The sequence below is a fragment of the Hemitrygon akajei genome, chromosome 1 (genome assembly GCF_048418815.1).
Source record: "Hemitrygon akajei chromosome 1, sHemAka1.3, whole genome shotgun sequence".
NCBI lineage: Eukaryota > Metazoa > Chordata > Chondrichthyes > Myliobatiformes > Dasyatidae > Hemitrygon > Hemitrygon akajei.
Window position 1 is genome coordinate 13,373,377 of NC_133124.1, and position 72,089 is coordinate 13,445,465.

Consider the following 72,089-nt stretch of genomic DNA (forward strand, 5'->3'; position numbering starts at 1 on the left):
TACCTCGAGGTCCCTGATCAAATCCGGTTCATTGCACAACACTAAATCTAGAATTGCCTTCTCCCTGGTAGGCTCTAGTACAAGCTGTTCTAAGAATCCATCTCGGAGGCACTCCACAAACTCCCTTTCTTGGGGTCCAGTACCATTCTGATTCTCCCAGTCTATCTGCATGTTGAAATCCCCCATGGCAACTGTATCATTACCTTTGCAACATGCCAATTTTAACTCTTCATTCAACTTACGCCCTACATTCAGACTGCTGTTTGGGGGCCTGTAGATAACTCCCATTAGGGTCTTTCTACCCTTAGAATTTCTCAGTTCTATCCATACTGACTCTACATCCCCTGATTCTATGTCCCCCCTCGCAAGGGACTGAATATCATTCCTCACCAACAGAGCCACCCCACCCCCTCTGCCAGTCAGTCTGCCCTTTCAATAAGACGTATATCCTTGAATATTCATTTCCCAGGCCCTGTCTGCTTGAAGCCATTTTGTGTGTGTTGTTTTGATAATAAATTTACTTTGAATTTTTGATCTTTGAAATTGTACCTCAAACCGAGGAGGAGAACCCTTACATACATTATCCCACTCTTCGTCCACAACAGAGACTCATATCAGAATCAAATTTATCATCACTCACATATGTCATGAACTTTGATTTTCTTTGTAGTAGCAGTACAGTGCAATACATAAAATGATAACAGTTCTGTGCAAAAGTCTTAGGCATCCTAGTAGTATTTATTTGCCGAAGACTTTTGCACAGTACTGTACATGTTACATATAGATAGATAGATAGATAGATAGATAGATACTTTATTCATCCCCAAGGGGAAATTCAATGTTCCTCCAGTATGATATCACATAAACACAAGACAGACCAAGACTAACTGACCAAAAAAACCACATAATTATAACATACAGTTACAACAGTGCAAAGCAATACCATAATTTGATAAGAGCAGACCATGGGCACGGTAAAAAAAAGTCTCAAAGTCCCAGATAGCCCATCATCTCACGCAGATGGCAGAAGGAAGAAACCTCCAACGTGGCAAAACTTCCCGATGCAGCCTCTGGAAGCACCCGAGCACAGCCAACTGTGAGTCCGTCCGAAAACTTCCGACAACTTCGTGCCTCCGACCAGCCCTCCGACACCGAGCACCGAGCACCATCTCTGCCGAGTGCTTCAACCCCGGCTCCGGCCACCAAGCAACAGGCAAAGCCGAGGATTCGGGGCCTTCCTCTCTGGAGATCTCTCCGATCGCTCAGTAGCAGCGTCAGCAGCACAGGCATGTCAGAAGTTTCGCCAGATGTTCCTCCGTGCTTCACACATCCGTCTCAATCAAATCAGGATTGTGCACGGCCCCTACTTACAGATAACGGATATTCCTTACTGGAGTGGCCGCTGCGCCCTGCGTCGTCGCGCCGCCATCTTGATTAACTATGAGCTAATATAGGCTAATCTTTTTCTTCTTGAAGATATACTTCAGGATTTTCTATCCATTACAATTATAATGGAAGGTATTCAGGAAGTAAAATTTCATTTCACGATTTCACCCTTGTCCATTTCACCTGAATTCAAACTTTTCCTCTGTGAAGTGATAGAAAATCCACCATCTAAGTACAGACCAGTTTCCCACCAGGTACCACCTGTAACCACTTCAAGAAGTCAAAGGCTTGCTATTACCAGTCATCAAATATCTCTATTAACCCACACACAGGTGTACATTATAGAACACAGAGATAGATAGTGGAAGTTGAGGCAAAGCAAGGGTAGATTGCAGTTCAGTGCAGACAGTCCACGCAAGAAAGGTCTTTAAACGGTGAAAGATTGCAGCATGCTGTTGTGCAGAGGGACTTGGGAGTGCTTGTGCATGAATCGCAAAAAGTTGGCTTGCAGGTACAACAGGTTATTAAGAAGGCAAGTGGATTGTTGGCCTTCATTGCTAGAGGGATTGAATTCAAGAGCAGGGAGATCATGCTGCAACTATTCAGGGTACTGGTGAGGCCGCACCTGGAGTACTGCGTGCAGTTCTGGTCTCCATACTTGAAGAAGGATATACTGGCTTTGGAGGGAGTGCAGAGGAGGTTCACCAGGTTGATTCCAGGGATGAAGGGGTTAACCTATGAAAGAGATTGAGTCGCCTGGGACTATATTCTTTGGAATTCAGAAGAATGAGAGGGGATCTTATAGAAACATAAAATTTTGAAAGGGATAGATAAGATAGAAGTAGGAAAGTTGTTTCCATTAATAGGTGAGACTAGAACTAGGGGACATTACCTCAAGATTCAGGGGAGAAGATTTAGGACGGAGATAAGGAGAAATTGTTTTTCTCAGAGAGTGGTGAATCTGTGGAATTCTCTGCCCAGGGAAGCAGTTGAGGCTTCTTCACTAAATATATTTAAGAAACAGTTAGATAGTTTTTACATAGTAGGGGAATTAAGGGTTATGGGGAAAAGGCAGGTAGATGGAGCTGAGTTTACGGACAGATCAGCCATCATCTTATTGAATGGCAGGGCAGGCTCGATGGGCCAGATGGCCTACTCCTGCTCCTATTTCTTATGTTCTTATGTTCATAGCTTCTCCTTGCATAGCAGGCTACCCTTACTGGAGATGAAATAAGAATAAAACAGAAGGATGTGAAACACTATCACCAAGTGACAATTGCTTTACTAACTGAAGTAACATCGGTTGTCAGCCTCGACTTTTAACAGCTGTATTGTGAATGGTGATTAATTTTGCAAGTAAGGAATTCAAGCCTGCACAGTTTACCAAATGGTCAATATTCATAACTGATAGTCAATTCTGTATGTTAAAACAGACACTTTCCTATGGCCGCAGAAAGTCTGCAGATGCTGGAAATTCAGAGCAACATGCACAAAATGCTGGAGGAACTCAGCAGATCAGGCAGTATCTATGGAAATTAATGAGCAGTCGTTGATTCAGGCCAAGACCCTTCTTCAGGACTGGAAAGGAAGGGGCAAGACGGCAGATTGATTAGGTGGGGGTAGGGAAGGAGGACAAGGATAGGTGAAGCCAGGAGGGTGGGAAAGATAAAGGGCTGGAGGAGAAGGAATTTGATAGGAGAGAGTGGAACATCGGAGGAAGGGAAGAAGGAGAGGACTCAGGAAGAAGTGATAGGCAGGTGAGAAAAGGTAAGAGGCCAGAGTGCGGAATAGAAGAGGGGGTAGTTTTTTAACTGGAAGGAGAGTTTTTCAGTTCTGGAAGGAGCATCTTTCTGTTATGACTGCAGAACAATGAGGGTGACAGGGACCACGTTGTTCTCCTTGTGCCAAGTAAATAAAGTGCAGTTGAGGAAGGAGTACAAGTTTTCAAATTCCAGTTAATAGTGATGATGAGAACAACCCCCAGAACAGGCCTGAAATAGGTTTTTTGCTCATTTGACAACACATTTCTATGTATTGATGTGCATGTGACAAATAAAGCTGACCTCTTTTTTTAGAATACTTTCCACAGTTACTTTTTTCATAACAGTTTCTAAAACTTTGCATACTTCTACAGATGTGTGGTGGAGAGTACATTGTTAGGCTGCATCATGGCCTGTCTGGAAACACCAATCCTCTTGAACTGAAAATCCTGCAAAATGTAATGGATATGGCCCACCCACCACTAAGCACATCTACCCAAAACATTGTTGCAGGGAAGTAGAATTCATCATCAGGGCCTCCCACCTCCCAAGGCATGCTCGCTTGACATTGCTGCCATCAAGAAGAAAGTACAGGAGTCTCAAGTCTCACACCACCAGGTTCAGGAACAGTTATTACCCCACAGCCATCAGGCTCCTGAACCAAAGGGGATAACTTCACTCAACTTTATTTGCCCCATCATTGAAAATGTTCCCACAACCCATGGACTCACTTTCAAGAGCTCTTTGTCTCATGTTTTCAATATTTATTCCTTATTTAGTCATTATCATTCTTTCCTTTTGTATTCGCAGTTTGCTGTCTTTTGTAAACTAGTTGGTTCTGCACACTAGTTGGTAATACCCAAGCTGGTTTGGTCATTTATTGATTTGGATTATTCTATGAATTTTTTTGAGTATGCCCATGAGAAAATGAATCTCAGTAGTGACATATATATATATATATATATACACCTTGATAATAAATTTACTTTGAACTTTGTAGCAAGCTTGATGTTGAAAATGCCGCTCCCCAGATAAATAGTAATGAACCCTAAATATACCAAGTCAGTTCATTAACAATTCTGATACCAGTATTTTGTTCCTGCAATTTTGAAAGATACTTTGTCAACTTCAGAAGAGGGAAAAACAAGTCACTACCAGTACTAGAGCCTTGTAATTTTTCCCAACGTGTTGACTTTAACACATCGTTCTGTGCACAAGTTAAGTGATAATTAACTGCAGCTTGTGATCATTATTTCTACTGCCATTGATAATCAAATGCCTCAGCTTTAAAATTTCTCTAATGAGTTTTCTTTGACATTATTATTCAACATACAATTCCTGTGGTAAAGTAGCTCTAATTTAGTTGCAGTTTGCAACAGTATAGACGTTAAGCACTGCCACGAGAAAGCAGCATCCACCATCTACACCATCCTCTCTTATCACGACTGCCATTAAGTTCCAAAGCTCAAAGTAAATGTATTATCAGAGTACATACACGTCACCACATACAACCCTGAGATTCTTTTTCTGCGGGCACACTTAGCAAATCTATAGAACAGTAACTGCAAACAGGATCAATGGACAACAAACTGTGCAAATGCAAATATAAATGAATAGCAATAAATAACAAGCATGAAATAACAAGAGAAAAGAGTCCTTAAATGAGTGTCGTTATCACTTTTTGTTTAAGAGCCTGATGGCTGAGGGGAGTAATTGTTCTTGAACCACAAGTTCTGAGGCATTTGTACCTTCTGTCTGATGGCAGAAGCGAGAAAAGGCAAGGCCTGGGTGGTGAGGATCTTTCATCATGGACGCTGCTCTTCTACAACACTGATTTCTTTAGATGCGCTCAATAGTTGGGACGATTTGACATGCAATGTACTGGGCTGAATCCACTACCTTTTGTAGGATTTTCCACTCAAAGGCATTGGTTCAGAGAAGATTCACTAGAATGATTCCGGGAATGAGAGGGGTTAACATATGAGGAACGTTTGACCGGTCTTGGACTGTACTCCTTGGAGTTTAGAAGAATGAGGGGGGACCTCATAGAAACATTTCGAATGTTGAAAGGCATGGACAGAGTGGATGTGACAAAGTTGTTTCCCATGGTGGGGGAGTCTAGTACGAGAGGACATGGCTTGAGGATTGCAGGGTGCCCATTCAGAACAGAGATGTGAAAAAAAATTTTTAGCCAGAGGGTGGTGAATCTATGGAATTTGTTGCCACAGGTGGCAGTGGAGGCGAAGTCATTGGGTGTATTTAAGGCAGAGATTGATAGGTGTCTGAGTAGTCAGGGCATCAAAAGTTATGGTGAGAAGGCAGGGAAATGGGATTAAAAGGGAGATTGGATCAGCTCATGATGAAATGGTGGAGCAGACTCGATGGGCCGAATGGCTGACTTCTGCTCATTTGTCTTATGGTCTTCCCAAACCAGGCCAAAATGCAGCTGGTCAGCACATTTCCACCACACATCTATAGAAGTTTGCCAAGGTTTCTGATGACATGCCAAATCTCTGTAGACTCCTGAGGAAGTAGAGGCACTACTGTGCTTTCTTTAGAATTGTATTTATATGATGGGTCCAGGACAGGTCCTCTGAGATAGTGATACCCAGGAATTCAAACTTACTGACCCTTTACACCTCTGATCCTTTGATTACTGGCTCATGAACCTCTGGTTTCCCTCTCCTGAAGTCTACAGTCTGTTCCTTGGTCTTATTGACATTGTATGAGAGGTTGTTGTGTTTACGCCACTCAGCTGAATGTTCAATCTCTCTCCTGCATGCTGATTCATCACCCACTTTGACACATTAGGAAGAAGATTTATGATATGTATTACTTATTGAGATCCCCTTCGAGCTGCGCCACCCAGCAATCTCCCAATGTAATCCAAGCCTAATCGTGGGACAACTTAGAACGATCAAAGCCTACCAACCAATACGCCTTTGGACTGTGGGGGAAAGCAGAGCAACCAGAGAAACCGATGCAGTCAAAGGGAGAACGTATAGACTTGTTACAAACGGCAGTGGTAATTGAACCTGAGTCGTCTGAACTGTAAAGTGTTGTGCTAAGCACTACTCTATCATGCTATGACAGGAACCTCAGGACCAACACCACCAGGTTGAGGAACAGTTATTACGCCTCATACATCAGGCTCTTGAACCAGAGGGGATATTATAGATTTATTCAGTATGTCCACAAAGAAAAATCTCAGGATTGTATATGGTGATGTATATACTTTGATAATAAATTGACTTTGAAATTTGACTACTGAGTTCCTCCAGCAGATTGTTTGTAGTTACACTGTAGTGACCACTGATTTTCAATAAGCAAGAACCAACCTTGATTTTTGGACTCCATTTTTTCAGACTCTGCGGGTGGATGTTTAATGTTCTCTGTGTTATTTGTCGCCTTTTTGATTGCGCGATTTGTTATTTTTCACATGTTTCAGGGTCTTCTTGTGTGGGGTTTTCTTTAAATGGGTTCCATGGTGTTTCTTTGTTCTGGGCTGCTTGCTAGGAGATGAATCTGAAGGCTATATACTGTACGCATACTTTGATACTAAATGTAATTTGAACTTGGACTTTAAACTTTGAACCTTCTAACTCCTTCCCAACGTATTAGCTGTACTCAGTTTTTTAAAGTTATATCAACAGCTGCATACATAAACATTTCTGTCAGTGCTGTCAGCAGGGTAACATCTCACAGCAGGAAGACACTTAAAAGATTTCATCTGGAAGCCAAAAAGACAATACTTATGGAGGCATAGAAGCAGCAGAACGCTCGATCGTGCCAGCAACCTGGGTTCAACTCTAGTCATTGTCTCTCAGGAGTTTCTCCATGCTCCCCATGGCCATGTGGGTTTTCTCTGGGCGCTGCCATATTCCAAAGGCATACAGTTAGTAGGTTCATTGGCTACGTGTGTGTAATTGGGCAGAGCGACCTTGCAGGATGGGAAGGGTCTGTTTCTGTGCTGTAGAGTCATAGTATCATAGAGCACGGCCCTAAGGCCCATCTAGTCTGTACTAGATCTGTCTAGTCCCATCTACCTGGACCTGGACCATAGTCCTCCATACCTGTACCTAACCAAAGCTCTCATAAATTTTGAAATTGAACCCGCATCGACCACTTGGCGCTCGCAGCTCATTCCACACTCACAGGTCCCTCTGAGTGCAGAAATTCCCTCTCATGTTCCCCTTAAACATTTGACCCTTCACCCTTAACCCATGACCTTTAATTCTACACACACCCAACCTCAGTAGAAAAGGCCTGTTTGCATTTATCTTATCTATATCCCTCATAATTTTATATACCTCTATCAAATATCCCCTCATTCTCCCATGCTCCAGGGAATGAAGTCCTAACCTATTCAACCTTTCCCTACATGTGAGGAATGGATCTCTTGAATCAGATTCCTGATCCAAAACTCCAAGGTAGGGAGTGATTGAATTCCACCCTAGACATAGATATCATGGTCGGTCAGTTGCTTGGATTAGATCTTAGTTGGAGAAAGGCCAATTTTGATGTCAGATCAGTTCTGATACCAAGTGTGGATTGGGAGAGGCTAATTTTCTGGCAAAAGTGTAGTTGATAAGTGGGAGGCCTTCAAAAGTGAGATTTGAGAGTACAAAGCTTGCATGTACTTGTCAGAATAAAAGGTAGGGAGCCTTGGTTTTCAAGAAATATGGAGGCCCTGGTTAAGAAAAAAAGTGGTGTATCGTAGGTAGGAACAAATAAAGTGTTTATCAGACCATATAAATATAATTTATAGGAATAGAATTAGACCATTTGGCCCATCAAGTTCGCTCCACCATTTCATCATGGCTGATCCAATTTTACCCCTTAGCCCTAATCACCTGCCTTCTCCCCATATCCCTTCATGCCCTGACCATCAAGAATCTATAAACCTCTGCCTTAAATATGCATAGAGACTTGACCTCCACAGCTGCCAGTGGCAAAGAATTCCACAGGTTCACCACTCTCTGGCTCAAGAAATTATTCCTCATCTCCATTATAAAAGGGTGTCCCTTTATTCTGAGGCTGTGTCCTCTGGTTCTACACTCCCCCACCATAGGAAACACCTTCTCCACATCCACCATTTGATATGTTTCAACAAGGTAACCCCTCGTTCTCTACTTCCTCAGCACTACCAGCCCCTCCACCTATCTTCATATCATCCACAAACTTTGCCACAAAGCCATCATTTCTATCATCCAAGTCACAGATGTATAGCATAAAAAGAAGCAGTCCCACTCAGACTCCTATGGAATATCATTTGTCACTGGCAGCCAACCAGTAAAGGCTCCCTTTTTACCCCACTCTTTGCTTCCTGCCAATCAGCCACTGCTTTATCCACGTTAGTATCTTTCCTGTAATACCATGGGCTTTTAAATCAAGCAGTAGTAAATCAAGGCAACTGGACTTGCTGTGTTGTCTAGAAGCTATTTTCCCACTTATCCCAGAGGCTTCTTCAGTTCTGATATGTGGTGGTTAGCTTTTGGCTTATAAGCTGTGAGTTATTTAAGGGTTCAGCAATCACACGAGGGTCATTAAGAGTCATAGAGGTAATGAGAGGGTCATTAGTCTTATCTTTGCTTGAATGGAGTTGTGAATTGCTGTGGAGACACTGGGGTAGAGACGTTAGGGCTGTGTTGTAAGGAATTGAATGGAATTGAATAGAATACTTACATCCTTCATATACATGAGGAGTAAAAAGCTTTATGTTACGTCTACATCTAAATGTGCAATGTACAATTTACCTGATAGTGGTGTCGTACCTCACCCGCTCTGTTCAGGGATGGGTTTTCCAGTTTGACAAACATAGCTTCCTTAACCCCTCTTTCAAACCACCTGTCCTCTCTGTCCAAAATGTACACATTATTAAAAGCTTATCATGTTGGGGTTAAGATTTTCACACAGAGAATGATGGTGCGTGGAACACACTGTCGGTGCTGGTGGTGGAAGTGGATACAATAGGGTCTTTTAAGAGCCTCTTAGATAGGTACATGGAACTCAGAAAAATAGAAAGATGCGCTAGGGAAATTCTAGGCAGTCTCTAGAGTAGGTTACACGGTCAGCACGACACTGTGGGCTGAAGGGCCTGTAGTGTGCTGTAGATTTCTATGTTCTATATTTTCCTAGATGCTGCCTGGCCTGTTGAGTTCCTCCAGCATTTTGTGTGTGTTACTCGGATTTCCAGCATCTGCAGATTTTCTCATTTGAGATCACTAAGTAAATAATTAAATAATGCTTGATCAACCTGAAGATACTAGAGTAAATAAAGTGTGATATTTTTATTTGCAATGGTCAAAAGTACAGATAATAGGACACAGTAACTGGACTACATTGAAACCGCAGCCATGAATACACCAAGGGTGAAGTATGATGCCCAGTAATACGGATGCACCCCAGGGTGCTGAGGGAATTGGCGAAGGTTATAGCAGACGTGTTGGTAATCATTTACCAAAACTCTCTAGACTCTGGGCAGGTCCCGATGGATTGGAAGACAGCAAGTGTCATGCCACTTTTTAAAAAGGATGTAGGCAAAAGACGGTCAGTTAGCTTAACATCTGTAGTCGGGAAAATGCTTAAAACTGTCATTAAGGAAGAAATAGCAAACCATTTAGAAAGGAGTGCTTCCATTAGACAGACACAACATGGATTCAGAAAGGGCAGGTACTGTTTGACAAACTTACTAGAGTTCTTGAGGATATAATGAGTTCAGTGGATAGAGGGGAACAGGTGGATGTCGTAAACTTGGATTTCTAGAAGGCGTTTGATAAGGTGCCGCACAAGAGACTTATAAATAAGATATGGATGCATGGAGTCGGAGGAAGTGTATTGGCATGGATAGTGCATTGGTTAACCGATAGAAGGCTGAGCGTTGGTATAAATGGGTGTTTCTCCAGTTGGCAGTCAGTGGTGAGTGGGGTGCCGCAGGGGTCGGTGCTGGGCCCATTTACCATTTACATTGATGATTTGGAAGAGTGGACTGAGTGTAGTGTAGCAAAATTTGCTGATTACACTAAACTGAGTGGAAAAGCAAACTGTACAGAGGATGTGGAGAGTCTGCAGAGGGTTATAGATAGGTTAAGTGAGTGGGCCAAGGTCTGGCAGGTAGAATACAACATTGGTAAATGTGAGATCACCCACTTTGGAAGGAATAATAAAAGAGCAGATTATTATTTAAATGATGAAAGATTGCAGCATGCTGTTGTGCAGAGAGACTTGGGAGTGCTTGTGCACGAATTGCAAAAAGTTGGCTTGCAGGTACAACAGGTTATTAAGAAGGCAAACGGAATGTTGGCCTTCATTGCTAGAGGGATTGAATTCAAGAGCAGGGAGGTCATGCTGAAACTATACAGGGTACTGGTGAGGCCGCATCTGGAGTACTGTGTGCAGTTTTGGTCCCCATACTTGAGGAAGGATATACTGGCTTTGGAGGCAGTGCAGAGGAGGTTCACCAGGTTGATTCCAGAGATGAAGGGGTTAACCTATCAGGAGGGATTGAGTCGCCTGGGACTATACTCTCTGGAATTCAGAAGAATGAGAGGGGATCTTATAGAGACATACAAAATTTTGAAAGGGATAGATAAGATAGATGTAGGAAAGTTGATTCCATTGGTAGGTGAGACAAGAATGAGGGGACATTACCTCAAGATTCAGGGGAGAAGATTTAGGACGGAGATGAGGAGAAACTGTTTTTCCCAGAGAGTGGTGAATCTGTGGAATTCTCTGCTCAGGGAAGCAGTTGAGGCTTCTTCACTAAATATATTTAAGATACAGTTAGATAGGTGTTTACATAGTAAGGGAATTAAGGGTTAAGGCAGGTAGATGGAGCTGAGTTTACGGAAAGATCAGCCATGATCGTATTGAATGGTGGGGCAGGCTCGATGGGCCAGATGGCCTCCTCCTGCTCCTATTTCTTATGTTCTTATGAAACCAGATGAGTGTCTCAGCACTGGAATCTTGACCCAAGATATTCTGTACCACTGTGGCAGACCACTGTCCCCAGAACCAGAGTGAGATCGCGGGAAGTTCCAGACCACGGTAGTGTAAAGGTTTGTGCATCACTATAAGACTGGGGTTCGATTCTCACTGCTGTCTGTAAGGAGTTTGTACATTCTTCCTGGGAATGTGTGTGCCTCTTGAAATTCTCCAGGGAGTCTGTAGAAGGACTTAGACTGATTGGGAGAATGAGCAAAGAAGTGGCAGATGGAATATAGTGTAGGGAAGTGAATGGTCATGCACTTTTGTAGAAGGAAGAAAGATATAGTTTATTTTCTAAGTGGGGTGAAAATTTAAAAAATCAGAGGTACAAAGGTACTTGGAAGTCCTTGTGAGGGATTCCCTAAAGGTAAACTTGCAGGTTGAATTGGTGGTCAGGAAGGGAAATGTTAGCATTCACTTGGAGAGGAATGAAATGTAAGAGCAAAGATGTAATTCTGAGGCTTTGTATGGTATTGGTCAGACCCCACTTGGGATATTGCGAGCAGTTTTGAGGCCTTATCTAAGAAAGAATGTGCTGCCTATGGAGAGGGTCCAAAGGAATTTCTTGACAAAACCTGCAGATGCTGGATATCTGAGAAACACACACAAAATGCTGAAGGAACTCAGCATTAGAGGTAGAGGCAGGTTCTATATTGTCATTTAAAGTAAATTTGGGTAGGTATATGGTCAGGAAAGGAATGGAGGGTTATGGGCTGAGTGCAGGTCAGTGGGACCAGTTGAGAGTAAGCGTTCGGCATGGACTAGAAGGGCCGAGATGTCCTGTTTCTGTGCTGTAAATGTTATATGGTTATAACATGCCAGGGAGCATCTATGGAAAAAAGTACAGTTGACATTTCATCTGCTCTACTTCTTTCCATAAATGCTGCCTGGCATGCTGAGTTCCTCCAGCACTTTGTGTGTGTTTCTCGAGAATGCTTCCTGGAATGGAAGTGTGAACATATGAGGAGTGTTTGGTGGCTCTGGGCTTGAACTCATTGGGGTTTAGAAGAATGGGGCAGGGGGTTCTCATTGAATCCTATTAAATATTGAAAGGCCTAGATAGAGTGGAGGTGGAGAGGATGTTTCCTATGTTGGGGGAGTCTAGGAACAGAGGACACAACCTCAGAATTGAGTCCCTTCAGATTAAAGATAAGACCATAAGACATAGGAGCAGAATTATGCCATCCAGCTCATCGAGTCCATGCCGCCGTTTCATCATGGCTGATCTCGGATCCCACTCAACACCATACATCCGGCCTCTCACCATATCCCCTGATGCCCCAAGCAATCAGGAAAATATCAACTTCTGCTTTAAATACACCCACGGACTTGGCCTCCACCACAGTCTGTGGCAGAGCATTTCACAGATTCACCACTCTTTGGCTATAAAAAATTCCTCCTTACTTCTGTTCTCAAAGGTTGCCCCTCAATTTTGAGTCTGTGCCCTCTAGTTCTGGATATCCCCACCAGAAGAAACATCCTCTCCACATCCACCTGATCACTCCTTTCAGCATTCGATAGGTTTCAATGCAATCCCTCCACATTCTTCTAAATTCTAGTGAGAACACGTCCGTAGCTGCCAAAACCTCCTCATATATTAACCCCTTCATTCCCAAAGTCATCCTCGTGAACATTCTCTGGACTCTCTCCAATAACAACTCATCCTTTCTGAGATATGGGGCCCAGAACTGCTGACAATTCTCCAAGTGTGGCCTGACCAGTGTCTTATAAAGCCTCAGCATTATCTCCTTGCTTTTATATTCTAATCCACTTGAAATAAATGCCAATATTGCATTTCCCTTCTTTACTGCAGACTCAACATGTAAATTAACCTTATGAGTCTTGCACGAGGACTCCCAAGTCCCTCTGCACCTCTGATGTTTGAATTTTCTCCCCATTTAGATAATAGTCTGCACTATTGTTCCTTTTTCCGAAGTGCATTATCGTACATTTCCCAACATTGTATTCCATCTGCTGCATTTTTTGCCCATGCTTCCAATTTGTCCAAGTCCTTCTGCAATTGCATTGCTTCCTCAGCACTACCTACCCCTCCACCTATCTTCATATCATCTGCAAAATTTGTCACAAAGCCATCAATTCCATTATCTAAGTCATTGTCAAACAATGTGAAAAGTAGCGGTCCCAATATTGACCCCTGAGGAACACCTCTAAACCTCTAGTCACTGGCAGCCAACCAGAAAAAGCCCCCTTTATTCTCACTACCTCCTGCCTGTCAGCCATTCCTCTATCTATGCCAGTATCTTTCCTGTAACACCATAGGATTTTATCTTGTTAAGCAGCCTCATGTGAGACACCTTATCAAATGCCTCCTGAAGATCTAAGTAAATGACATCCACTGCCTCTCCTTTGTCCACCCTGCTTGTTACTTCCTCAAAGAAATCCAATAGATTTGTCAAGCATGATTTTATCATTAGTCTCCAAGTACCTCATCCTTAATAATAGACTCCAACACTTCTCCAACCACTGAGATGAAGAAAAGTTTCTTCAGTCAGTGGGAGGTAAATATGTGGAATTCATTGCCATAGACAGCAGTGTAGGCCATGCAATTCTGTATATTTAAGCCCATAAGACTATAGGATACAGGAGCAGAATTGGGCCATTTGTCCCATTGATTCAGCTCTGCCATATCATTAGGGCTGATCCAATTTTCCTCTCAGCCCCAAACTCCTGCCTTCTCCCCACATCTCTTCATGTCCTGACCAGTGAAGAATCTATCAACCTGTGCCTTAAGTATATGTAAAGTCTTGGCCTTCACAGCTGCAGGTGCCAAAGAATTTCACAGATTCACCACTATTCGGCTGAAAAAATTCCTCCTCATCTCCATACTAAAAGGATGTCCCTCTATTCTGAGGCTGCATTCTCTGGTTTTAGATGCTGCCATCATTGGAATCATCCTGTCCACACCCACTCTAACAAGGCCTTTCACCATTTGATAGGTTTCAATGAGGCCACCCCTTATTTTTCTGTATTCTATGAATACAGGCCCAGAGTCATCAATCCTTCTTCATATGACAAGACATTCAATCTTGGAACCATTTTTGTGAACTTCCTTTGAACCCTCTCCAGTTTCAGCACATCCTTTCTAAGATAAAGGGCCCAAAACTGCTCACATTACTCCAGGTGTAGCCTCACCAGTACCTTATTAAGTCTCAATGTTACAATCTTGCTTTTTTATTCTAGTCATATTGAAATGAATGCTAACATTGCATTTGCCTTCCTCACCACAGACTCAACCCTGCAAATTAACCTTTAGGGAATCCTGCATAAGGTCTCCTAAGTCCCTTCGGGCTTCAATTTTCTTGTGTTTTCTCTCCATTTAGAAAATAGTCGACCATTTTATTCTTCTACCAAAGTGCATGATCATCAACTTCCCAACATTATATTCCAGCTGTCATTTGTTTGCACATTCTGCTAATCTAAGTCCTTTTGTAGCCACTCTACTTTCTCAATGCTACCTGCCCCTCTACCTATCTGCATATCATCTTCAAAAACATTGCAACAAAGGCATCAATACCACCACTCAAAACATTGACATGTAACATAAAAAGAATCAATCCCAACACAGGCCCCTGTGGAACACCATTAGTCACTGGCAGCCAGTCAGAAAAGCCTCCTTTTATTCCCACTCTTTGACTCCTGCCAATGTCACTGCTTTACCCATGCTTTCCTGTAATGCCATGGGCTTGTAGCTTGTTACGCAGCCTCATGTGTGTCACCTTGTCAAAGCCTTCTGAAAATCCAAATACACAAGCAGAATACCATCAAAATTGGAATTTTTACAAATTAGATTCTGAACCTAAGGATCAGATCTATTATAACCTTGAAACTTGTCCCAATCTGTCCTGGCACTTTGGTTTCCATCCTCCTGCAGCTTTAGCTTAAACCCCACATATACACGAGCAAGCTTTCCTGCAAGGATATTCGTCTATCCTGCTTGTTATTTTTTCAAAGAATTCCAACAGATTTGTTAGGCAAGATGTTCCCTTGAGGAAACCATGCTGACTGTGGCCTATTTTATCATGTGCCTCCAAGTACCCTGAGACCTCATCCTTAATAATTGACTCCAGCATCCTCCCAACCACTGAATTTAGACTAACTGGCCTATAGTTTCTTTTCTTCTGCCTCTCTCCCTTCTTGAAGAGTGGAGTGACATTTGCAATTTTTCTAGTCTTCCAGAACTATTCCAGAATCTAGTGATTCTTGAAAGATCATTACTAATGCCTTCACAGTCTCTTCATCCACCTCTTTCAGAACCCTGAGGTGGAGATTGATAGGCTCTTGATCAGTCGGGGTGTCTAAGGTTACAAGGGAAAGGCAGGAGAATGGAGTTGAGAGGGATTATAAATCAGCCATGATGGAATGGCAGAAAAACCAACAGGCCGTTTTTCGATATCTCAAGCCTGTGGCCTGGAAGACAAGCACACCTTTGAGAATCTGAGGCTTTGAGGCCCTATAAACAAGCCATTTGTTGGCCGGACTCACTGACTGGACTGTCACAGGAACAGAACAACGGGTCAGCTGTCGGAGGTCTCAGTACTTGGTGAATCTCTCTCTCTCTCTCTCTCTCTCTCTCTCTCTTTCTCTCCTTTCTTTACTTGTTGGGGGGAGTTCGCTGTTGATTCTTGAGTCAGGGAACTTGGGGAAAAACTGATGCAGCAGACTTTAACACTGTAAATGGTGAGTTGTTTTGTTTTTGTCTCCCCTCTTGCTGAATGACACCTCTCTGCCCCTTTGAGGGAAAGAGAAAGCTTGTGGCATGCTGAATTTTTGGTTGAACAATTAGTTTTTGTTGTACTGCAGATCATAGTCTCTCTTGGGGGCTTTGCTGTTGCTTGCTTGGTGAATGGTGCTGATGCTTTCTGCTGAAATAATTGGGGGAGAGGGAGGGGGAGGGAGGGGAAGGTGGGGCTTTGGGGTTCTAACATTTTTACTGTCACTCATTCTTTGGGGCACACTTTTGTTTTTGAGGATGTTACTGAAGAGAATTTCAGATTGGATATTGTATACATTCTCTGATACTAAATGGAACCATTGAACTTATCAGTGGCAGGGCAGTTAGTGCAGCAGTATGATATCTGGGGGCATCGGAGTTCAAAGTTCATTCCCAGCATCCATTGTAAGGAGTTTCTGTTCATCCTCCCTGTGGAATGCGTGGGTTTTCTCTGAGTCCTCCAGTTTCCTCACACAGTCCAAAAATACACCAGGTAGGTTAATTGGACATTGTTAATTGCCCTGTGATAAGGTTAGGGTTAAATTGGGGATGGTGGAGGATGCTGAAGGTGCCCCTCGAAGAGCTGGAAGGGCCTTTTCCTCGCGGTATCCCAAAATAAATCAAGAAAATAAGAAATGCAAGAGAACAATTAAGAAGGAGATCAGAATGGCTAAAAGAAGACATGAGGTTGCTCTAGCAGTCGAGGTGAAGGAGAATCCTCAGGCTTCTACAGATATGTTAATAGCAAAAGGATAGCAAGGGACTAATTTTGTCTCCAGGAAGATCAGAGTGGTAATCTATGTGTGAAGCCAAAAGAGACGAGGGAGATCTTAAACATCACAAGTAGATAGAGTCGTGAAGAGAGCTTTCGACACATTGGTGTTCATTAATCAAAGTACTGAGTACAGGAGTTGGGATGTTAAGTTGAAGTCACCAATAAGACATTGGTGAGGCCTAATTTGGAGCATCATGCACAGTTCTGCTCACCTACCTACAGGAAAGATGTCAATAAGTCTGAAAGAGTGCAGAGAAATTTTACAAGGATGTTGCCGGGACTTGAAGACCTTGATTATAAGAAAAGTTTGGACAGGTTAAGATTTTATTCCCTAGATTGTAGAATGAGGGGAGATTTGATAGAGGTATACAGATTTAAGGGGGGTATAGATAGGGTAAATGCAAGTAGGCTTTTTCCACCGAGGTTGGGTGGGACTATAACTAGAGGTCATGAGTTAAGGGTGAAAGGTAAAATATTGAATGGAAACGTGAAGGGGAACTTCTTCACTAAGAGGGTGTTGAAAGTGTTGAACCAACTGCCAGTGAAAGTGGTGGATGTGAGTTTGATTTCAACATTTAAGAGAAATTTGGATAGGTGCATGGATGGGAGGGGTGTGGAGTGTGATGGGTGGGTGCTGGTAGATGGGAGTAGACAGAATAATAGTTCGACATGGTCTGGATGGTCCAAAAGGCCGCTTTCTGTACTGTAGTATTCTATGACTATATGTCACCTGGATTAAAGAACATATCTTATGAGGAAAGGTTAAGTGAGCCAAGGCTACTCTCTTTGGAGCGAAGGAGGGTAAGAGATGAACTGATAGAGGTGTATAAGATTGTGAGGATATAGACAGAGCGAACGGCCAGCATCTTTTTCTCGGGGTGGTAATCCCAACACCAGAGGCAAATGCAAAGAAGTTTTGGAGTGATATCAGAGATCAGTTTGTCTTTCACAGAAAGTAGTTGTTGTTCCTTTTCACACATTGTGGAGCATTGGGCGGCAACCTTGCCATTTCATTAGCTTTTCTTGTCTGTTTTTTTTTTTTACGAGGCCTAATTGCTAGCTCGATGCTCAGCCCAGCTCAGATGGCAAGCTCACAAGAAACTGGCCGGATTCGAACCTGAGACCACTCACCTTGAAGTCCAGTGTGGATGCCATTACACCACTGGCCGGCGACAGGGAGTGGCAGGTGCCTGGAACGCATTACTATACTAGGGACAGTGGCAGAGGCTAGATACAACAGGGACATTTTGGAGGGGAAGGCTGGATTGAGCAAGGAGTCGGTCTACACAGCTCAGCACTGTATGGTGGGACAAAGGAACCCAGCTGTACTGGACAGTTCTGTGTACTATGTTCTAAATGCATCTGTCATTCTTCTGAAGTCAGTATTCCAGAAGATCATAATTAAAACAAGAGATTCTGCAGTTGCTGGAAATCCAGGGTAACACACACAAAATGCTGGAGGAATTCAGCAGGTCAGGCAGCGTCTGTAGAGGGGAATAAACAGCCAACATTTTGGGCTGAGACCCTTCATCAGGACCGATGAAACCTGATGAAGGTTTTCAGCCCAAAACATCGACTGTTTATCAATTTCCATAGATGCTGCCTGACCTGCTGAGAACATAATCAACTTTCATTTACTAGAGAGTCATCACTGTTAGATATAATTTTTAGTTATATTACAGTGGCAGAATATTTTTGCAATACATTACTCATCTTGTAATATTTTATGCAACACATTTTCTAGCTTAATTCTAAAAATACAAGGGTTATATCTACAAGAAGTATAAATAGATATTCTTCAATAAAACCTGTTAATTAAACTAAAAATTGAAAATATTTACATTTTCGTTAAGTTCAGTACCAAGTTAGATGTAGCTACGTTAAGTCATAGAGTTAAAAAGCATGGAAGCAGGGCTTTTGACCCAACCCATTCTTGCCAACCAAGTTGGCCACCTGAGATGATCCCATTTATTAACATTTTACTGGAGATGGACAAAACATTTCCTATCCATGTAGCTGTCCAAATGTCTTTGAGACTTGGAAATTATTCCCACCTCTACCACTTCTTCTAGCAGACTGTTCCACACAGCCACCACCCTGTCTGTTGAAAAACTTGCCTTTCATCTCTCCTCTAAACTTTGCCCACCTTACCCTACATTTCCTATAAGGAGGATTATGTTGAAGAAAAGGGTTAGATTGATATTAGAGTAGGAAAAACATTGGCAAAACACTGTGGGCCATAGAATGTTCTGTATTTTATATAAAACCTCTGATGGCAGTAGTGAGAATAGGGTGTGCCCTAGGTGGCGGAGATCCTTAACGACGGATGCCACCATTTTGAGGCATCATCTTTTGAAGAAATGCCAGACTAGTGCTACTTTGTTGATAGAAATGTTTTAAACTGACGAGAGAAGGTATTGGTTGTAGAAGAGGCAACATCTGATCTGACCTAATGATCAGAATCATTGTACACTTATTCTAATGAAGTTTAGACTTCATGATACCTCTATGATATCAGAAGATTTGATGATTGTATTGCAATTGAATGTTAGCGGGCAGTTAATATTAATCAGCTTGCGTTACCTGAATATCATCCAAGTTGAAGAATGTGGTAGAACAAACTGATTCTGCAATGAACTCCAGTCCTGGATCATTTAGAGCTTTAAACAACAGTAAGAGAACCTTAAAATCAATTCTAAAAGATACAGGAAGCCAATACAGAGTGGCTAGGACAGGAGTGATATGTCCCCTTATTGTGTTTATAGTTAAAAGTCTAGCAGTTTAATTAAAAGTCTATTGAGAATTGGAGTTGGGGTGTTATGTTAAAGTTGTATAAGATATTGGTGAGGCCAGATGTTGGTGTGAAGTTCTTGTCACCTACCTACAGGAAATATATCAATAAGATTGAAAGAGTGCAGCAAAAAATTATGAGGATGTCGCCAGGACTTGAGAATCTGAAAGGTTATGATTTTATTCCCTGGACAGAGGAGAATATGTGAGATTTGAAAGAGTTGTACAATGAGGAGTATAGATCTGGTAAATACAAGCAGGCTTTTTCCACTGAGATTGCGTGAGAATAGAACTCGAGATTTAGAGTGAAAGGTGAAGAAGTTAAGGAGAACCTGAGGGAGAACTTCTTCATTCAGAGGGTGTTGAGCATGTGGAACAAGCTTCCAGCAGAAGTGGAGGATACGGGTTCAATCGCAACATTTAAGAGAAGTTTGGATAAGTTCATGGATGGGAGGGGAGTGGAGGACTACGGTCCACGTTCAGGTTGATGGTACTTGACAGAATAACAGTTCAACACAGCCTGGATGGGCTGAATGGTCTATTTCTATGCTGTAGTGTTCCCTGATTCTAAGGTGGAAGAGGTGAAAAGATGTCACTGGGACCGGAGGACATGGGTAGTAATCAGAGACTATATAGTATCTGGCTTTATTCCTTGGCGAGTAGGAGGTTGATGGGGACTTTCAGAGGATATAAAATGATAAGGGGTATAGGCAAGGGTGGATGGTTACAGTCTTTCTCAGAGTGGGGGAGGCAAAAACTCATTTATTCATTATCTAAATGACTTTGATTGTGGAATGATTGTTGATGCCATACGGGGTAGTTTGAGTATCTCAGAAACGGCTGATCTCCTGGGATTTTCACACACAGCAGTCTCTAGGGCTTACTGATAATGGTGAGAGAAACAGGAAAACATCCAGTGAGTGGCAGTTCTGTGGGCGAAAACACCTTGTTAATGAGAGAGGTCAGAGGAGAATGGCCAGACTGGTTCAAGCTGACATGAAGGTGACAGTAACTCAAATAGCCACACATTAAGCAGTGTTGTGCAGAAGAGATTCTCTGAATGCACCACGTATCAAACCTTGAAGTGGACGGGCTGCAGCAGCAGAAGACCATGAACATACACTCAGAAGCCACTTTATTTCACAACCTTGGGGAAGTATCTTAATTCCCTCTGAAGGGGAAATGGGGAGAAATTACCTAAAGCTAGAGAAATCGATGTTTATGCCATCATGTTGGAGGCTACCCCGATGATGAGGTTTCCCCCCTCATACTTTCTCCTTCACCTGACCAGCACTGTTCTCTGGTGACCCTCCTCCTTAACTTACAGGTTGAGTCTGTGGTGAAGAAGGCAAATGCAATGTTGGCATTTATTTCAAAGGGAATTACAGGAAGGATATTAATAAGGTTGAAAGAGTGCAGAGAAGGTTTACAAGGATGTTGCCGGGATTTGAGAAAAGGAGTTACTGAGAAAGGTTGAATAGGTTAGGACTTTATTCCTTGGAGCATAGAAGAATGAAGGGAGACTTGATAGAGGTGTATAAAATTATGATGAATATAGATAGAGTGAATGCAAGCAGGCTTTTTCTACTGAGGCTAGGGGAGCAAAAACCAGAGGACATGGGTTAAGGGTAAAGGGGGAAAAGTTTAAAGGGAGCATTGAGGGGGCTTCTTCACACAGAGAGTGATGGGAGTGTGGAATGAGCTGCCAGATGAAGTGGTAAATGCGGGCTCACTTTTAACATTTAAGAAAAACTTGGATAGGTACATGGATGAGAGGTGTATGGAGGGATATGGGCCAGGTGCAGGTCAGTGGGACTAGGCAGAAAAATGGCTCAGCACAGCCAAGAAGGGCCAAAAGGCCTGTTTCTGTGCTGTAATATTCTATGGTTCTATGGAATAGAATACAAAAACAAGGAGATAATGCTGAGGCTTTATAAGACACTAGTCAGGCTGCACTTGGAGTATTGTCAATGGTTTTGGGCCCCATATCTCAAAAATTATGTGTTGTCATTGGAGAGGGTCCAGAGGAGGTTCACAAGGATAATTCCAGGAATTAAGGGGTTAACATATGAGGAGCATTTGGCAGCTTTGGGCCTGTACTCACTGGAACTTAGAAGAATGTGGGGAATCTCATTGAAACTGAATGTTAAAAGGAGTAGATAAGGTAGATATGGAGAGGATGTTTTCTATGGTGGGGGTATCCAGAAATAGAGGGCACAGCTTCAAAATTGAGGGCCAACCCTTTAGAACAGAGTAAGGAGGAATCTTTCTAGTCAGAGAGCAGTGAATCTGTGGAATGCTCTGCCACAGGATGCAGTGGAGGCCAAGGCCATGAGTATATTTAAAGAAAAATTGATAATTTCCTGATTGGTCAGGGCATCAAAGGTTATGCCAAGAAGGCAGTTGTATGGGGTTGAGTGGGATCCAGGATCAGGCATGATGGAAGTACCCTGGTATTATCACTGAGAAAGAGTACTCAAATCCTCATTCATGAGAGATTTATTATATTATTTGTGCTTCAGATGAAAAACATCACATTTTTAAGCAGAACAATAACGAGTTAGTCCAGTTGTAAACGATGATCTGTTGTGGACAGGTTAGAGTGTATAAAAATAACTGAATTTGACAACCGTGTCAAAGTACTGTATGGTTTAACAGCGAGTGGCAGTGGTGAGCAGATAGCTCAAGACTTTCTTTGTCAGGGATTAACGCTCTCTGTAAAATTCTTTGCCGTGCATGAAGTTATAATTACATCACTCCATGCATGAGATATTATTATTACTAATAATAATATACACCCCTTCATCAATGAAGATAAAACAATTAATTCAAATAGTAGAACTATTTTCTAAAGATATAAACATAAACTTTGGACTAGATTAAGTGCAGAACCTTGAACATAAAGAAAGGTTCAGTAGAGCTAGGAGCGTATAAAACAAAGCAGCAGGACACAATACAACTGATGGATGAATATGAATCATACAAGTGTCTGAGATATCAACACACAAAGAAAATAGATCACGGTATGATAAAAGGAAAACTTCTGACAGACTTTACTTCAAGGCTTAAGAAAGCCTATCAAACAGAGCTCAATAAGTAAACATATAACAAAGGCAATAAACACTTTCGCTGTACTTATATTAATGTACTCTTTTGGCATAATATCCTGGTCCAAAACTGATCTGGAAAATTTACAAAGAAAAATGAGAACTGAAATAACAAATTTCAGAAAACATTATGCATATGTGAAGGCAACACGAGTGAATCTGCAGATGCTGGAAATGAATAAAAACACAAAATGCTGGGAGAACTCAGCAGGCCAGACAGCATCTATGGGAGGAGGTAGTGACGACGTTTTGGGCCGAAACCCTTTATCAGGAGTGAAGGAACATGGGATGGTCGAGGGCGGATAAGAAGTGGGGAGAGGGATAAAGTAGAGAGCTAGGAGAGTGTAGAGAGCGTTTATTCCTCCCCCCACTTCTTATCCCCCCTTGACCATCCCATGTTACTTCACTCCTGATGAAGGGTTTTGGCCCAAAACGTCGTCACTACCTCCTCCCATAGATGCTGTCTGGCCTGCTGAGTTCTGCCAGCATTTTGTGTTTTTATGCATATGTGAAAGTGCTTAGATTAACACTACCTAGGACAGAAGGAGGAAGAGGAATGCCAGACATAAGCAAATTACACAACAGTCTGATAAAACTTCTCAGAATGTATTTTTAATAACAAAACCAGGATTCTGCACGCCACAGGAGCATATGCATTTCTGATAAGAAGTACACACCACAAAACTTAAATGAAGGCACAACCCAGAAAAATGGAGATAATCACTATAGAAGAAAAAGTTAACCGATGGAAGAGCACAACCCTCCCTAAGATCTGAGCAGACTAGATGTCGACAAGGAAGTGTTGAACCTTTGGCTTAAAGTTGATGACTTCTCCCTAGAAACAGAAGGGTTTCTTGTGGCAATACAGGACCAATTGGTTAACATAAACAAAATCCCAAAAATACATAATAAAGGGCCAACAAATTTAAGACAATAAATGTAGAAAATGCCACGAGAAACCAAAAACATTGGATTCACATTACAGGATCCTGCAGCGGTTTATCTCTATCTGATTACTTCTAAGTTCAAAATTCAAAGTAAATTTATTATAAACGTATGTATATGTCACCATATACAAACTTGAGATTTATTTTCTTGCTGGCAAACTCAATAAATCCATAAGAGAATAATAACCACTACAGAATCAATGAAAGATCACACAAACTTGAGTGTTCAACTAGAGAGCAAAAGACAACAAACAGTACAAATACAAAAATAAATAAATAATACCTGCAAAATCAAGTGACAAACATCATTCACCAAGATCTTGCTTTAAAATACAAACTCATAGAAGACAACACACCTTGCTATAAATACAAACCTGATCCAGTTTTATAGTCAGAGTCCAACAAACTATATTATGACCAGTCTCTTAATACAGATAGGACAACCTAACACGAGGAAATCTGCAGATGCTGGCAATTCAAACAACAACACACACAAAATGCTGGTGGAACACAGCAGGCCAGGCAGCATCTATAGGGAGAAGCACTGTCGATGTTTCGGGCCGAGCCCCTTCGTCAGGACTAAAAACGAAAGAGAGAAAGTAAGAGAATCTCTTAGTATCTTTCCTTTTGGTTAGTCCTGCCGAAGGGTCTCGGCCCAAAACGTCGACAGTGCTTCTACTATAGATGCTGCCTGGCCTGCTGTGTTCCACCAGCATTTTGTGTGTGTTGTTGTTAGGACAACCTAATGAGGGTATGATGAGGCCTCCGTCAGTCAGAGTTGATCATAGATATTGTGTCCTAGCTGTCTACATATGTGATCCTGGGGAGTACGATATGGAGAGCAAGCTGTTGCCCATTTAGCAATCTCCCCCTCTCCATGAACCCAAAGGAAAGGCAGAGACCGATACAGTTTGGCACCAGCAACGTCACAGGAATTGCTAGTCAGGGTTGAACTTAACATAGGTTTGCATTAGGGCATCCAGCTCTGGACTTTTCCCTTGGGTTTTACTCCCGAAGCCTTCCCCATAAGTGGGTATAGCCGCAAGGCAGCAGAGGTTTGAGATCAGAATTTCCCCTTCTCCCAGATGAGCTGCCAACCACAGATGACAAGTCCCATCTGCCCGAAGTGACCGGTTATGAGGCACCAGTAACCCCCATTTGCCCTTTCTCCTGTCAGTAGAAACAGTTCCGCTGGGCTTAGTAGCTAAGCCACACGTGAAGGCCCGGAGCTGGGCCTGGTTGTCAGAGGTTTTTTGAGGCGCACGCCATTGGGAGCATTTAATAGTTAGAGGGAACTTATCCACACCACCACGCATGGCTATGATAACCTTGAGGAACCTTATGGAAAAGAGTATACATTGTCCCAATAGTACTGGTATCATCCCAAAGTCAGTACACAATTGCATTAAACAATTAGGGCTACACAGCAAAATTTCTATAAATCTTTAGAAAGCCACAATACTAAACACCACTAGAACAGTTCGAAAGTTGCTAGTAATTGAGAAATGAGTGTGCTTGGCTATGCCCGTAACTCAGGTTTTACCAGCCTGAGCTGAGTGAAAATAAAAAATACAATAACAATAATAACCTGTTTCCAGTGCACTTTTCATGCAGATGATGCGCTTTAGAATGGGATAAAATGCAAACATGAAAATAAAAGACATAAAGATGCTAGTTAAAGGCAAGGTTAAATAAATAGGTTTTGAAATGGTGTTCAAAATTGTCAGTTGAGTCTGCATCCATTGCAGTTTTAAGTATTGGATTCCACAGTTTAGGCGGCAGTTCAAAAGCACAGATCTGCCAATTTTCTTCTGAGGGAGAAACCAGAGGAGGAAGCTGTTAGAGCCCCAGCAGGATTATAAAACAAAGTCTGTTCTGTGAAGCACTCCGGTCCCAGAACATCGAGTGCTTTAAAAACAAGGAGGGGAGCTTTAGACCATAAGTCCATATGACCATAAGAGATAGAAGCAGAATTAGATCATTCAGCCCATCGATTATACTCCACCATTCCATCATGGCTGATTTATATAACCATATAACCATATAACAATTACAGCAAGGAAACAGGCCATCTCAGCCCTTCTAGTCCATGCCGAATACTTACTCTCACCTAATCCCACTGACCCGCGCTCAGCCCAAAACCCTCCATTCCTTTCATGTCCATATACCTATCCAATTTTACTTTAAATGGCAATACCGAACCTGCCTCTACCACTTCTACTGAAAGCTCATTCCACACAGCTACCACTCTCTGAGTAAAGAAATTCCCCCTAATGTTACCCTTAAATTTTTGCCCCTGATGCACCATCAATAACTCTCGGAGACGTGAGGCGAGAGATAGGCTTTTATTAGTTGGAAAAGAGAGCACTATCAGCAGCAAGAGACCACCACACAACATCCTGGAGACTGAGGGAGGAGCAGTGCCTCCAATCGCCTTTATACAGGGGTCTGTGGGAGGAGCCACAGGAACAGTCAGCGGGGGGGGGGGGGGCGTGTCCAGACAGGTATATGTAGTTCACCACAGCCCCCCAAGTCTCAACTCATGTCCTCTTGTTTGAATCTCCCCTGCTCTCAATGGAAAAAGCCTATCCATGTCAACTCTATCTATCCCCCTCATAATTTTAAATACCTCTATCAAGTCCCCCCTCAACCTTCTACGCTACAAAGAATAAAGACCTAACTTGTTCAATCTTTCCCTATAACTTAGGTGCTGAAATCCAGGTAATATTCTAGTAAATCTTCTCTGTACTCTCTCTATTTTGTTGACATCTTTCCTGTAATTCCGTGACCAGAACGGTACACAATACCCCAAAATTTATTATCCCTCCCAACCCCATCCTCCTGCCTTCTCCACCTAACTTTTGATGCCCTTACTAATCAAGAACCTATCAACCTCTGCTTTAAATATACTCAATGACTTGGCCTCAACCGCCACCTGTGGCAATGAATTCCTCCTCATCTCTGTTCTAAATGGTTGCCTCTCCATTTTGAGGCTGTGCCCTCTGGTCCTAGATTCACTCACTATAAGAAAAGTCCTCCAGACTTCAACATTCAATAGGTTTCAATCAAATCGCCCCTCATTCTTCTAAACTCCAGTGAGTACAGGTTGAGAGCCATAAAACATTCCTCATATGTTAACCCTTTCATTCCCAGAATCATTCTCCTCCTCTGCACCCTCTCCAATGCCAGTGCATCATTTCTTAAATAAAGGGCCCCAAACTGCTCTAACCTATATCTTATAAAGCCTGTGCATCACATCCCTGATCTTGTATCTGAGATGCAAAGGGAGTCCTTGTGCAGAACACCCTACAGGTTAACTTGCAGATTGAGTCAGTGGTGAGAGAGGCAAATGCAATGTTAGCATTCATTTCAGGAGCTCTAGAATACAAGACTAGGGATTTGATGCTGAGGGTTTATAAAGCACTGGGAATTGCATAATAGACAATTCTGCTTCTGTATCCTATGGTCTTATGTTATTCTAGACCTCTTGAAATGAATGCTAAGATTGCAATTGGCTCAACCTGTAAGTTAATGTTTAGGAAATCTTGCAATTACACAGTGCACCCTGAGTATTGTGAACAGCTTTGGGCTCCTCATCTAAGAAAAGATGTGCTGGCTTTGGAGAGGGTTCAGAGAAGGTTCACAAGGATGATTCCAGGAATGAAAAAGGAATGTTTGATGGCTCTGGGTCTGTACTCGCTGAAATTTAGAAGGATGAGGGGGGATCTTATTGAAACCTTTTGAATGTTGAAAGGCCTAGACAGTGTAGATGTAGAAAGGATGTTGTCCATGGTGGGGAATCCTAGGACAAGAGGACACAGCCTTAGGATAGAGGGACATCCATTTAAAACAGATACGTGGAGAAATTTCTTTAGCCAGAGGATGGTGAATTTGTGGAATTTATTACCACGGGCAGTTGTGGAGGTCAGATCATTGTGTGTATTTAAGGCAGAGTTTGATAGGTTCTTGATTGGCCATGACATCAGAAGTCACGGAGAGAAGGCTGGGGAGTGCGGTTGAGGAGGGGTAAAAAAGGATCAGCCATGACAGAATGGCGGAAAGACTCGATGGGCCAAATGGCTTAATTCCGCTCCCATGTCTTCTGGTCTTATGTTATTTTAGACCTCTTGAGATGAATGCTAAGATTGCAACTGCCTTTCTCACCACTGACTCACCCTGCAACTTAATGTTTAGGAAATCCTGCACGAGGACACCAAAGTTGCTTTGCATCTCTGATTTTTGAATCTTCTCTGGATGCTCACTGGAAGTAAGAGACCCATTACCTGTGAGTCCGCAAATCCACTGGAAGCTGGAGGCCTGGAGGCCTAATGGCCTGTCCCTGGGGTTGGAGGACTGTGTGCATGTATGTTGTGGGGGGTGGGGGGGAGTTGGTTTGGATGGAGCAGAGCTTTATTTTTACACAGAGATTGGTTGATATCTGGAATTCACTGACAAAGGTGGTAAAATTACAATTTTTAAGACTGGCACTTAAATAGAGGCAAGGCATTGAGGGATACGGATCGAATGGCAGTAGATGGGGTTACTATGGATGACAGAAATGGTTGGCATGGAAATAGTAGCCTGAACAGCCAATACAACTCAATGACTCTATCCCTGACTCTATAGAGAAAGAATTTATATTAAATAAAGCAGGTCGCCTACTATTACAGTGAGCTGAAACAACGTACGCTTTTGTTTAGCTGACAACCAATTCCAGGTTGACTTTCACTAATTGATTTGTTTGGATGTGTGGTTTTACTAAATAAAGGTTATTTTGTGTTCCTGCTTTGTTCTATCTCCTGGCTTCAGGTCACATTTCTTCTATCGAAATGTATGGGCATGCACTTTGGAAGAAGAAATAAAAATGTAGACTATTTTCAAGATTTAAAACTCTGAGGTGCAAAGGGACTTGGAATTCGACTTACTACTTGGGGAAAGTAACTGTTTTTGAGTCTGGCGGTCCTGGTAGCCTCCTCCCTGATGGGACTGGGACAAACAGTCCACGAGCAGGGTGGGTGGGATCCTTCCTGATGTTACTGCCTCTTTTCCAGCACCTTTCTTAATGAACGTCCTTGATGGCAGGTCAGACACTAACCAGTAAGATTCTGGGAAAGTTTCGCTCACGAATTACTGCTGAAGCAAGCACAACTGTAAAGAAAATTCATCAACAATCCACTGAGGTTCTTGACACTTAAAATATTTTCAAGCACAGTGTTAAATAGCAAAGCGGTGTAACGGTTAGCCTAATGCCATTACAAGTCTCATTGCTGTCTGGAAGGAGTTTGTATGTTCTCCCTTTGACTACCAGGTTTCCTCCCACAGTCCAAAGATGTATGGGTTATTAGGTTAATTGTCACATGGGGCTATTAGACAGCGCAGACTCACTGTAACTCCAGATAAATAAATACAGTACTTATATGTATCCATATATATATATATCTAAGATGCCTATGACTTTTGCACAGTACTGTATTTGTCATTGGAGAGCAGAGAGCAAGTTTGTAAATCTGGCGGGAGCAAAGGATATTGGGAATGGTGAGGGTGGAGTGCTAGGGAGGGGCGTGGGACAGGTGGCAGACAAGGAATGCTGGGGGGGTTGTGGGACAGGTGGCAGACAAGGAATGCTGGGGGAGTTGTGGGACAGGTGGCAGACAAGGAATGCTGGGCGGGTGTGGGACAGGTGGCGGACAAGGAATGCTGGGGGGGTTGTGGGATAGGTGGCAGACAAGGAATGCTGGGGGGGTGTGGGACAGGTGGCAGACAAGGAATGCTGGGGGGGTGGGACAGGTGGCGGACAAGGAATGCTGGGGGGGTGTGGGACAGGTGGCAGACAAGGAATGCTGGGCGGGTGTGGGACAGGTGGCAGACAAGGAATGCTGGGCGGGTGTGGGACAGGTGGCAGACAAGGAGTGCCGGGGGTGTGGGACAGGTGGCAGACAAGGAATGCTGGGGGGGTGTGGGACAGGTGGCAGACAAGGAATGCTGGGCGGGTGTGGGACAGGTGGCAGACAAGGAGTGCCAGGGGGTGTGGGACAGGTGGCAGACAAGGAATGCTGGGGGGGTGTGGGACAGGTGGCAGACAAGGAATGTTGGGGGGGTGTGGGACAGGTGGCAGACAAGGAATGCTGGGGGGGTGTGGGACAGGTGGCAGACAAGGAATGCTGGGGGGGTGTGGGACAGGTGGCAGACAAGGAATGCCAGGGGGTAGGAGGTGGATCCGCGCAGGCACACCAAGCCTTGAGACATCAGGCAAGTTCATTTGATTCCAAACAATTGATCATCACAAAATGTCTTTCTGGTGCTTCCTGCACCCCTTCCCTCTTTCTCCCCTTTTCCCAACCATGATTCCCCTCTCTCTGTCCCCTTCTCACTCTCAGTCCACAACAGAGCCCCAAATCAGAATCAGGTTTATCATCACTCACATACGGCATGTTTTTTTTTTGTGTCAACAGTACAGTGCAATACATAAAATTACTCCAGTACTGTGCAAAAGACGTAGGCATCCTAGCAATACAGAACATAGAATAGTACAGCACATTACAGGCCCTTCGGCCCACAATGTTGTGCCAACCCTCAAACCCTGCCTCCCATATAACCCCCCCCCCACCTTAAATTCCTCCATATACTTGTCTAGTAGTCTCTTAAACTTCACTAGTGTATCTGCCTCCACCACTGACTCAGGCAGTGCATTCCACGCACCAACCACTCTCTGAGTGAAAAACCTTCCTCTAATATCCCCCTTGAACTTCCCTCCCCTTACCTTAAAGCCATGTCCTCTTGTACTGAGCAGTGGTGCCCTGGGGAAGAGGCGCTGGCTGTCCACTCTGTCTATTCCTCTTAATATCTTGTACACCTCTATCATGTCTCCTCTCATCCTCCTTCTCTCCAAAGTAAAGCCCTAGCTCCCTTAATCTCTGATCATAATCCATACTCTCTAAACCAGGCAGCATCCTGGTAAATCTCCTCTGTACCCTTCCACATCCTTCCTATATACTGTATGTGCTTAAGACTTCTGCAAAGCACTGTAAATAAACAAATACATAGATAGATCAGATAATCATATCATGAGCAAATATTATGCCTTTCTTTGATTACAATGGGATGATTGAAACTAGAAACAGTTTCATATATTGAATTAGGTTATATAATTATATTTTGTTAAAAACATATGTCAAGAAATTTTGATCAAACTGAATCATTTTATTAACACACACAAAATCCTGGAGGAACTCAGCAGGCCAGGCAGCATCTATGGAAAAGAGTACAGTCAATATTTCGGGCCGAGTTCCTTCAGCAGGACTGGAGAAAAAAAAATGAGGAGTCTTTGAGAAATCTTCCAGTAGTGGTTCCCCCCCCCTTTGCCATTTCCCATCCCATTTTCCTCTCTCCCACCTTATCTCCTCCCCTGCCCATCACCTCCCTCTGATGCTCCTTCCCCTTATCTTTCTTCCAGGGTCTTTTGTCCTTTTCTTTTAGATTCCCCCTTCTCCAGCCCTGTATATCTTTCAACTTCCCAAATCTTCACTTGAACCCCATGATGCACCATCAATAACTCTCTGAGATGTGAGGCGAGATATCGGCTTTTATTGACTGGAAGAAAGAACAAGCAGCAATTGACCACCATGCTACATCCTGGAGACTGAGGACAGGGCTCAGGCCTCAATCGCCTTTATACCGGGGTCTGTGGGAAGAGCCACGGTCAGTGGGAGGAGCCACAGGAGCAGTCAGCGGGGGGGCGTGTCCAGACAGGTATATGTAGTTCACCACACCCCGCCCCTCCCGCTCCCAGATTCACCTATCACCTTGTGTTTCTCCCACCTTCTGTCTCTGACTCCTGATCTTCTTTTCTCCTGTCCTGCTGAAGGGTCTGTAACATTGTACTCTTTTCCATCGATGGCCTGCTGAGTTCCTCCAGCATTTTGTGTGTGTTGCTCAGATTTCCAGCACCTACAGATTGTTTGTGATTGAATCATTAAGTTGTTGCTTTAGCCTGTCCCAACATTATACCCTACTGACTTTACACCAAAAACAATAAATTTCACTGCAGTGAAATTAAAACTAATTCTGACCCTGATGTGCAGTAAAGGTACATTGTGTCATTTGTGTCATTAGAGAATGGCTGTCAGCTTCAGCTGCATATTGAGGGGTTATTTCTTTTGACATTTCTTTGAAAACCTCTGTTTTGGCAGATCATGTTTTGGAGACAGTTATGAGTCTAATTGAGAAAAAAAAGATACCTAAAATAAGACAAGGCAGTGCCTTGTGGGACTCATTTATACACTGAGTGTGGTTGGTACTGGCTGTGTTTTAGTAACCTGGTCATAGAGACATAGAGCCATATAGCACAACGCAGGATCTTCAGCCCCATGGATCCATGCTGACCAATGTCTGTCTCGAGTACGGAACATGAAAAGTATTGCAGGAATATCACATGATTTGCATATACTAGCTTTCAGTTCGTCCACAGCACAACAAGGAGTCTGTAAAAGGACCTAAACAGATTGGGAGAACGGGCAAAGAAATGGCAGATGGAATATAGTTTAGGGAAGTGAATGGTCATGTGATTTGGTAGAAGGAATAAAGGCTTACACTATTTTCTAAACAGGAGAAAATTCACAAGTCAGAGGTGCAAAAGGACGAGGGAGTCCTCGTGCAGGATTCCCTAAAGGTAAACTTGCAGGTTGAGTCAATAGTGGGGAAGGCAAATGCAATGTTAGCATTCATTTTGAGAGGTCTAGGATATGAGCAAAGATGCATTGCTGAAGTTTATAAGGTGTTGGTCAGACAAGAAGAAGTATTGTGAGCACTTATCTAAGAAAAGACACGCTGACATTGAAGAGGCTGCAGCGGAGGTTCACGAGAATGACTCTGGGAATGAAGGTGTTAACGTATGAGGAGTGTTTGATGGGTCTGAGACTGTAATCGCTGGAGTTCAGAAGAATTAGGGGGTATCTTATTGAAACCTATTGAATATTGAAAGGCCACAATAGAGTGGATGTGGAGAGGATATTTCCGATTTAGAATGAGTCTAGGACCAAAGGGCACAGACTCAGACTAGAGTGACGCCCATTTAGAACAGGGGGATTTTTTTAAGCCAGAGGGTGGTGTATCTGTGGAATTCATTGCCACAGGTGGCTGTGGAGGCCAGGTCATTTTGTGTATTTAAAGCGGAAGCTGAAAATTTATTGATTAGTAAGGGTGTCAAAGGTGATGGGGTTAAAGGAGATAATAAATCAGCCATGATGGAATGGTGGAGCAGGCTCGATGGGCCTAGTGCACTGCGATTACAGTGGCAGTGACCCAGTTTCAATGCTCCTGCTCTCCGTACGTTCTCCCTATGACCTCATGGATTTCCTCTGGAAGCTCCGGTTTCTTCCCACGCTCCAAAGACGGCCAGGTTAGCAGGCTAATTGGTCACGTGGGTGCAGGCTCGTTGGTCTGAAAGGGCCTGTTACCATGCTGTATCTCTAAATAAATAAAAATAGCAATAAAATGTTTACATTGCAGAGACTTGCAGGGCTGGAGGGAACACAGATAAATGAACAAAAAGAGAAGTTTGCTCAGGGTAACAAAGGCTGTAAATAATTTAATAGTTGTGGATTTTATCATTTTAGTAATGACAAGAACCTCTGGTGCTGTCAGGTTCAAATTCAAGTTGAAGTTAATTGTCATCTGACTGCACACACAGTACTGCGCAAAGGGCTGAGGCACATATATAGAGCTTTTGCACAGCTCTGCAGTAGTTTTATGTATTGCACTGTACTGCTGCAAAAAAAAAACAAATTTCATGACATATGTGAGTGCTGATAAACCTGATTTGATACGGGTCTCGATTGTGGACTGAGAGTGGGAAGGGGGCAGGGAGAAGGGGATCATGCTTCAGAAAAGGGGAGGACCAGAGAGACATTCTGCAACGATGAATAAACCAATTCTTCGGGTTCAAATGACCTTGCCTTGTGTCTCAGGGCTGGGTGTGTCTGCACCCATGCCAACCTCCACCTGGGCACTCCTTCTCTGCCACCTGACCCTCACCCTTCCCGTGGCACCTCACCCTCGCCACTCCCAACATCCTTTGCTCCCACCAGATTTACAAATTCGCTCACACTCTGCTCCATGTTGACAAATACAGTACTGTAGAAAAATGTTGCACACCACAGCTTTGTATAAGTGTGCCTAAGGCTTTTGCTCAGTACTGTATTTGCAACCAAATGAAACAATGTTCCTCCACACCATGGTACATCCACAAATAATAACAATAATAACTTTATTTACATATATATCACCTTTCATGCATTAAGATGAAGGCTCAAAGTGCTTTACATAGATTGTAAAGATAAATCAATATAGACATAAAAATATGAGACAAAATTAAAGATCGTAAGTAATGACAAACATTACATAGAATAAAATGGAATTGGATATACCAAATTATATAATCAACATCAACAACACAGCATATATCACACACAACACATAAAACAAAATATAACCTTAAATAAGTTAATGAAATATAATTCAAAATGCATGCAGTGCACAGCACAGTTGAACATTAAACAGTGAACGAGACCTCGGTGGGGGCAGAGGTTTCATTAGCCTCGCAGGCTGAGGGAAGAAGCTGCTACCCAGTCTGGCAGTCCTAGTCCTGATGCTCCTGTACCTCCTTCCTGATGGTAGTGGGTCAAAGAGATTGTGGGACGGGTGATCAGGATCCTCAGCAACGCTTTAGGCCCTTCGAATACAATGCTCCTGGTAAGTATCACAAATAGGAGGATGGAGACCCTGGTGATCCTGTCAGCGAGTTTTACTGTCCTCTGAGAGTCCCCATGGGGCGAAGTTTCTTACAAGTATATTTACAGGTTAAGTCTATCAGGTGGTCGAATCTGTCGCTGCGATCTACGTAGCACCGGCTGTGATTGCACAGGTGCCGGTGGTGATTGCACCGGAGACGGTGGTTGTGCTGGTTCTGGCCTAACTGGAGGTGTCAGCCCACTAGGCGTCAGTGATCCCTCATGCATGTGCGAGACGCCCGGTATAGGAGTGTCGTGAGGCATCTGTGTAGGGCTCGGTGTGCGCGGTGTCACCTCGGGTACAGGGTTCATAGTTACCGTGGAGTGTTCCGGGTAGTGGTCTGCTGCTCCTGCGGGCGCCAGGTCGCGGACGGAGACCGTGTCCTCCCGCCCATCAGGTAAGACCACGTAAGCATACTGGGGGTTTGCATGTAGAAGGTGAACCCTCTCGACCAGCGGGGAGTATTTATTACTCCTCACATGTTTCCGGAGCAGCACTGGCCCTGGGGATGTCAGCCAAGCCGGTAGGGTGGTCCCAGTGGCAGACTTCCTGGGAAAAGAGAATAGGTACTCATGAGGGGTGGCATTGGTGAACGTACATAACAGGGAGCGGATAGAGTGGAGTGCATCAGGGAGGACCTCCTGCCATCGAGAGACTGACAACCCTTTTGACTTAAGGGCTAAAAGTGTGGCCTTCCACACTGTGGCATTCTCCCTCTCCACCTGTCCATTTCCCCGGGGATTATAACTTGTGGTCTGACTAGTAGCAATGCCCCTAGCCAGCAGGTACTGGCGCAGCTTGTCACTCATAAACGAGGACCCTCTATCACTGTGGATTTAGCAGGGATATCCGAACAGAGTGAAGAGCTGGTGCAGGGCTTTTATGACGGACATGGTAGTGGTGTCGGGGCAGGGGATGGCAAAGGGGAATCGCGAGTACTCGTCGATAATATTGAGGAAGTAGACATTGCGGTCGGTGGAGGGAAGGGGGCCCTTAAAGTCAACACTCAGTCGCTCAAAGGGGCGGGTGACCTTGATAAGTTGTGCCTTTTCAGGACAGTAGAAGTGTGGTTTGCACTCAGCGCAGACTTGGCAGTCCCTGGTCATCGTCCTGATGTCCTCAAGGGAGTACGGCAGGTTCCGGGCTTTCACGAAATGGTAAAATCGGGTGACCCCCGGATGGCAAAGATGTGCATGGAGGGCGTATAGCTGGTCGAGCTGCACGCTGGCACACGCTCTCCGGGATAGGGCATCAGGGGGCTCATTGAGCCTTCCAGGCCAGTACAGGATGTCATAGTTGTAGGTGGAGAGTTCTATTCTCCACCGCAAAATTTTATCATTTTTGATTTTGCCCCGCTGTTGGTTGCTGAACATGAACGCAACTGAGCACTGGTCGGTCAGCAAGGTGAACCTTTTGCCGGCGAGATAGTGCCTCCAGTGCCTAATAGCTTCCACTATGGCCTGGGCTTCTTTATCCACCGTGGAGTGCCGAATTTCAGAGCCTTGAAGGGTACGAGAAAAGAATGCTACTGGCCTGCCTGCCTGATTGAGGGTAGCAGCAAGTGTGAAATTGGAGGCGTCACTCTCTACTTGGAAGGGAATGGTCTCGTCCACCGCATGCATTGTTGCTTTGGCAATGTCCCCTTTAATGCAGCTGAAGGCCGCGCAGGCCTCGGCAGAGAGGGGAAAAGTGGTAGACTTGACCAGGGGGTGGGCCTTGTCTGCGTAGTGAGGGACTCATTGGGCGTAATAGGGAAAGAAGCCCAGGCACCGTCTGAGGGCTCTGAGAGTGGTGGGAAGAGGGAGTTCTAACAGGGGGCGCATACGGTTGGGATCAGGGCCGATGACCCCGTTTTCCACGACATACCCAAGGATAGCGAGTCAGGTGGTTCCCAACACACACTTGTCCCTATTATAAGTAAGGTTCAGGGCTTTGGCCACTTGGAAAAATCGTTGGAGGTTGGCGTTGTGATCCGGCCAGTCGTGACCACAGATGGTGATGTTATCCAGATAGGGAAATGTGGCCTTCAGTTGGCACTGGTCCACCATCCGGTCCATCTCCCTCTGGAAGACCGAGACACAATTTGTGACACCGAATGGGACGTGCAGGAAGTGATAGAGCCTGCCGCCCGCCTCGAAGGCGGTGTAGGGGCGGTCCTCTGGGCGGATGGGGAGCTGGTGATAAGCGGATTTCAGATCTATTGTCGAGTACACCTTGTACTGAGCTAGCTGGTTGACCATATCTGCGATGCGGGGTAGGGGGTACGCGTCAAGCTGCGTGAACCTATTGATGGTTTGACTATAGTCCACGACCATCCTATTTTTCTGCCCGGTCCAAACAACAACCACCTGGGCCCTCCAAGGACTTGTGCTTGGCTCAATGATCCCCTCCCTGAGCAGCCGCTGCACCTCTGACTGAATGAAGGCCCTGTCCCCCTGCGCTGTACCTCCTGCTTTTAGTTGCCACAGGTTTACAGTCGGGGGTCAGGTTGGCGAACCGCGGTGGGGGAGGGATCTTGAGGGTGGAGAGGCTGCAAGTGGTGTCAGTAGCGCAGCTGTCGGCATGGTGCTGGGTGGGATGTGTGGGTCGGTGTGTGTGTGTGGTCAGTAGAGGGGTATATGGCGAGGTCCCACAAAACTGAGGATTCCTGACAGTGAGTGGTGGGAGGGGCCCGTCATATGCCATAGTCACACTTTCGAGGTGGCTCTGGAAGTCCAGCCCCAATAGCACAGGCGCGCACAGTTGAGGCATGACCAGTAGCGCAAAGTTCCGATATTCTGTGCCCTGCACCACCAATGTCGCTACACAACCCACCCGGATGTCTGTGGATACGACCCAGAAGCCAAGGTGCCCCTCTGGCTTACCGGCCGTGTCACGAGTCCGCAGCGTTGCACCGTGTCCAGGTCAATAAAACTCTCAGTGTTGCCCATGTCAAACAGCAGCTAGTCCTGTGCCCCTCCACCAGGATGTCCATCATTGACCTTGCAAGCTGGTGTGGGGCACTTTGGTCGAGGGTTATGGTGGCCAGAGTTGAACTGCTGTCTTGGTGCCCGGTAAGCACCGGTGGGTAGGGGGCGGGGCATGTTGGCGCAGACAAAGATGGCCGCCCCATCCGGGCATGCAAGATGGCGGCCCCCATGCCTCGCACGCAGCGCTGCCCAACCCCGCTCGTGGTTTAGACTTACAGACCTTGGCGAAATGGCCCTTCTTCCCGCAGCTGGAGCAGGTCGCTTCTTGGGCCAGGCAGCGTTTTCGGGGGTGCTTTTCGAGTCCGCAGAAGTAACACTGCGTGGGCTTGTGACTGGCAGCAGCTGTGGTTGGATTCAGGGAGTTCGTGGAATCGCGACTGACAGCAGCGTTGGCGAATTCGCTCGCGGGAACCGGCGGGGTCTGAGGTGTCCACGGAACCAGCGGGGAATCACGCAGCTGGACAGCGTCAGCGTTGTGCAGAGCAGCCTCCAGCATGTCGGCCGTCTCGATCGCCGAGCGTAAGGTAAGATCGGCATTTTCCAGCAGCCGCTGGTGCACATACACTGACCTGATCCCCGTAACGAAGGCGTCTCGTACCAGGAGCTCTGCATGCTGTTCCGCCGTGAGAGTTTTGCAGTCGCAAGTCTGCACGAGTGTCTGTAGGGCTCAGAGAAACTCGGCACTCGATTCTCCAGGCCGCTGCCGCTGCGTAGCTAAGCGATGTCTTGCGTAGACGGTGTTCACCGGCCGCAGGTACTGTCTTTTGAGGGCGTCCAGTGCTCCTTCGTAGGTCGGCAGGCCTTTGATAAGTGAGTAAACTTTTGGGGTGACCCTCAAGAGGAGAATTCGGTGCATAACAGCGGGTTCAGTTGCACTAACCTCCTCCAAGTATGATTGGAAGCATGCAAGCCAGAGTTCAAAGGCAAGAGCTGCTTCAGGGGCTTGGGGGTCCAAATCCAATCTTTCCAGACGTAAAACGCTTTCCATGTTTTAAAACTTCCAGTCAATAAAATTGATGCACCATCAATAACTCTCTCTGAGACGTGAAGGCGAGATATCGGCTTTTATTGACTGGAAGAAAGAACAAGCAGTAGTTGACCACCACACTACATCCTGGAGACTGAGGGCAGGGCTCAGGCCCCAATCGCCTTTATACCGGGGTCAGTGGGAGGAGCCACTGTCTGTGGGAGGAGCCACAGGAGCAGTCATCAGGGGGCGTGTCCAGACAGGTATATGTAGTTCACCACAGTGGAGCCGACATATTCTTCCTATGACTACTTAGGTTTCTGTTGGTTGCCTTAAATTCTCTCACCTCCCTCACTTAGTTGGGCCGGAAGGGCTTGCTGCCATGCTGTATCTCCAAATAAATAAATAAATTATAAACTTCATTCTCCAGCTAGCCAAACCTTGCTCTGGCTCAGTGAAGACCATGATGAATTTCATCACTGGTATCTGTCCTTCTGGAGGGATGACTCTCAAGATATGGAAGTGTTTCAATATATTGTGGGGTCTCATCGTGACTGGGAACAGTAGTCATAGGATTATAGCATTGCACAGAGCAGACACGGACTATTCAGCCCATTTTGTCCATGCTAACCAGAAAGCCTATCTTCACTAATAGTAGTGTGGAAGTGTATGGGAGGCATGGTAACGCAGGAATGGCATTATTCCTTATGGACTGGGCTGTATCCACTACTTTTCCATACAAGTTTGTCAAAGTTTTAGATGTCATGCCGAATCTTTGCAAATTACCCATGATGGACCGGGCTGTATCCAATACTTCTTGTAGGCTTTTCCGTACCTTGGTGTTTCCATATCAGCCCGTCATGCAACCCTGTCAATATACTCTCCACTTCACACCTGTGGAAGTTTGTCAATGTGTTGTCGCCAGGAGCATGGGGACACGTGTGGGCTGTCCTCAGCTTACTTGGACTGTGTTGATTGACACAGATAACACCTTTCACTGTATGTTTCGATGTACATGAGACAAAAAGCTAAACTATAACCTTAATTCCTGATCCTATTCCTGCATTAGACACATATCTCTCTTTGCCTTTCTTATCTGTTTGAGCAAATAAAACTGAGACCTTGTAATTTTTACATGATTCTTGAACCTCCTTCAATGGCTCAATCCAGACCATCTGTCTCACTCAGTCCACCTTTAAATTCCTCCCCTTTGCCTTAAACCTGAGCCCTCTATTTCTGGATTCCACTGCTCTTGGAAAACATCTCTGATCATATATCCCACCTGTTCCCAACATCATTTTATAAACATCTATATGGTCATCTTCTAGCCTCCCAAGTTCCTACGATTAAATCTATCTTATTCAATCTCTCCTTATAATGATAGCACTCCATTCCTGACAACATTCTGTGAATCTCTCTCCAGCCTTGGAATTGGAATTGGTCACATGTACCAAGTTACAGTGAAAACCCTGGTGTGTGTGTGTGTGTGTGTGTGTGTGTGTGTGTGTGTGTGTGTGTGTGTGTGTGCGTGCGTGCGTGCGTGCGTGCGTGCGTGCGTGCGTGCGTGCGTGCGTGTGTGTGTGTGTGTGAGAGATGCGTGTGTGTGGTGCATATTGTTCATACAGATCAATAATGGGGGAGTAGGGCACAGCCTCAGAGTAGAAGGAGATTCAAAGGAAGTAGCCTTTACTATCAATGTACATAAATGTCACCATATACAACCCTGAGATTCATTTTCTTGTGGGCATATTCAACAAATCTGTAGATTAGCAGCCGTAACAGAAGCAATGAAAGACCCGGAGTCCTAGAAAGTGAGTCCATAGGTTGTGGGAACATTTCAATGATGAGGCAGGTGAAATTGACTGAAGTTATCCTATTTGGTTCAAGACCCTGATGGTTGAGGGGTAGCAACTGTTCCTAAAACATAAGACATAGGAGCAGAATTAGGCCATTCAGACCATCGGGGCTGGTCTGCCAGTCCTTCGTAACCCATTTATTATCCCTCTCATCCCTATTCCCCTGCCTTCTTTGTGGTGATAAGAGATGGTCGAGTTAAAAAATCAGATATAAGACAAAATTCACGGGTTTGTAAACAGTAAGTAAAATAATAATAATTTTTAAAAAAAAGCAGAAATGGCCGGCTACATCAGAAAGATAGACAAGCTCAATTGCACAATAGATAACTGGATGATGTATACTGAATGAATTGAGCAGTATTTTGAAGTAAATGAAATAGACAATGAAAAGTGAGTGGTGATGTTACTGAATATAATGGGTGGGAAGCATACAGTTTGCTTAGAAGTTTGACTGCTCTGACCAGACAGCTAAAATGAGTTTGGCTGATATCATGAATGTAATGTAAGAACATTTATAACCAAAACCATTGCTGATTCCAGAACACTCTAGGTTTTGTATGTGGAAGCAAAAGGATGGAGAGTCCATTTCAGCATGCATAGCTGAATTGAAGAAATTGTCTGAGTATTGTCAGTTCAGTAATGGGCTTAATGATGCACGGAGAGATTGTATAGTTTGTGGAATGTCCCAAGAAAACATTCAAAAACAGCTCCTAATGGAAGCACAACTGACATTTAGAAGAGCAGTTGAAATTGCTGTATCAATGGAAATATCAGCTAGAGATGTAATTGAGTCACAGTCGGAAATGAAAGTGAACATGAAAAAAATTGCAACATCTAAAAAGAAACCTGCCTGGCTGAACAAATTTGTGTTACTGGTGAGGCAGGGGCTCACGTACACCAGACCAATGCAGGCATAAAGACGAATCTTGCAGAAAATGCAACAAAGTAGAATGCATACAAAGAGCATGTCAGATAGACAAAAACAAATGAACTGCACAGGGAAGATAAAGAATAGAGGAGCATCCTTTTAGAATGGGTATGTGGAGGAATTTCTTTAGCCAGAGAGTGGTGAATTCTTTGCCATAGGCAGCTGCAGAGGCCAAGTCTTTATGTATACTTAAGATGGTGATAGATTCTTGATTGGTCAGGGCATGAAGGGACATGGGGAGAAGGCAGGAGACTGAGGCTGAGAAGAAAATGGATCAGTAATGATGAAATAGCAGAGCAGACTTGATTTGCCAAATGGCCTAATTCTGCTCCTATATCTTAGGGTCTTATGATCCTATAAAAAAGTCAAGTTGTAATTTCAAAAAGAGCACTAATCTGCATGGTGTTGATGAAAAGTCTGATAATGATGAGAATGTCACAGGACTAAGTAGCCTTGAGATTTACCATATGAAAACTAACAATATAAAAGCAACATGGCTTACACCAGAAGTGACCAGCAAAGTAATTAAAATGGAATTGGAAACAGCTCAACTGTTTCAGTCATTTCAAAAAATGAGTTTGAAGATGAACAGCATTTCGAAGATACTGAACTGAAGCCAAATAACAACTTATACTGGAGAAAGGGTAACTCCTATGGGAATGACATTCATAACATGTGAAATACAACATACAACAAGCCACATTGGGCATATACATGCTAAAAACAAGAAGGCCAGCATTGTGGGGTCCTGATTGGCTGATACTACAACTTGATTGGCCATCCATCCACCAAATGCATGCCACTTGAAGCCTGCCAACATTTTATTGACGAGAAGTATTTATTCAAGACATCATTAATCACCCATTTAGCCAATGCTTTTAAATCCACAATATGATGTCCCAACCCTTAATGACTTGGCTAGGAAAGTACACATACCAAATGTGTTCTTCAAAACCCTATCTACTCCCAGAGTAGATAGATCAGATCAGGCAACTTCTCCCAGAGAGTTGTGGGGGTCTGGAATGCACTGCCTCGGAAGGTAGTGGAGGCCAATTCTCTGGATGCTTTCAAGAAGGAGCTAGATAAGTATCTTATGGATAGGGGAATCAAGGGATACGGGGACAAGGCAGGAACCGGGTATTGATAGTAGATGATCAGCCATGATCTCAAAATGGCGGTGCAGGCTTGAAGGGCCAAATGGTCTACTTCTGCACCTATTGTCTATTGTCTATTGTCTACTTGAGTCACCAATTTCACTATTCTCATAGACTGCCACCAGGAATCTCTTGGTACACTCAAAGCTCTGAAGTTCCCTGCCATTTACTCATTATGTCTTACCAGAATCTTCAAAGTTCAAAGTTAAACATTCAAAGGAAAGTTATTATCCAAGCACATATAAGTCACCATATACCACTCTGAGATTCATTTTCCTGCGAGCCTTCTCAGTAAATACAAAAAACAAGCAACAGAATTTGTGAAAGATCACATACAAGATGGACCGACTGCCAATGTGCAAAAGACAATAAACTGTGTAATACAAAAATTTAAAAAAATCAGCAATAGATATCAAGAACATGAGATGAAAGTAAGTCCGTAGATTTTGGGAACAGCCCAGTGTTGTGGTGAGTAAAGGTGAGTGAAGTTATCCCCCCGGTTCAAGAGTCTGATGGTTGATCTTACCCACATCCTCACATTCGCATCCAAGTCAGGAATAATGACAAACGACAGGGGACCCAGCAATGATCTATGCAGTGCACCATTCATCAGATTATGCCATAATGAGGCAATGGTGGCTGACAAGAGAAGTTAAGGACTGCATAAAAGCCAAGGAAAGAGCATATAAGGTATCAAAAAGGAATGGGAAGCTGGATGATTGGAAAGATTTTAAAATCAAACAAAAAGCAACTATAAAAGCTATAAGAAGGGGAAAGATGAAATATGAGGACAAGCTAGCCAATAATATAAAGCAGGATACCAAATGTCTTTTTTTTTCAGTTATGTTAGGAGTAAAAGGGAGGTGAGAGTTGATATCATGCCACTAGAAAATGATGCTGGTGAGGTAGTAATGGGGGACAACAAAATGGCAGATGAATTTAATGGGTACTTTGCATCTGTCTCACTGTGGAAAACACTATCAGTGTGCCAGAAGTCTGTGAGTATCAGGGAGCAGCAGTGGGTGCCATTGCTATTACTAAGGAAAAAAGTGCTAGGCAAACTGAAAGATTTTAAGATGGATAAATCACATGGATCAGACTCTCCCAGAGTCCTGAGAGAGGTTGCTGAAGAGATAACGGATGCATTGGTCATGATCTTTCAAAAATCACTTGATTCTGGCATGGTCCCGGAGGACTGGAAGATTGCAAATGTAACTCCACTCTTTAAGAAGGGTGGAAGGCAAAAGAAAGGAAATTATAGGCCAGTTAGCCTAACCTCAGTGGTTGGGAAAGTTTGAAGTCTATTATTAAAGATGAGGTTTCAGGGTACTTGGAGACTAATGATAAAATAAGTCGAAGTCAGCAAGGTTTCTGTGAAGGGAAATCTTGCCTGACAAATCTGTTAGAGCTCTTCAAGGAAGTAACAAGCAGGGTGGACAAAGGAGAGGCAGTGGATGTCATTTACTTGGATTTTCAGAAGGTGTTTGATAAGGTGCCACACATGAAGCTGCTTAAGAAAATTAAAATCCTATGATGTTACAGGCATGGATGGCTGACAGACAGACAGACAGACAGGCATGAATGGCTGACAGACAGAAGGCAGCAAGTAGGTATAAAAGGGGCCTTTTCTGGTTGTCTACCAGTGGCTAATTGTGTTCCTCAGGGGCCAGTCTTGGGACCGCTACTTTTCACATTGTTTGTCATTGATTTGGATAATGGAATCGATAGCTTTGTAACAAAGTTTGTGGATGATATGAAGATGGGTGGAGGGGTAGGTAGTGCTGAATGAGCAATGCAATTGCAGAAGGACTTAAACAAACTGGAAAAAAAAGTGGCAGATGGAATATGGTGTTGGGAACTGTATGAAAGGTTAATTCACAGGTTGAGTCTTTGGTAAAGGTGGCAAATGCAATGTTGGCATTTATTTCAAGAGGAATAGAATATAAAAGTGAGGTGATAACGCTGAAGTTTTATAAGATAGTAGTCAGGCCACACTTGGAATATTGTCAATGGCTTTGTGCCCCATACCTCAGAGAGAATGTGTTGTCATTGGAGAGAGGCCGGAGGAGGTTCATGAGGATGATTCTGGGAATGAAGGGGTTGACGTATGAGGAGCGTTTGGCAGCTTTGGGCCTGTACTCACTGGAACTTAGAAGAATGTGGGGGGATCTCATTGAAACCTATTGAATGTTGAAAGGACTAGATAGGGTGGATGTGTAGAGGATGTTTCATCTGGTGGAGGTATCCAGAACTAGAGGCCACATCCTCAAAATTTAGGGGTGACCTTTTAGAACAGAGGTAAGGAGGAATTCTTTTAGCCAGAGAGTGGTGAATCCGTGGAATGCTCTGCCATAGACAGTGGTAGAGGCCAAGTCAGTGCATATATTTAAGGTGGAAATTGATCGTTTCCTGATCAGTCAGGGCATCAAAGGATATGGTGAGAAGGCTGGTGTATGGGGTTGAGTAGGATCCGGGATCAGTCATAATGGAATAGTGGAGCAGACTCGATGGGCTGAATGGTCTAATCCTGCTCCTATGTCTTATCATCTTATGGCCCAACAAAACAGCTCTGCCATTTGAACATGGCTGATTTATTATCCCTGATTAAGCAAGAACCTATCAACCTTTGCTTTAAATATACCAAGTGACTTGGCCTCAATAACCATCTATGGCAGTGAATTCCACATATTCACCACCCCTGGCTAAAGAATTCCCTCCTCATCTCTGTTCTAAAGGGACATCCCTCTATTCTGAGGCAGTGTCCTCTGGTCCTAGACTGCCCCACTATAGGAAACATCCTCTTCATGTCTACCTTATCTAGACCTTTCAATTTTCAATAGGTTTTGATGAGATCCTCCCTCAATCCTCTAAACTCCAGTGAGTACAGGCCCAGAGCCATCAAACCGCTTCATACATTAACCCTTTCATTCCTGGGATCATTCTCGTGAACCTCCTCTGAACCCTCTCCAGTGCCAATATATTCTTCCTTAGATAGGGGGCCCAAAACTCCAAGTGTGGTCCAAGTGCCATTTGATCGATGCCTTATAAAGCCTCAGTGTTACATCCTTTCCCCAAGCAGTAAGGCTGATGAACACCTCCACCCACTAATCCACCAATACTCGATCATTTCCTGTCAGTCACTATATGTACAGACACTTCATGGACATATAATCAATCGCTGTATAAAAGCTTTATTACGTATTTATATTTGTTGTATTTTTCATTATTGTCTTTCTTATCTTATCGTCCTTTTTTTGTGCTGCATCAGATCTGGAGTAACAATTACTCCATTTACCTTTACACTTGTGTACTGGAAATGACATTAAACAACCTGGGATCTTGAATCTTGAATCATAAGATATAAGACAAGATATAGGAGTGAAATTAGGCCATTTAGCCCATCGTGTCTCTGGCATTTCATCATGGTTGATCCATTTCCCACTCCAAGTCCAATCTCCTACCATCTCTCCGTATCCCCTCATGCCCTGAGTAGATAGATAGATAGATAGAAAGATAGATAGATACATACTTTATTCATCCCCATGGGGAAATTCAACATTTTCTCCAATGTCCCATACACTTATTGTAGCAAAACTAATTACATACAATACTTAACAGTAAAAATATGATATGCATCTAAAATCACTCTCTCAAAAAGCATTAATAATAGCTTTTAAAAAGTTCTTAAGTAGTTTACTTAAATACATTGAGTCCTAACCCCGGCACTTTAACATATCTTACTCCTGGTGGTTGAATTGTAAAGCCGAATGGCATTGGGGAATATTGATCTCTTTATCCTGTCTGAGGAGCATTGCATCGATAGCAACCTGTCACTGAAACTGCTTCTCTGTCTCTGGATGGTGCTATGTAGAGGATGTTCAGGGTTTTCCATAATTGACCGTAGCCTACTCAGCGCCCTTCGCTCTGCTACCGATGTTATACTCTCCAGTACTTTGCCCATGACAGAGCCCGCCTTCCTTACCAGCTTATTAAGACGTGAGGCGTCCCTCTTCTTAATGCTTCCTCCCCAACACGCCACCACAAAGAAGAGGGCGCTCTCAACAACTGACCTATAGAACATCTTCAGCATCTCACTACAAACATTCAATGACGCTCACTTTCTAAGGAAGTACAGTCGACTCTGTGCCTTCCTGCACAAGGCATCTGTGTTGGCAGTCCAGTCTAGCTTCTCATCTAACTGTACTCCCAGATACTTGTAGGTCTTAACCTGCTCCACACATTCTCCATTAATGATCACTGGCTCCATATGAGGCCTAGATCTCCTAAAGTCCACCACCATCTCCTTGGTCTTGGTGATATTGAGATGCAGGTAGTTTGAGTTGCACCATATCACAAAGTCCTGTATCAGTTTCCTATACTCTTCCTCCTGTCCATTCCTGACACACCCCACTATGGCCGTGTCATCAGCGAACTTCTGCACATGGCAGGACTCCGAGATATATTGGAAGTCTGATGTGTACAGGGTGAACAGGACTGGAGAGAGCACGGTCCCCTGCGGCGCTCCTGTGCTGCTGACCACCGTGTCAGACCTACAGTCTCCCAACCACACATACTGAGGTCTATCTGTCAAGTAGTCCACTATCCAATCCACCATGTAATCAAGAATCTATCAAACTCTCCCTTAAGTATACCTACGACATGGTCATAATGTTCAGTTGTTATTCAGACCAAACATCAGAATGGGGAAGGAATGTGATCTAAGTGACTTGGACTGTGGAATAATTGTTGGTGTCAGAGGGGTGGTTTGAGTGTCCCAGAATCTTCCTTTTATATTCTCCCTTACCATCCTCTAATTCCTCCCCTCTAAGCCATTTCAGTATCCAATTGGCTTTGCTCACCTTGGACCCAATGAGATTCACCCGCTGTTACCCAGACCCATTAATATCCTCTCTTGTTCTGTCTGCCCATAACCCACATCTGCCTTTGTGAAGTACTGTATTAAATTTTATTTCTATCTTTATGGAAACTGGGTGCATCAAATGGTCCTGAAGGAGGGTCTCGGCCCATGATGTTGACGGTCTACTCTTTTTCATAGATGCTGCCTGAACTGTTGAGTTCCTCCAGCATTCTGTGCATGTTGCACCAAATAAATCAGAATCATATTTAATATCACTGGCATATGTTGAGAAATCTGCTAACTTTACGGCAGCAGTACAATGAGATACATGATGAATAAATAAAGAGAAAAAGTCAAATCGAATCAAGTTTAATTATCATTCAAACCATACATAAATACAGCTGAACAAGACAGCGTTTCTCTGGGGCCTAGGTGCAAAATAGCAAGCAAACATTCAAAAATAGCAAGTAACATAATTCAAAGTATTGAGCAAAGAAGCATATTCACTCAAAAAATAAAGACGTATATAGTCCAAGAGCCTGAGTGACAATGTCCAGCGATCGATGGTACAGACTCCTGGCAGTGTAGAGACACACACAATCCAGCCTGTCATTCCACTGATCGAACACAGGAGGGCAGCACTGATGGGCGAGGTCAGGCCCCTGCCGAGATCAACCACGCGTAGCGCTTTTGTTCTCTCAGCAGCAGGCAAGCCTGAGGCTTGAGGCCTAGTTATCGCTATAACCGAGGCTGCACAGCTCCCATGTCGACTGTCTCCCCACCAGACAAGGATAATGGGCCTTCGGCAACTTACGTTTTGATTTGATTTGAGTGTGTGCCTTCAGGCTTCTGTTCCTCCTTCCCGATGGTAACCACGTGCAGGGGGCATATCCTGGGTGGTGGGGATTCTAATATTGGATGCTGCCTTTCTGAGGCATGGCTCCTCGAAGATATCTTGGAGACTTCGGGACCTAGTACCCATGATGGAGCTGGCTAATTTTACAGCTTTCTGCAGCTTACTTCAGTCCTGTGCGGTAGCCCTCCATACCAGATGGTGATGCAGCCAGTCAGAATGTTCTCCATGGTATATTTATAGAAGTTTTTGAGTGTCTTAGATGACAAACCAAATTTCCTCAAAATAACCGCTGTCTTGCCTTCTTTATAGCTGCATCAATATATTGTGTCCAGATTAGGTCCTCAGAGATGTTAACACCCAGGAGCTTGATATTGCTCACTCTCTCCAGTTCTGATCCCTCTGTGAGGATTGGTTTGTGTTCCCTTGTCTTACCCTTCCTGAAGTCTACAATCAGCTCTTTAGAAATAAGTCTTCCTTTGTCAAAAACAGAATCACGATTCATCATCACGGTCTTGTTTTGTTCTTTTGCTCCAGCAGTAGAGTTTAAAGACATAAAATTGTATTAAATTACACAATAAATAAGCAATGCAAGGAAGGGAATAATGAGGTCATGTTCATGTTCATGGACTGTTGAGAAATCTGATGGAGGAGGAGAAGAAGCTGTTCCTAAATTGTTGAATGTGGGTGTTCAGGCTCCTGTACCTCCTCCCTAATGACAGGGTAACAAGGGAAGAGAATCTATTCTGAATTCCCTTGATTTGCTCAGGCTCAGAATCCCATTTATTATCATTGACACACACTCAGTGGCCACTTTATTAGATACATCTGTACATCTGCTCATTAATGCAACTATCTAATTAGCCAATCATGTAGCAGCAACTCTGCATAAAAACGTATAGACAAGGTCAGGAGTTCAGTTGTTGTTCAGACCAAACATAAGAATGGGGAAGAAATCTGATCTAAGTGATTTGACTGTGGAATAATATATTGTGGTGGTTGGAGTATGTCAAAAGTTACTGATCTCCTGGGATTTTCTCACACAACAGATTCCAGAGTTTACAAAGTATCTCAGAAGCTTCCCATCGGTGTTCCAAAGGCATGTTCTTCTATTCTGTGGCTGTGCTCTCTGTTTTAGAAACCCTCTTCCCCACTACAGGAACCATTCTCTCCACGTCAACTCTATCTCCTACACTCTATATATATGGGAGCAGTTTTCGGCCTGTTATGTAAGAAAGGATACGCTGACATTGGTGAGGGGTTCAGAGGAGGTTCACAAGAATGATCTTGGCAATGAAAGTGTTAATGTTTGAGATGCGTTGGAAGGCTTTGAGCCTGTACTCACTGGAGTTTAGAAGAACGAGGGTGGGATCTCATTGAAACCTATTGAATATTTAAAGGCCTAGGTGGATGTGGAGAGGATGCTTCCTATAGTGGGGAGTTTAGGACGAGAGGGCGCAGCCTCAGAATAGAAGAGTGTCCCTTTAGAACGGAGATGAGGAGACATTTCTTCAGTCAGTGGGTGGTGAATCTGTGGAATTCATTGCCACAGACAGCTGTGGCAGTCAAATCATTATGTGTATTTAAATTGGGGGTTGATAGGTTCTTGATTAGTAAGGGTGTCAAAGTTTACAGGAAGAAGGCAAGAGAATGGGGTTGAGAGGAATAATAAATCAGCCATGATGGAATGTCAGAGCAGACTTGATGGGCTGAATGGCCCGATTCTGCTTCTGTATCTTATGGTTTATAATCAAAACCATCTTCACTGTCAACTACCTATTTTACTGAATGAAACTGTTTGGAAAATACTAATGTATTGTCCTTTGTGGCTCTTTTATACAACTTTTGAGATTTTCTTTGTTTCTACATCTTTCACTATTATTGGATAACTGTTATTGTTCATGAATTTTTCTCTCTGACCATGAATTTGTAATCTTTATCTATTATTGTGCAAGGGGTGGTTTCTAGCAGGGTGGGGATAATATTCGGTACCGTTGTTCTTCATTAAGTTCGAAACTCTCAGGATAAAATGTATAGACCGGAAATAGCTTTAAGCAGCCCTGGCAGGTATGTTGGAATGTCCATTGCACAAACACGTCTGAATTCCTGGCTCATGTTTCCCATAGACGAGGTTTCAATATCAAATAAGTTATGGAGAAAGATTGAATAGGTTACGATTTCATTCCCTGGAGTGTAGGAGAATGAGGGGAGACTTGATAGAGGAATACAAACTGATGACGGCTATAGATAGGGTAAATGCAGTTTTTTTTTCCACTGAGATTGGATGAAACTAGAACTAGAGGTCATAGGTAAAGGGGAAAAGGTGAAATATTTAAGGGGAAACCTGAGGGGGATTTTTACTCATGGCCTGGTGCAAGTGTGGAATGAGCTGCCAGCCAAAGTGGCGGATATGGGTTTGATTGCGACACTTGAGAGAGGTTTAGATAAGTACATGGATGGGCGGGGTACGGAGTTCTAGGGCCCACGTGGGAGTTGATGGTACTGGGCAGAACGACAGTTCGGCTCTGACTAAATAGGCCGAAGGTCTTGTTTCTGTGCTGTAGTTCTCTATGATTCAGTAACCCTGTGCATCATACTTTATAAGCCCGTTTCAGTTTAGAACTGACCCTGTCTTCCCCCAGAGAGGTATTTGAGTAAATTGCTGAACTGTTTACAAGCAGCATCTTGTTAACCCCCTTGCTAGAAGGTATTTGCAGCTGTTCAAAGAATTTGACTGCACTAAATATAAACGGCGCGTGAGTCACTGGTTCTAACTGAATCAACCGAGTAGGAACAACTGCTTATAAACAAATCAAGCATAAAATCTTCTTAATGGAAGGCCTAATGTAGAGTCAACTCCAAAGAGGCAATATCCTATTGCATGGGATAAATACAGATCTGTGATCTTATGTAAAAACTACAGTTACGGTGAAGCAGAGATTGTTACTGTGCAGGTCTTTACTGCCAAGGAATTCTAGACCATCCGAATGGCATAGCAGCTGGTTATCTGGGTTGGCGTGGGTATAACAGTCTCAGTGTTGTATGCTTTCAGAGGCCAGGTTCGAGGGTCAGACAGCTCTAGCCGGGTGGCACAGTAGCGTGGCGGTGAGCGGAATCGCTTTACAGCAGTTGGACCACACTTGCGATATCGTGTTCAGCTCTGGTCGCCTCATTATACGGAAGCTTTAGAGAGGGAGCAGAGGGGATTTACGGAGGCAGCACTTTACAAACGTCGGCGTTGGGAAGCGGATGTAAGACCCTCATGTCATTAGAACAAGGAACCCAACAGAGTATAAAAATTAAAAGTTCAAAGGTAATTTATTACTAAAGTACGTATGTCACCACATACTACCCTGAGATTAACTTTCTTGCTGTCGTTCACAGTAGAACAAGGGAATACAATAGAATCAATGAAAAACTACACACAAAGACTGACTAGCAACTAATGTGCAAAAGAAGACAAATTTTGCACATACAAAAAAGCTAATAATAATAAGAAAAGAATAAATAGCTAATACTGAGAACATTCTGTCTTCTGCCCTGTTCCTTTCCAGTACTGATGAAGGATCTCAGAGAGGGAAAATGGATCAGCCTTGTTTGAAAAGGTGGAGATTGACCTAATTCTGCTCCTAAATCTTATGGATACATCAACGCTTAAAACCCCCCAGAGACGCTGCCTGATCTGCTGAGCTCCTCCAGCACTTCTTGCGCATGGCTCATCCTATCAAGCCTGCTCTGTCGTTCACAAAGATATTCCACCTCATCGCTATTTTACAGCCTGATTGTTACTTTCCCCGATTCCTCTAAATGCAAAAATCTGCTGATCCGTTGTAAACTCAGTTCCACGTTCCCAGCCACAGTGGTAGCATTCGGCCTCTTTGTTTGTGAAGAACATTTCTCCATCTGCCTTAAAGCAGTTTGTGAGTGTTGCTCAAAACTTCCAGCATCTGCAAAATCCCCTATGCTTACATCAAAGACTTTGCTTCCACCACTGTTTGAGGGTGAAAACTCTGAGAGAAGCGATTTCATTCCATCTCTTTCTTAAACAGGTGATGCTGTTCTGTTGTGATGTGTTCTGTGTTGCTCTGCCAAGATTTGCGGGCATGGGATTTCAGTGACGGAACGTGTGGTGACTACTGTGGGCTGCCCCCAGCACATCCTTGGGCGTGTTGTTTTGTTAGTGCAAATGACACGTTGCAGTACATTGTATGTATCAATGTACAAGTGATAAATAAATCTAAACCTGCATTTGAATCTACGTGTGTAAGTACTTCTTATACGTACAGTCCTGCACAATGTGACAACAGATAAATCTGCCCCCTCACCACTCTGTGACCTGGAGAATCCGCACCTCTGGCGCTGTATGTGTGGACTTCATCGACCCCTCACAGCCATGTGCATTTTGCCCAGGTATTATAGCTTCCTCACATATCTTTGTGTGGTACCGAAGCTGTAAGGCATCAGACCACAAGACTCTACAGAGGATAGTAAAAAAACACCGACAGGATAACCGGGGTCTGTGACATTTCCCAGCTGCGTAGCAGGCATTTTTTTTGTGTGACTCTGCTTTACTGATTTCCTATGTGTGCTATATGTGCCGTGTGCTGTGTATGACTGTTGGTGTTGTGTTTTGCACCTTGGCCCCGGAGAAATGCTGTTTTTGTTTGGCTGTATTCATATACGGTTTAGTAACAATTACACCTGAACTATGAAGGGCCTGAAGCATTGTTGAGGATTCCTACCACCTATCCCACAATCTCGTTGACCCACTACCGTCAGGAAGGAGGAACAGGAGCATCAGGACTAGAACTGCCAGACTGGGTAACAGCTTCTTCCCTCAGGCTGCGAGACTAATGAATACCCTGCCACTACCGAGGTCTCATTACGAGGACAGTGAGAAGTTCACTGTTTACCTGTGCTGTGCACTACATGCATTTTTTTAAAAAAATTTTTTATTAGTTTTTCAAAACATTTTACAAAATTAAAAACCCCAAATCCCAATGAGGAGCATTAATACAGAGCAAGGTTAAGCATACAATATCAATATGCTACAGAGGAAGAGAATTTAACAAAAAAGCACCTAAATTAAAGACAAGTGAGCTTAGTGTCCTCCCCAAACCCCACAACACAAGAAAAAAAAAACAACAGTTCCAGACCAACCACCACACAATCAAACTCCCGGACTGTGAATACACTTAGCAACACAGGATAATAATGCCTACTACCAGAAAAGAAAGGGAGCTGAAAGCAAGGGACCAAAGGGAAAAAAAAACCCTAGTCAAGAGGAAGGTTATGAAAGTACTCGATAAAAGGCCCCCAGATCTTATGGAACTTTAAATCCGAATTGAGAACTGAATAATGAACGAATATGAGTTTCTTGGAGGAAAGCAATGTCAGCTTTGAGTTGTTTAATATGTGAGAATACCTTCCTCCTTTTAACAGGGTGGTTCAGTCCCTTTACATTCCAGCTCACAAATTTAAGTGCATTAGCCATTATCAATTACTAATGCATAAAAGGCAGCAGGCATATAAAAAGTCAAGCAGTACAATAGCAGTCTGGGAGCAGAGATGTAAACATAGATTCGTAAGGTCAAAATATAAACATGTCCTAAACAATAAAGAAATGTTGGAACTGGAAAATTCACCCCACCCACACAACCCAAAACTAGACGGCTACCAAAACAAGTAGCTAGCTCTACCAAAGAAATTAACCCAAATACAACTTCCAGATCTGTGTCATTGACAGCAGTTCCGTATAAATGCTATAACAAACAGTAACTAGTTTATGCACTAGGAAACATAACTACAGATTAGAACACCTTCTGCCGAGATATACAACTTAATACAGAGAAAATCGGAAGAAAACCAAAACTAATCTACCCGCGAAATATTATAGAAGGATAAAGTAAGAGAAAGGGAAAAAAAAAGGTAAGAAGGAAAAAGAAAAAAAAGAGGAAGGGGAAAATTGTAAATTCAAGACGAGTATTTATCAACCGTTTACCGAGAAGGGAGAAAAAAACATTCAGAGAATGGAAAAAAAAGGGGGTGAAGAAAAGAAAAAGATAAAATAAATAAGTATTTAAAACAGAGGAAAAATAAATCAGCAGTTGAACTGTGAACCGACAAACAGGGAGGCCTTCACTAAAGACTTCAAACCTCCAAAACAAGTTAGATTTAGTTGTAGAACTCTGTAGGTAAAGTTATACAGAGGTGAAAATAGATTACACACACACCAAATCCCAGGAGAGATTGTCAACAGCCTTTAGAGTTTCAGTGAATAATGTCTGAGTGATTCAAGTGAATTCCGAGTCCAGAGAAAGTAATTTTACTACGAGTACTTATCCACCATTTTAGGAGGTCCGATCAGATTCCGAAGATGACTGGATAGCTGGAAGACTTGCCACAAACGCTTCGGCTTCCCTCGCTGATTTGAACCACTTGAATTCCCCGGTATTAAACTTGATTCTTAGGTCAGCAAGATTACGGAAGGAAGGTTTGAAACCACGATCAAAAAGCACTTTCATTACGCCTTTATACTCAGCGCGCATCTTTAAGGTCTGGGGTGCAAAATCTTCCACAAAGCGAATGGTTGTATCCTGGAAAGAAAAAGAGCCTCTGCGACGTGCCTCCACAATCAGACTGTGTTTTACCTGGTATTAATAGAAACACAAGATTACTGGTCGCGGACGGGTGCCCAGAATTCCGGGGGGGACATTAACTCTGTGTGCCCGTTCGAGCTCGGGCGGGTTTGGAAGCAGATCCTTCCCGAATATCTCACAGAGAAACTCGGCGAAAAACTTCACGGTTGATCCCTTTTCAGTCGCCTCTGGTAATCCCAGAATTCTGATGTTACAGTGTCTGCTACGATTTTCGAGATCCACCATTTTGGAAAGAAGTTTGTTAGATTTTTCCTCTAAGCTGGAACAGAGAGTCTCCAAGTATCGAACCCGACTTTCTAAAGCTTCAGAAGTCGAATCGATGCGAGATAAGTGTTCAGCATGTTTGTCCACTTTATCGTTGATCCGATCCAGTTTGTCTTCTAACTGTTTGAAAGCGGTTTTAATTTGCTTTAAGATTTCGTCTCGGAGATTTTCAAGCGCCTTCATCGTCACGCCCGACGAAGTCGTAGTTTCTTTTCTCCCGGATTTAGAGCTCTTGCTAGACATTGTAGGTTAGATATATTCACAGGCAAGTAAGAGATACCGAAAAAATTCCTATCTAAGCTTTATAAAATGGAGACATTTAGTGCAAAGGTAGCGACAGTAACGGAACAAAAGTTCGGAGCAGCTAAGCAATCGCCATGTTACCGGAAGTCCCATGCATTTTGAATTATATATTATTTAACTTATTTATGGTAATATTTTGGTTTATGTGCTGTGTGAGATATATGTTTTGTGGGTGCACCTTGGTCCAGAGGAACATTGTTTCATTTGGTTGTATATATGTACAGTCAGATAATAATAAACTTGAACTTGATCTTGACCCATTTCTGAATTCCTGTCTCTTCAGTCCGGGATGCTAACAGGAGGAAATACTGTTCCTTTTTTTTTTGATTTGTTAAACTACCATCTGATTGATTTGGACTGAATCGATACCCCAACCCAGAGGCGGTGGCAAAATGGACATATGAGAGAGCACAGATGCTGGATCCACTCTTGTCAAAATATCTCAATCAAATCTACTCTTAATTTTCTAAACACCAAATTGATTCCAATGTTATCCAACACTCTTCATGACCAATGTTCCCTCTAATTTGTTTTACAGCTGTGCAGAACAATCCGTTTCTCTGAGCAGGAAATTTTTACACGGCCTGATAACTGCACGGCAATTTAAACGTTTGTTTTGTAAGGTATGACGATGACGACATCGATCCAGGCCTGAGAGGCCAGCGTGGGGCATTTTCATGCCTTACAAGGACAATGTGGCGCATTACTCCTCACACAGACATTTTGCAGTATTTTCCTTTATTTTACAAGGTTTGTAAGGTACGTACTGTGAATGGAAATTGAAACACTGACAATGCAAGTACATTGAAGCTCTAAAATGTTTCAAAGTAAAGGTTGTGGTATGTTTATTATAATATTGTCATTATATAAAAGAAAATTCTAGCTGTGTGGCACGACATCTATGTGCATGGGAGCATTGCAGTTACAGCATGGTCGTGACTCTATGCAGCTCAGAGGGAACAGTGCTCATGACCACCACATCCCAAAGCATTTATATAATTTCTCAAACAAGGAAATTAATATGGTACGATCGACTATATGGTCACCTCACCAGTGATATATATATATGTATATAGCATAAAACATGACAGCACAATACAGGCCCTTTGACCCTCAAACTAGGTGCCAATCGTTTAACAAACTTTTGCAACTTGGGGTGCCACAGTAGCATAGCAGTTATTGCGATGCAGGGTAGAAAAGTGGTTAGCACAATGCTTTACAGTACAGGTGACCTGGGTTCAATTCCAGTCACTGCCTGTAAGGAATTTGTATGTTCTCCCTGTGACAGAGTGGGTTTCCTCTGGGTGCTCCGGTTTCCTCCCACAGTCCAAAGAAGTACCATATTGGAAGGTTAATTGGGCATTGTAAATTGTCTCAATTTAAATTGGGCGATTGCTGGGTGGCAAGGCCTGTAGGGCTGGAAGGGACTATTCTGCACTGTATCTCAATAAGTAAATGACGACTTGTGTGTCAGAGTTCAGAGTTCAATTCTAATGCCTCTGCTTTCTTAGAAGTTTGCGTAGATTCAGCATGTTATCTAAAACTTCCACAGATGCACAGTGGAGAGTATCTGCAGATGCTGGAGATCCAAAGCAACACACACAAAATGCTGGAGGAACTCAGCAGGTCAAGCAGTGTCTATTGTAAAGAGTTGGCATTTCAGGCCAAGACCCTTCTTCAGATAATGCCTGACCTTCTGAGTTCATCCAGCTGTCTCATTCTTGCTCTGTTTTCCAGTATCTACAGTTTTTTTGTGTCCATATTTAAACAATCCTGTAATCTGTGAACAGGAAGGAGACCACAGTCACGTAACAGTTAGTGTGATGGTATTACAGCTCTGGGCATTATGGAGTTCGGAGTTATGTTTTCATGTGTTTTGTAAGTCCTCCCTGTGGAGTGCTTGGGTTTTCCCCAAGTGCTCTGGTTTCCTCCCAAAGACATACTGGTACGTCATTGGTCATTGTAAATTGTTTGGTGATTGGGTTAGGTTTAACAGGGGTAGTGAGGTTGCTGGGGCAGTGTGGTTCCATGGACCAAGAGGATCCACTCCATGCTGTATAGCTAAATAAATTAACACTCCAATAGACTGAGGTCAGTAGAATCATAGAGTGATATGGGAATGAAACAGCCCTTTTGGAATACAACATTCATGCCAACCTTGCTGCCCAACACAGATAGCATGGAGGAACTGGGCTGAAGGGCCTGTTTTGATGCTGTATAACTATTTGTTCCATGTCACAATAGTAAATAAATTTCCCAGTAACAGCTTTAACAGGTCTGTACAGTGGCTCCTGTAAATATTGAGTCCTCACAGAACTAAGAGTGAAATTTAAAGTAGGACCCGTCCTTTGTGTCAACAACCAACACAGTACGAGGATTGTGCTGGGAGCAGCCAGCAAGTGTCACCATGCTTCCTGCGCCAATGTAGCATTCCCACAGCTCACTAAGTCCAACCTCTACACCTTTGGGGTGTGGGAGAAAACCGGGGCAGCTGGAGAAAACCTACACAGTAACAGTGAGAACGTACAAACTCCAAACGGACGGTGTCTGGAACTGAACCCCAAACTTACAGCTGGAGTTTGCGCTAACCTCTTTACTACTGTGCTTTGGAGTGGATGTGGCAGAAATCAGGAAAATAATGCCAACGATAATGGATAATCAAAGCTCTTTAGAGAGGGAGCAATGTAAAACAATGTGTTTAAACCCTCTGGCCTTCTGTTCCCACTGTGTTAAATTATCAAGGCCATGGCTCCTGCTATGATAATTTCTAGGCACATTGTTTTTATTATGCTTAATCTCTCAGGGCATCTCTTCCTGCTGTGTTTACACTTTTAAGACCTTTTATAAAGTCATAGAACACCACAGCACAAAAGGACATCCTTCAGCCCATCTATTCCATGCTGATCCATTACTCTGCCAAGTCCCAACTGCCATTATCATTACCCATGATGCCAACCATTATGCTTTAGTCCTAGAAGGCATTTTTTACCCTGTTATTTACATTCTTAGTGGTGGTGAGGTAAAGTTGTTTCTACCAAAGGAGATGTAAGGTGCTCCTTCCCTCCACTAGCCTGCAGGTCACAGTTTGGCAATATGTAGCACCTGCTTAGCCCCTTTGCCATCCGCGCCCCCAATCAGGGTCATGTGAAGCCATGGGAGTAGGTGGTACATGGTCATATGACCAACTGGTGCCTATCACATGTCTTGGTTATGATACCAGGCAGACGATCTCTGAAGAGTATTGATAACGGCCAGGGTCACTCCACTTGTAAAGACACTGCCCTAGAAAACACATCTGTAGAAACAATTGCCAAGAACAATCATGGTCATAGATCATGATCACTTACATCATACGACACGGCACATAGTGAATGAACGAATCTAAGAAAAGATGTGCTGGCCTTGCAGAGCGTCCAAAGGAGGTTCATGGGAATGATCACAGGAATGAAAGGGTTAACATATGAGGAGTGTTTGATGGCTCTGGGCCTGTGCTCACTGGAGTTTAGAAGAATGGGGTGGGGGCGGAATCTCATTGAAATCTATTAATTTAACCAGAAGGAAACAATTAACGAAGGGTCTCGGCCCGAAACGTCGACAGCGCTTCTCCCTATAGATGCTGCCTAGTCTGCTGTGTTCCACCAGCATTTTGTGTGTGTTGTTGTTGTTGTTAAAAGAGGGCATGGTAGGGTAGCAGCCAGCGTAACACTTCACAGCACCTCTGATTGCTGATTGGGATTCGGTTCCTGTGTGTGAGAACTTCGGACATTTTCCCCACGACCACATGGGTTTTCTCCCGGTGCTCCGGTTTCCTCCAACAATCTAAAGACGTCCAGGTTCGGGTTAGTAAGCTGTGGACATGCCATGTTGGTGCCGGAAGTTGGGCTCCTCGTTACGCCCTTGGACCACGTTGGTCATTTCAATGAATGTTTTCAATGTTTTGATAATGAGGCTAATGGTTATCTTTTAAAGTCCTTACATTCTTACCTCATCGATTTTGCCTTAAGGAGAATGCAAAGACAAGATCAGTGCATCATGTTGGGCATCAACTTCACAGATTCTGCTGTCCACACCTATTAGTGAAATTTGCATTTGCTTTGGGTTATTTCTACCATATGCTCGCACACTATGCAAACATATGGGATTTTTTTTAAAGGTTCCTGCGTCAGTCTTCACATGGACCCGAAGTGAATGCTGCAAACACAAGGGAGGCTGAAAATAGCAACACACAGAACAAGGGTGTGAACAGCAGTCCGACTGTTAAAATCAATGAGTCAGTCTGTAATCTGTGCTGATAATCAACTGATTACACGTTTCACTGGTAAAATAACACTTTGAATTTAATTTAAAAGGGCCACAATATCAGAGGAGGCAATAGAGCAGAATATTCTTTGACTGCAACAAGCAATCATTCATTTTCAGAAATCAAATGACAGAAAAATGCCTCATAAGTTATAAATTTGACAAGGCCAAGTATGGAATTCTGAAATGTCTTAACTGTTTTCTATGCTTACTGCTTACTAGGTGGGATTGTAGCACAGTAGTTGGCACAGCGCTTTACAGTAGAGGTAACCAGGGTTCAATTCCCACCACTGCCTGTAAGGAGTTTGTATGTTCTCCCTGTGACCGTATGGGTTTCCTCCAGGTGCTCTGGATTCCTCCCACAGTCTAGAGACCTACCGGATTGTTGGTTAATTGATCACTTGAGATTGTCTCATGATTAAGCTAGGATTAAATTGGGGGATTGCTGAGCAGTATGGCTCAAAAGGCCAGAAGGGCCTATTCGATGCTGGGTCTCAATAAATGAGTAAAATGCAGTACATCTGTGCTGCACACTACACACATTTTGAATGATGTTTTATTAACTTACTTATGGTAATATTTTGGTTTATGTGCTGTGTGTGGTGTGTTTTGCGGGTGAACCGTGGGATGGAGGAATCTTGCTTTATTTGGTTATAGAGTCAGATGAAAACAAGCTTGAATTTGAAGTTGAAATAATATTAACCATATTAGACCTGAAGAACTGAAGAGATATTCAGTCCTTGAAGGATCTTGACTCAACATGTCAACAGATTTCAATTCCATAAATGCTGTCTGACCTGCTGAGGTCCTCCAACATTTAAGACCACAAGACCATAAGATATAGGAGCAGACTTAGGCCATTTGGGCCATCAAGTCTGCTCTGCCATTTCATTATGGCTGATCCAACTTTCCTCTCAGTACCAGTCTCCTGCCTTCTCCCTGTATCCCTACGTGCCCAGACCAATGAAGAGCCTATCAACCTCTGCCTTAAATATACATAAAAACTTGGCCTCCACAGCTGTCTGTGGTAAAGAATTCCACAGGTTCACCACTCTCTGCCAAAAGAAATTCCTCCTAATCTCCATTCTAAAAGGATGCCCCTCTATTTTGAGGCTATGTCCTCTGGTCTTAAACTTCCCACCACAGGAAACATTCTCTCCACATCCACTCAAGTGGGGCCTTACACCATTCAATAAGTTGAAATAAATGCTAAGTTGCATTTGCCTTCCTCACCACAGACTCAACCTGCAAATTAAACTTTGGGGAATCCTGCACAAGGACTCCCAAGTCCCTTTGCACCTCAGCTTTTTGCATTTTTAGAAAATAGCAATCCTTTCATTTCTTCTACTAAAGCGCATAACCATACACTCCCCGACTCTGTATTCCATCTGCCATTTCTTTGCCCATACTCCTAATCAGTCCAAGTCCTTCTATAGCCTCTCTACTTCCTCAAAATTACCTGCCCCTCCACCTATCTTCTTATTGTCTGCAAACTTAGCAACAAAGCCATCAATTCCATCATCCAAATCCTTGACATTTAGTGTTAAAAGAATCTGTCCTAACACAGACTCCTGTAGCAGCCAACCATAAAAGGCTCCCTTTTTTCCCCTCTATTTGTCTCCTGCCAATCTGCCATTCCTCTACCCATGCTAGAATATTTACTTTAATTCTTTTAATACTGTCTCGTAGTTTGTTAAGCAGCTTCATGTGTGGCACCTTATCAAAGGCCTTCTGAAAGTCCAAGTAGACAATATCAACCGATTCACCTTTGTCTATCCTGCTTGCTATTTCTTCAAAGAATTGCAACAGATTTGTCAAGCAAGATTTTCCCTTGAGGAAATCATGCTGACTACAGCCTAATTTATCATGTGTGTCCAAGTATGCTGACACCTTATCTTTAATATCGACTTCAGAATCTTCACAGCCACTGAGGTCAGACTAACTGGCCTATAGATTCCTTTCATCTGCCTGTCTCCTTTCTTGAAGGGTGATGTGACATTTGCAATTTTCCAGTCTTCTAGAACCATTACAGAATTTAGTAATTCTTGAAAGATCATTACTAATGCCTCCACGATCTCTTGAGCCACCTCTTTCAGAACTCTGGTGTGTACACATCTCGTCCAGGTGACCTATCTACTTTTGGACCTTTCCATTTCCCAAGAACCTTCTCTCTAGTTATGGTAACTTCACACACTTCAGGCCGCTTGACACCTGCAATTTCCACCATACTGCTAGTATCTTCCACAATGAAGACTGGGGCAAAATACTTAATCAGTTTCATTGTCCCTCATCACTATCTCTCCAACATCATTTTCCCGAGGCCCGATATCCACTCTCCCCCTCTCTTAAATCTTATATATCTGAAGAAAGTTTTGGTATCCTCTTCAATATTATTGACTAGCTTACTTTCGTATTCCACCTTTACTTTCTTAATGACATTTTTAGTTACCATTTGTTGGTTTTTAAAAGCTTCCTAAACTTCCCACTAATTTTTTGCTCTATTATATGCCCTCTCTTTGGCTTTTGTGTTGGCTTTGACTTCTCTCGTTCACCACTGCTGTGTCATTTTTTCTTTAGGATACTTCTTCCTATTTGGGATGTATATATCCTGTGCCTTCTGAATTGCTTCCAGAAATTCCAGCCATTGCTGCTCTGTCATCATCCTTGCCAGTGTTGTTTTCCAATCAATTTTGGCCATCTTCTCTCTTATTTGTCTGTAATTCCCTTTACTCCACTGTGATGCTGATACACCTGATTTTAGCTTCTTCTTCTCAAACTTCAGGGTGAATTTGATCATATTATGATCACTTTCCCCAAAGGATTCTTTTACATGAAGCTCTCTAATCAATTCTGGTTCATTGCATAACACCAGTTCCTGAATAGCTGATCCCATAGTGGGCTCAACCATGAACTGCTCTAAACAGCCACCTCATAGTTTAAACTAATACGGCAGGGGGATGAGAACCAGTATGATAGAGGTGAGAAAGAGCCAGCAGGTTTACAAGTAGATGATAGATGTAACATAAATGTAGGAAGGACAAGCCAATGATTGGGTACAAATGTAGAGAAAGTGAAGAGTTAAAGTGTACCACAAAGGCAAAATTTAAAAGGGTGAAGAATGCAGGACTGAAGATGCTGTATTTAAATGCACATAGCATGCAGAATAAGGTGGGCAGTGGATGAGCGGGTAGTGTTGAGGAAGTAGAGAGCCTGCAAAGAGACTTAGATAGTTTAGGGGAATGGGCAAAGAAGTGGCAAATGAAATACAATGATGGAAAGTGTATGGTCATGTACTTTGGTGGAAGAAATAAACAGGCAGACTATTATTTAGATGTGGAGAGAATTCCAAATGCAGAGATGCAAAGGGACTTGAGAGTCCTTGTGCAAGATATCCTAAAGGTTAACCTCCAAGCTGAGTCGGTGGTGAAGAAGGCAAATGCAATGTTATCATTCATTTCTAGAGGTATAGAATATAAGAGCAGGTATGTGATGCTGAGGCTCTATAAGGCACTCGTGAGACTAGGAGTACTGTGTGCAGTTTTGGGCTCCTTATTTTAGAAAGGATATACTGACATTGGAGAGGGTTCAGAGAAGATTCATGAGGATGATTCCAGGAATGAAAGGGTTACCATATGAGGAATGTCTGGCAGCTCTTGGGCTGTATTCCCTGGAGTTCAGGAGAATGAGGGGAGGATCTCATAGAAACATTCCGAATATTAAAAGGCCTGAACAGATTAGATATGGCAAAGTTATTTCCCATGGTAGGGGATTCTAGGATAAGAGGGCATGACTTCAAGATTGAAGGATGTCCATTTAGATCGCAGATATGGAGAAATTACTATAGTTAGAGGATGGTAAATCTGTGGAATTTGTTGCCACAAGTGGCTGTGGAGGTTAAGTTATTGAGTGCATTTAAGGCAGAGATAGATAGGTTCTTGATTAGCCAGGGCATCAAAGGGTATGGGGAGAAGGCAGGGGAGTGGGATGACTGGAAGAATTGGATCAGCCCACAATTGAATGGCGGAACAGACTCGATGGGCTGAATGGCCTGCTTCTGTTCCTATATCTTATTGTCTTATGGATGAACTTGTAGTGTAATTAGAGATTGGTCGGTATGTCGTTGTGGGCCTCACTAGGTCGTGGCTGAAAGAAGGCCAAGGTTGAGAGCTTAACATCAAAGGATAGGCTTTGTATCAAAAGGGCATGCAGGAAGGCATAGGCGGTGGTGTGGACCTGTTGGTAAGAGATGGAATTACATCTTTAGAAAGAGGTGACAGGGTCAGATAAATGTTAAATCTTAGTGGGTGGAGTCAAGAAACTGCAAGAGTAAAAAAAATATTATGGGAATCATATATAGGCCTCCAAGTAGTAGCCAAGATATGGGGCTGAGATTGCAAAGGGAGCTGGAAAAGACATATAATAAGGTTAATGATACAATTGTAACGGAGGACTTCAATATGCAAGGGGATTGGGAAAATCAGGTTGGTGGCAGATCACAAGAGAGGGAATTTGTTAACTGCCAAGAGATGGCTTTTCTAAAAATGATTTCTAACATTGCATTTACTTCCCTCACCACCATCTGAACCTGCAAATTAACCTTTAGGGAATCCTGCATAAGGACTCCCAAGTCCCTTTGCACCTCTGATTTTTGAATTTTCTCCCCATTTACAAAATAGTTCTCACCTTTATTCCTTTTGCCAAAGCTCATGACCGTGTTGTACCCTACACCATATTCCATCAGTCAGTTTGCCCATTCCTCTAATTTGTCTAAGTCCTTCGCCAGACCATCTGCTTCCTCAGCACTATCTGGCCCTTTGTATCATCTGCAAACTTGGCTACAAAGCTATCAACTCTGTCATCCACATCACTGACATATAGCATAAAATGAAATGATCCCCGCACTGTCCTCTGCAGAACATTGCTAGTCACCAGCAGCCAACAAGAAAAGGCCCCACTTTTTCCCACTCTTTGCTTACTGTCAATTAGCCAATCTTCTATCCATGCTCGTATCTTTCCTGTAATACAATGGGCTCATGTGTCATCCAGACTCATGTATGGCACCTGGTCAAAGACTTTCTGAAGATCCAAGTAAACAACATCCACTAACTCTCCATTGTTTATCTTGCCTGTTATTTCCTTAAAGAATTCCAACAGATTTGTCAGCCCAGGTTTTCCCTTTAGAAAACATGCTGACTTAAGACTATTTTATCATGTGCTTCTAAGTAACTCAAAACCTTAATCTTAATAATATACTTCAACATCTTCCCAGGCTAACTGGACTATAATTTTCTTTCTTCTGCCTCCCTCCCTTCTTAAGGAGGGGGGAATGACATTTGCAATTTTCCAGTCCTCCGGAACCATTCCAGAATCTATTGATTCTTGAAGAGCCATTGCTAATGGCTCCACAGTCTCTTTAGCCACCTCTTTCAGAACCCTAGGGTGTAATCCATCTGGTCCCAATGACTTATTATCCTTCAGACTTTTCAGCTTCACAAGCACTTTCTCCTTAGTAGTAGCAACTCCACTCACTTCTGACCCCTGACAGTCTCAAATTTCTGGCATTCTGGTAGTGTTGTCCAGTGATGTCTGTTGCAAAATACTTACTAAGTTTGTCCGCCATTTCTTTGTCCCCCATTACTACCCCTTCAGTGTCATTTTCCAAAATCCTCTCTCATCTCTCTTGTACTCTTTATATAGACAATAGACAATAGGTGCAGGAGTAGGCCATTTGGCCCTTCGAGCCAGTACCGCCATTCACTGTGATCATGGCTGATCATACACAATCAGTACCCCGTTCCTGCCCTCTCCCCATATCCCTTGACTCCACTATCTATAAGAGCTCTATCTAACTCTCTCTTAAATGCATCCAGAGACTTGGCCTCCACTGCCTTCTGGGGCAGAGCATTCCACATATCCACCACTCTCTGGGTGAAAAAGTTTTTCCGCATCTCTGTTCTAAATGGCCTACCCCTTATTCTTAATCTGTGGCCTCTAGTTCTGGACTCACCCATCAGTGGGAACATGCTTCCTGCCTCCGCTGTGTCCAATCCCTTAATAATCTTATATGTTTCAATCAGATCCCCTCTCATCCTTCTAAATTCCAGTGTATACAAGCCCAGTCGCTCCAATCTTTCAACATATGACAGACCCGCCATTCTGGGAATTAACCTTGTGAACCTACGCTGCACTCCCTCAATAGCAAGAATGTCCTTCCTCAAATTTGGAGACCAAAACTGCACACAATACTCCAGGTGGGGTCTCACCAGGGCCCTGTACAGCTGCAGAAGGACCTCTTTACTCCTATACTCAATTCCTCTTGTTATAAAGGCCAGCATGCCATTAGCTTTCTTCACTGCCTGCTGTACCTGCATGCTTGCTTTCATTGACTGATGTACAAGAACTCCTAGATCTCATTGTACTTCCCCTTTTCCTAACTTGACTCCATTTAGATAGTAATCTACCTTCCTGTTCTTGCCACCAAAGTGGATAACCTCACATTTATCCACATTAAACTGCATCTGCCATACATTTGCCCACTCACCCAACCTGTCCAAGTCACCCTGCATTCTCATAACATCCTCCTGACATTTCACACTGCCACCCAGCTTTGTGTCATCAGCAAATTTGCTAACGTTACTTTTAATCCCTTCATCTAAATCATTAACGTATATTGTAAACAGCTGCGGTCCCAGCACCGAACCTTGTGGTACCCCACTGGTCACAGCCTGCCATTCCGAAAGGGACCTGTTAATCGCTACATTTTGTTTCCTGTTAGCCAGCCAATTTTCAATCCATGTCAGTACTCTGCCCCCAATACCATGTGCCCTAATTTTGCCCACTAATCCCCTATGTGGGACGTTATCAAAGGCTTTCTGGAAGTCCAGGTACACTACATCCACTGGCTCTCCCTTGTCCATTTTCATAGTTACATCCTCAAAGAACTCCAGAAGATTAGTCAAGCATGATTTTCCCTTCATAAATCCATGCTGACTCTGAAATATATCTGAAAAAACTTTTTGTATCTCTTCTTATGTTATTGTCTAGCTTACTACATATTTCATCTTTTCTCTCTTTATGACTTTTTTAGTTGCCTTCTGTTGGTTTTTAAAAGCTTCCCAATCCTCTACCCCCACACTCATTTTTGTTATGTGCCCTCTCCTTTGCTTTTATGCTGTCCTTGACTTCCCTCGTCAGTCACGGTTGCCTTATCCTCCCTTTAGAATACTTCTTCGCCTTTGAGATGCATCTTTTCTGCACCTTTTGAACTTCCCCCTCAAACTCCAGCCACTATCGTTCTGGCGACATCCCCGCTAGTGTCCCCTTCCGATCAACTTTGGCCAGCTCCTCACTCACGCCTCTGTAATTCCCTTTACTCCACTGTAATACTGATACATCATGTTGACGCAAATGAGTTTAAAAAGGAATTTTGTTTTTGAAAATGAAGTATTTTGCTATAAGTATTAAAGATGTGTGGCTTTTATGATTTGTCAGTGTGAAATGCTGAAAGTCCAAAGCAACATACAAAAAATGCTTGAGGAACTCAAAGATTCAAATATTCAAAGTGCATTTATTATCAAAGTATGTATAGACACTACAACTCTGAGATTCATCTTCCCGTAGGCAGCCACAAAACGAAGACACCGTGTAACCCATTCAAAGAAAACAGCAAACACCAAACATGCAAACAGAAAGAACAAACTGTGCAAACGGTAAAAAATGGTCGAACAGCACATAGGAAATCAACATCGCGCCAGGAGTCCAGGGGTATTCAGTTTAGTTCACGTCAGTGCTGCTAGCCCACTGCAGGCTGCAGAACCAGTGTTTCCCAAAGCGCCTCGATTGCCTTGATCAAACAGCTCAAAAAACAGCATAAAAAGAGTAACCAGAATTCAGAAACATGTGCAGCATGAACGTTAAAGTCCCTCCAAAAAATGAGTGCACAGCCGCAAACTTTGCTGATCAATCCTTGCAATGTGGATCCCAAGAACCTCGCGCTTTCCTCCGACAGCATCTAGCGAAAGGGAGAGGAAGACCAGTCAAGAGCAGGCAGGTAGTGCCCAACACTTGCCTGCACTCTGCTTTCACCTTCGACAGCTTCAACCTTGCTCAACACCTCAATCAGAGAGCAGTAATGGAACCAATCATGGGGTCGCACCCAACGCGGAGGCCTCCAGTCCACCAGGCCGCACACTATGCTCCCAACTTCATCAAAATCCCTCGCAAAGCGCTAGATCGTTCAATCAGTCCAAAAACACACCATCAAAATATAAATCGTAGTTTCCAACCGTGTGTTGCTTAGTAGTTGAATCAAATTTGAAAGGAGAAGTAAAATAAGCAAAAGAAGTGGTTTCATGAAATGGAGGACGTTGCCATTGGTTGCATTGTTTGCTGGTGCCATCTTGGAACCAGCAGGTCAGGCAGCATCTATGGAGAGGAATAAACTGTCCTATTCCTCTGACCTACCGAGTTCCTCCAGAACATATCTGGCATACCTGAAAAGACATCACCCTAACACACCACTGCACTGTGTACGTTAAATAGATCAGATTAGCTAAATTTGTTCACCTGCGCATTGAAACATCTAAATAACAACATGAAGGACCCCACCCACCCTGCACATGGACTGTTAACAAGCAAGAGAAAGTCTGCGGATGCTGGAAATCCGGGCAGCACGCACAAATTGCTGGAGCACGCTGGATGCCAGGCAGCATCGATGGTAAAAGGTGCAGTCGACATTGTGGGCCGTAACCCTTCGGTGGGACTCTGTAATTCCTGCCGAACAGTTTCGGTCTGAAATTTCGACAGTACTTTTTCCCATAGGTGCCGTCTGTGTTTTTGTTTTGGTGCTGTACTGGATCCGGAGTAACAATAATTTTGTTGTTCTTTACATTCGAGTACTGGAAGTGACATTAAACAATCTTGAACTGTGAATCCTTAACCTTGTCTAACTCAGCCCAAGGATGTGCTGGGGGCATGTTGCCATGTTTCCGGTGCCAACACAGCATTCTCAAAACTTACTACCCCTAACCCACACAGTTTTGGAATGTGAGGTCCTATGTGAGCACCCAGAATAAAGCTGCAACCATGGGCAGAATGTACAAACTTGCTACAGACAGCGGCGGGAGCTGAACCCTGATCACCATTCGCAGGTGCTGCCTCTTGATGTGTATTCTTATTGTTCAATAATTACCCCTCAGTCTAGCATTGTGATCAAGATTTGATTTTTTTAAAAAAAATTTAGATAAGGTGGACAATCAGAATCTGCCACCCAGTGCAGAGATGTCAAACTCCAGAGAACATGCTATTAAGATTAGAGGAGAAAAGTTTAGAGGTGACATGAGGGGCAAGTCTCAGAATAGGATGTCCATTTAGAACAGACACGAGGAGGAATGTCTTTAACCAGAGAGTGTAAATCTGTGGAATTCATTGCCATGTGGAGAAGGGAGGAGTATGGGGTTGAAGGATATAATAAATTAGCCATGGTGGAATGGGATCTAGAACCAGAGGGCACATTGTCAGAATAGAGCAGAGTTGAGGAGGAATTTCATTAGCCAGAGAGTGTTGAATTTGTGGAACTTGGTGCCTGTGGAGGCCAGGTCATTGGATGTAGTTAAGGCAGAGGCTGATAGGTTCTTGATAAGACAGGGTGTGAAAGGTTATGAGGAGAAGGCAAGAGAATGGGGTTGAGAGGGAAATGGAGGAGCAGACTTGGTGGGACAAAAGGCCTAATTTTGCTCTTATGGTCTAACATTGTAGGCAGAGGACATAAACTGTATTGTAATGTTGCATGTTCTCTGTTCTACGAACCATCCTTTTGAAATTCAGTTCCTTGCACACTGAGCATATGCAAAGGTAAATGAGTTTGCATCTGTCCAGCCTAATAACTAACAGATCATGACCATTATACCAATTAGAAGGCAGAGTAGGCTATACAGACCCTGGAACCCTTTGACTAACATTGAACCTCATTAGAGATGCCCACACATCTTGGTGATACTAGTATCCATAAATCCACCTTTGACTATTCTCTACACAAAGCTCTGAGATTGTGAATTCTGAATTTCAGAGTGATCATGGTGAAGACCTAAATTTTTCTTTCAGGGGTTGATAGATGAAATAGACCTAGATACTCGTCCCGAGTACGCAGCACTCCTGCCAGGTGAAGATGATTGATTTCTAAGCAACACCTTCCTGAGTACAATGTAAGACCCAAGCCATTAGATTTACACTTAATTCGTCATTCTGCCCTAATTTTTGTGGACAAGGTAAAACTAGGCCATATTGTCAGTGAGCTGATAGTGTAGTAACTATAGTGGGAGATCTGTGCAAGAGGTACCGGACTGGAGAGGCTATAGTCATGGGGCAGAGGGTATTCAACTATCAAGAACTTTGTGGCTGAGGGTCTGCAAGGGCATGGTGCGGGTCAGTTTCTGGTTGGAGATCCATTATTGATTCAATGTCATTTTCTGGCTGGGGTTAAATTCAAAATGGGGGTTCACATCTGGGTTGGGTCCATATGTGGGCTGGGGATCCATTTCTGGGTGGGAGTCTATTTCCGGGTAGCAATTAGTTACTGGATGAGGGTCAGTTTCTGGATGGGGTTAAGTTTTTGTTTGAGGTCAGATTTAAGGTAGGGGGTCCATATTTGGGTAGGGTCCATTTCTAGTTGGGGGTCAGTTTCTGGATGGGAGACAGAGTCTGGGTGGAGGTCAGTTTCTGGGTGGGAATCAGTTTCCGGATGATGGTAATTTTCTGGGTCGGGGTCAGTTTCTGGGTGGAGTCAATGGTTTTGTGTGTCTGTGCGAAGAGTCCAGAAGACATAGGAGCAGAATTAGGCCACTTGGCTTATTATTTCCCCGGCCTCATCTCCTAGCAGTCCCATATCCACTCTCATCTTTCTTTTATGTTTTATATACTTGAAAAAGCCTTTTCTATCCACCTTGAGATTATCTGCTAGCTTGATGTCATATTTAATCTTTTCCCTCCTAATGATTATTTTAGTCGCTTCTGTAGGTTTTTAAAAGCTTCCAAATCCTCTCTCTTCCCACTATTTTTTGCTTTGGTGTCTGCCCTCTCTTTTGCTGTTACAATAGCTTTGACTAGCAGTGTGCCAGAGGTCCGTGAGTGTTAGGGAGCAGGAGTGAGTGCCATTGCTATTACAAAGGGAAAAAGTGCTAGGCAAACTGAAAGGTTTTAAGGTGGAGAAGTCACCTGGACCAGATGGACTACATCCCAGAGTCCTGAGAGATGTTGCTGAAGAGATAACAGATGCATTGGTCATGATCTTTCAAGAATCACTTGATTCTGGCATAGTCCCGGAGGACTGGAAAATTGCAAATGTCACTCCACTCTTTGGGAAGGGAGGAAGACAAAGGAAAGGAAATTATAGGCCAGTTACCCTAACCTCAGTAGTTGGGAAAGTGTTTGAGCCTATTACTAAGGATGAGTTTTCAGAGACTTGGAGACTAATGATAAAATAAGTCAAAGTCAGCATGGTTTCTGTGAAAGGCAGGTCGTGCCTTACAAGCCTAATTGAATTTTTTGAGGATGTGAGTAAACATGTTGATGAAGGTAGAGCAGTAGATGTAGTGTATATGGATTTTAGCAAGGCATTTGACAGGGTACCCCATGTAAGGCTTATTGAGAAAGTAAGGAGGCATGGGATCCAAGGGGACATTGCATTGTGGATCCAGAACTGGCTTGCCCACAGAAGGCAAAGAGTGGTTGTAGAGAGGTCATATTCTGCTTTGAGGTCAGTGATCAGTGGAGTGCCCTAGGGATCTGTACTGGGTCCTTTACTCTTCGTGATTTTTATAAATGACCTGGATGAAGAAGTGGAGGGATGGGTTAGTAAGTTTGCTGATGACACAAAGATTGGAGATGCTTTGGATAGTGTGGAGGGTTGTCAGAGGTTACAACAGGACATTGATAGGATGCAAAACTGGGCTGAGAAGTGGCAGATGGAGTTCAACCCAGATAAGTGTGAGGTGGTTCATTTTGGTAGGTCAAATATGATGACAGAATGTAGTATTAATGGTAAGACTCTTGGTAGTGTGGTCGATCAGAGGGATCTTGGGGTCTGATTCCATAGGACACACAAACCTGCTGCACAGGTTGACTCTGTGGTTAAGAAAGCATAAGGTACATTGGCCTTCATCAATTGTGGGATTGAGTTTAGGAGCCAAGAGGTAATGTTGCAGCTATATAAGACCCTGGTCAGACCCCACATGGAGTACTGTGCTCAATTCTGGTCGCCTCACTATAGGAAGGATGTGGAAGCCATAGAAAGGATGTTGCTTGGATTGGGGAGCATGCCTTATGAGAATATGTTGAGTGAACGTGGCCTTTTTTCCTTGGAGCGACGGAGGATGTGAGGTGACCTAATAGAGGTATATAAGATGGTGAGAGGCATTGATTGTGTGGATAGTCAGAGGCTTTTTCCCATGGCTGAAATGGCTAGCACTTGAGGGCATATTTTTAAGGTGCTTGGAAGTAGGTACAGAGGAGATGTCAGGGGTAAGTTTTTTACGCAGAGAGTGGTGAGTGCTTGGAATGGGCTGCCGGCGATGGTGGTGGAGGCGGATACAATAGGGCCTTTTAAGAGACTCCTGGACAGGTACATGGAACTCAGAAAAACAGAGGACTATGGGCAACCCTTGGTAATTTCTAAGGTAAGAACATGTTTGGCACAGCTTTGTGGGCTGAAGG